This window comes from Sorghum bicolor, chromosome 1, assembly GCF_000003195.3.
Source record: "Sorghum bicolor cultivar BTx623 chromosome 1, Sorghum_bicolor_NCBIv3, whole genome shotgun sequence".
NCBI classification, from domain to species: Eukaryota; Viridiplantae; Streptophyta; class Magnoliopsida; order Poales; family Poaceae; genus Sorghum; species Sorghum bicolor.
In genome coordinates, this window is record NC_012870.2 from 56,788,543 (window position 1) to 56,851,951 (window position 63,409).

Here is a 63,409-nt window from a genome sequence, read left to right on the forward strand (position 1 = left end):
TGCATAGATGGAAGAAAGAAATGAGGGAGAAAGCTGCAATAAGCTACTTTTTTCAGCTTCATCCCACTTATATTTTTGCGAGAGAAGAAGAAAAATAGCTTCACCCATGAAGCTGTTTTGGAAACAAGTGTTTGACAAAAAAAAAAGCTCACAACAGCTCATGAATCTGTACCAAACAGGGTATTATTATGGACCCAACTTATTTGATTTGATTTCATAGATAAATTTGAATTATGTGTTGTAAAAGTGATGATTGGCTACAAATGGCATGTTAGGAAGATCAAATTCAAAACATTGTATTTTGTCATTATCATGTTGTAACAATCGGGAAAAATTAAATACCATGTTCTTGATTTGGGCTTGGCTACCAAAGAATTCTTGTATATTTTTTGTTACACATGTGGCAACGCATAGGCAATTAACTAGTCTTAAAAATATAGATTTAATAAGAAAGAAATACTCATAAATTGATTCAATTCAATACTCCTGTTTGGATGTACATTGAATCCTTTTCTAAGAATCCATTTCAAATGTTGTTTGGATGATTGGAATCCTTTTCTAAGAATCTTTTTTAGCATGAATACGGATACAGGTAATCTGAAGCTGATTGTATGGAACCTATAAAATCCGCTGAATATGGATTACATGTAAAATATATGCGGATTATCTAATGTTTAATAGTCTCACCTCTAAAAATAGTTAAATGTAAAAATAATTCATAACATCACCATATGAATTTAGATGAAGATTCACTTTATATTAATTTCGTAGCCCTTGATGCAAAACTTTGTAGTTGAGAAGTTTTTTAATTTTGAATTGTTTGTAGTCCTTAAATAGAGTTTCAATTTCTCCAGTTCAAACACAACTAATACATTCCAAAATACTATTCTTATTCTTATAACTATTCTTTGCCCGTGGCCATGAACCTTCTTTCCTTTTTAATGGACTTATCTTAATTCTTATAACTTTCTATTTGGATACAAAGAAAAGAAGAATGTTCCATAAGTTCATTGGAACAATAAGAACTCAAAGTCTTATCGATAATGGAACTTAGAGCATAGGAGGAAAAGTCGATTTATCTCAGATTTTGAAATTTAGAATTTATTTGTTTCAAATAAACTTAAATGTTGACATGGTATATGTCAAAGTTGTAGTACTTAAAACAATCTATACCTTTCTAGTTGTTTTTTTAATTTGAACTTATTTAGAGTCTTAGATTCTCAAATTAAAATTTCAAATTTCGAAAACAATCTCAAATGTTCACACAATTAATACTAAAGTTGCGGTAGTCACCTGATTGTTGATAAGTTTTAAAGTTATTTACAGTCTCAAATGTTTGTTTTAAATTCACATATTTTGATATTCAAATTTTTAAAATTTTCAAACATCTTAAATGGAGACACATTCTATACCAAAGTTGTAGTGCTTAAGATGTAAAAATTTGCAGTTGAAACCTTTTCATTTGAACTATACCATGTCAACAAACCTTTCCATGAAATATACTTGATGACCATAATCTAATTTCTAAACAAGTTACAACAAAAGAGACTTGGAAATACATACTATCTTAAAAAGGTCCCCAAGCATCACAAATCATAAAGAAAAAAAGAAAAAAAAACAATATTTCCTCTCTTAGGTGACTTAGGTTTATGCACAAATAACAATGATTCTGGAAGAAAACAAATCAACAATTCTATATGCCCGAGCACAAAAAAGACGGATACTTTTCTGCATTAAAAATCTGAAACTTAATATCAGAAAATATTTATAGGTCAATACAGAAATAAAATTTTAAAACATACAATTTATTTACTGCTCAGCTTTTCCTCAGTTCGCTTTTGATGAATTGTTTAATTTATACCTGTATGACTACAAATATATGATGAATATTGGTGACACAAAAATAAGGTCAAAACATCAACATCAAGAACCAGAAACAGAAACAAATTATTACCTAATAGATAGTCTCCACTCACTTCAGCCCCAACTATATTCGACTACTTTATTTACTCTAGAGCTATTACACTAGTTGACCAGTATGCAATCAGCGACAAGGCCACCACTTGTCCGCGAGCACATGGGTTTATGATACCAAGTCTTCCCATCCTTTTCATGGATAAACAGTAACCCTTCGGATATGACCGATCTTCTCAAGATTCTCATTGGACTCATGTGTTTCTTCATTCCACTGAAATAGCTCTGTGAGCTCTTTGGATGCTCCTCGCACATATAATTTCTCAAGTGTTCTAAGATGCTCAATGCCATCAGGGAGGGCCTTCAGTTCTGGACAATCTACAAGCGTTAGCTGAACAAGGCTTTGCAGTGCGCTTCGTTCGATTACAACGCTGTTGAGCTGCGGTGCATCTGATATTGCAAGCTGTCGAAGATTTGGAAAAGACATAGCATTAAAGTGAAGCCTCTTCCCTTCATAAGCCTTATCAACCCAAAGCCCACGTAGACCATGCAACATCAAGAGGCATGAAAATGAGTCTTCATCAAGTTTGGAGAATGCTAAGGTCAATAAGGTGAGGTTACCAAGATCTGAAAAGGATGATACAATCCGAGGCATTGCTTTCTTGTCCAATTGCCCTCCTAATTCAAGCTTTGAAAGAGTTGGGGGTAAACAAAGTTCTTCCAGTTGAAGTGTTTCCTTCTCACTTATAGCCATAATTGCTAAGCTAACAAGATGGTTCATGTTCATTATAACAGTACATAAATCAGCACATTGTTCCCTCTGCACATTGGTGATGGCAAAAGTTCTCAACTGTGTCAAAGCACCAAGATGACATAAAGTCTCTGAGCTCGCCTCAACAAGCCGCAAGGCTTGCAAGCCTGTCAGGTATTTGATGCTTTTAGGCACCTGGATTCCAGTCCAGGCCACAACTCCTTTGATATTTATCTCTGGAACGGTAGCTGCATGGAGATATCTCAACTTTCTAAGTTTCGAAACACTCTCTGGCAAAGCCAACAATTTTGCATTGTAAACATCCAAGACTTCAAGTTTTTGTAATCTTCCAACTGTGCTGGGGATATTCCTAACCTCAGTATTTCGAAGACTAAGAAACCGTAGATTAAACAAGCTGAAAACTTCATCTGGCAGCTCCACAATCTGGGCACCCTGGAGATCTAGAGTTGATAGCAAGTAGAAATGTTTCAAGAAAGGCCTAAGTGAATCGATAGTCAGATCATTACTAAAAACATAGATTGAGCGAACTGTAAGCTCTGTTGGTTGAGTCAACTGCTTAATATTTGCACTGTGAATCGATAAGCGACGTGTCTTTTCAGCTGAAAAACTCCCCATGCCATCATAAACTTTACAGAAGCCTTCCTCATTTGCTTTTGTCAGAGCAAGAAGTCGAATAATATCATGCATTCGGCAACTCTGCACTCGTCCACTTTCATTTCTCTCCACTACTTGTAACAGGCTACGATTGACAAGTTCATACAAATAGCCCTCTGCCACTTCCTCCATTGTTTTATGTTCTGTTTCTCTGATGAATCCCTCTGCTACCCAGTGCCTAATCAACCTTTTCCTTTTGATCAAATAATCCTCAGGAAATATTGTACAGTGCAAAAAACAGTTCTTTAAAATATATGGAAGATCCTCCAAACTAACCTTTAGAACAACATTAACATTAAGAATCACATTATTTGTCATCTGCAACTCTAGTTCCTTGTACAAGCTTTCCCAATCAGAGTAGGTTGGGCTTCTGCAAGACAAAAGACGGCCTATGCATGCAATGGCAATGGGGAGCCCATTACACTTATCAACAAATCTTTGTGCCAAATTATTAAGTTCCAGCGGACACATTTTGTTTTCATTTTTCCAGAAAGCCTCTTTACAAAATAACTCCCATGAATGGTGTGCCTCTAGTGGCTTCAACTCAATTATGCAATTTCCATTAGCCAGCAATGCTACTTCATGTATCCTCGATGTGATAATAAACCTGCTAGTGCTATTGGTAGGAAAAGCATCACTTATCTTGAACCAGATGTCAATGCCCCAGACGTCATCTAGCACTAAAAGATACCTTTTACCACGCAAATAATCACGGATGATCTCAACTAGGTTTCTCTTTTCCATGTCAATAATGTCAACACGAAGTTCACCCTTCAAATCACTTTTCTGAAATCCCCTAATGATCTGCTTCAGTAAGTCCTCCATTTGGTAAGCTTTTGAAACAGTTATCCATGCAGTACTGTCGAAATCTACCTTCACAGTGTTGTAAACATGGGCAACCAAAGTGGTCTTGCCAACTCCCCCCATCCCCCATACTGTTGTAATTACACTTTGCTGTTGTAGATCACTCCTTAGCCAATTCATCAACAACTCCTTGTTTTCATCAATGCCCACAAGATGTTCCTCTTTGGGGAAGTAAGAAATATGATCGGTAGATCTATAATGAGTATCACTGCTTCCATCTTCTCTAGCAATTCCTCTCATGTCATATCGAACATTTCTCTTATCAACGTTCTCTAGTTTCAGTTTGATCTCTTGCAATTTGGACGTGAGACGCCGCCATGTCCAAATATGATTGATCCGGCGCTTCATCTTTGCAGCAAAACTACCATGCTTGTCCTCCATCTTGTAGATAAACTCATCGATAACATCCTCAATGTCAAAAGCAAGGCCACGGATCTTCTTGATAAAGTTGGCAGTGTTGTTGTCAGTATCTTTGAATCTCTCAGCTCCTTGTAGGAAAGATTGCATGCTCTCCAATTCCTCCTTGATATCACGGATCTCACCAAAGAGCCTGCCAAGGGCTGAAGCTTCATGGTAGAGCTGTTTTGTGCCAAGCCTGCAAGCCTCTAAAACCAAGGCTGAACCAAGTTTCAGAATAAGGATGCCGACAACACCCTCTGCCATTGCACTGTTGGCTTCTTCTCAGTATTCAAATGCATTGGCCCTAAAAGGGAAAAGCCAAAATGTCAAGGTGGATGAACAGCCAACACCATGTTTTATCATAGAGACTCGAAAAATGAAAGAAATTATTTTTTCTCTTATGGACAAGCTGAAAGAGCAAAGTTTATGACAGCACGCCCATGATCTGTTAGTGTATATGAATATACCCTACTCATAAGATAATCAGATGTCAGGTTCCTTTTAACTAGCACTAGGCGGACACTTATACAATACATATATATAACTGTATATGCAGAGCAAAAGCAAAAAATATCATCTCTACCTTTTATGTACTCTTATCGAATTGATGATTCAATTTATTTGGCGCCCCTAACTGCACCACACCCTGTTTTTACAAGAACATGATAACTTATTTCTGTAATTATGCCAAAATAAAAATAGACATTACTTCTGTAGTGCATATATAAGGCTATGCCTAGCTGTAAATTTCAGGATCCACAACATTATGCTATTGAAAACTAGAATGGTGAAGGTGTACATGTAAACGATGCATGTCTTACAAATTAACTAGTACACAACAACGCATGTACTAACTTTATGGATCTGAGGAAAGTTTAGAACTTGTCATGCACAAATGTGTTACAAATATCATAATATCATGCATGAATGCAGTAATCACAAATTTGATGAATAGGGCAGGATCCTAGATGCCTCTCCCTCGTTCTGAAGTTGTATGAAGTCAAGATTCCAAAGTTTGGTCTCTACATTTTCTTCTAATATTATCTATAAATATAGAAAACATAAACTTTTATGAAACTATTTTTAAAGACATCTGCTCCGATCACTTCCAAACATTGAAGCTCAATATATAAAAAAGTAAATAATAGTTAAAGTTTAGAAAGGCTACAGACAACTTACTGAACACAAGAAACGGTAAGTTAGCAAGTTCTGAGTTTCCTTTCTTGTTCAGATTGATTCAAAAAAAAGGGCAACTTCATAAGCGACAGTCCAAATCCCCAAAGACAAAAAAAAAAAAGAGTTGGTTTAGCTATGCTCTTGTAAATCCGAGTTTTTTTAGTCTATAAACCGATCCTAAAATTTCCCAGAAATTAGCTCAATGCTATAAATCCTAGAAGACGACGCTGGATCTTGGAGCCGGTCCAACCATTCAATAAGCTTTAAGCTAACAGCTGAATACCGACGTTGAATCTTTGAGTCTTTAATAAGCTTGGAGGGGATCTGAGAGGAACTCACCGTATCCAGTAATCAAGCGCCAGGAGCGGCTCCGCTCAGTAACTGGGGGTGGAGGTGATACCCTTGATCTGGAATTCGGCGGGCGATTGTCGGGGGCTCGTGTCGCTGAAGGCTGGTACGGGTCAAAGTCAAGAAGCAGAAAATAGATAGGAGAGAGGGGGGCGGAAGAACACGCGCTAGGACTACAGTGTTAGCGTTTTTTTAGTAATAAATCAGTAAACCGTATTTTCACCCATAACTTTTTAAACCAACAAACAGACTCTTAATTAAGGCCTTGTTTAGTTCACCCAAAAACCAAATTTTTTTCAAAATTCTCTGTCACATCAAATCTTTCGGCACATGCATGAAGCATTAAATATAAACGAAAATAAAAACTAATTGCACAGTTTACCTATAAATCACGAGACGAATCTTTTGATCCTAGTTAGTCCATAGTTGGACACTATTTACCACAAACAAATGAAAGTGCTACAGTAGCAAAATCCAAAATCTTTTCGCAACTAAACAAGACCTAATATAATACTGCCTCTAATTTGGTCTTTTTTCTCTTTGATGAGTAATGGAATACTACAAATATTATTAATTTTCTTCAATACTCTTAGCAAGGCCAAGTCACCGCCAGAGCACCATCCACGTTAGGGTTAGGGGCACCATATACAGAGTAGAACGGACTCGTGAAGGAAATGATCTTTATATGGAAATGAAGAAATCCGGAGTAATTAATAAAAAAAATTGAGAAATTAAATGTAGCTCTAGTCTATGGCGGCCAAATCTTGGACAAATTGAAAGTCGTTTTGAACAAGGTTTAAGTCAAACATTGAAAATATAAATTATAAATAACTTTTAAATTATTGAGTTTGAAAATATGAAAATCATATGAATAAATTTATCTTAAAAAAACTTTCATAAATATACATATATCATTTTTTGATAAATATTTTTTATAAAAATAAGGAGTTAAAATTACGCTTTAGAGACCTCGTGTCATTGTCTTAAACGACTTTCTTTACGGTTATAGAGAGGGAAAATATGAATTAGGAATGTAGTGTCTAGTCATACAAAGAATCAATGAAGATTTAGGGACATATAATCAAATGATAACACAGAATTAATGCATTAGGTACAAGTTGCAGATCAGAAATTGGAGGGGGGGGGGGGGGGTCTCAAGCGTGTACTGTAAACGATAAATCATCGAGGAGTCTTTTCACATTGGCTGGAAACACGGTGGGAACGTTTACCCTCCTTAAGAGCATCTCCAAGAGCTTGGCTAAAATTAGTAGCCAAATTCTAATGTTTAGCCATTTTGTAAAATAGACAACTTCTTAAAAAAGAAAAGATCCACAACAGCCTTGCTATCAGATAGCTAGTCTCAGTGGTTGGCTATATATGGGCAACAAAAATCAAGGAATAGCAAACTTTCTATTTTACAAAACCAAATAGCACATCTGTTGGAGCCTATTTTTCTACTATACAAGTTGTAAAAAGCCTTCATAACAAGAATAGCAAAGCTGTTAGAGTTGCTCTTAGAGCAACTCCAACAGCTTTACTATTCTTGTTAAATACGCTCCAACAGCTTTGCTATTTAGTTTTGTAAAATAGAAAGTTTGCTATCCCTTGATTTTCGCTGGCCATATATAGCCAACCACTCAGATAGCAAAGCTGTTGTGAACCTCTTCTTTTTTAAGAAGTTATCTATTTTACAAAATAGCTAAACATTAGAATTTGACTACTAAGTTTAGCCAAGCTCTTGGAGATGCTCTAAGAACTCCAGAACCTAACTCATTTCCAATAGACACAAAGCAAAACAGATTCTACCAGTCTCACGGCACAACCAAATCTTAGATTAAACAGAGCTACATGAAAAAAGGGGATTAGCAAACAAGAAACAAACCCCCAAAAATACAGAATAGATGATGGTGTCAATGGCTAACAGTTCCTCATCCACAATAAAATTACAGTAACATAGAACATTTGCAGAGAAGACATATCAAGCGTGACAAACAATATGGTCGGCATTCTTCTATTCCACACACCGCTATGAAGTCTGAACAACACCATAACACCAAACTACACAAGCTGAGGTAGCCCGTTCAAGAAAACCATTATCTCGTAGGACCTCATGAAGGATTGGTCATTATCTCGGTAGGACCTCATGAAGGATTCTTCACATTATAGTGCATCGACTCCTTTCTTCAGCCTGTGGCGTGCCATTCTGCTGGTACCTGCTTGGGTCTGAAGGGTTGTATGTGAACTGGCTCGTGTCCAGACCATACTGCATTTTAGGTGCAAATAGAACTGTCGTCAAGAGAGGAGAAGAGAACAAAACATATCATAATCATAACACTGAAACAATACATCAAGTAATGTACCTTCTCTCGCATCCTTTGGCTCCAGGCATCATTTCTACTTGCACGCTGATCGAGTGTTGGGACAGGAACACCAGTGGCAGGCACATTTTGGGCATGGATCAGTGGCTGCCGCATGGTAGGGCTTCGGCCAATTGCAATAATTTCATCGTCACTGTCATACTCAGCAGGTTTGTTCATTGCCCTGACAACCAGAGCTAACAGAAAGAGCACTGCCTGTTGCAAATCAGTCAGCATTAGTTTTAGTTTTGGTGTGACTACCAACATACAACCTATACTTGACAAGCGACAGCTAAAAGAAAAGACAAAATCCTTACTAAGGCAATATACAGAATTAAGGTGTCAATAGTTTCTGTGCCAGCCCATTAATTATCATGCTAAGTTTCAAATTACCTATAATTTGATCATTATCAGCTGATTACAACATAACAGCAGAATAAATTTGCATTGAACAAACATCTATACATCTCAAGACAGAAAGTCAAAGCCTCCATATGCTCTACTAACAGGTCAAACAAAACAAACAGTGCGGCGTGACGAGAAATTGAAAAGGGGTCGAGGATGTGATTTAGAGTTGGAAAGCATTTGCAAGGACAACTTATGGAGTAGAAGTTGAAGAAGCAAATACAGTGGCAATGCAAAAATAAGAATCAGATGAGCATCCTTTGAGTGTAGTTAAGATCGAAGGATGTAAGATTAGTCTCGTCTCCTACCTCAAAAACAACAACACCAAGAGCAACCCATCTTGCAATCTCCCAGTTTTCCTTCAGAAAGTCATACATAACATCAAAGTTATGTGTCTTGTCCACTGGAATTACCTGCAAAAGAAGTCTATGAGCTACTCAAGCCAATGATAAGGCAAGTTACACTGTAGTAGTTTAGTTCCCAAGACAAGCACCAAACAGAATACTCACATCTTTCCAGCTTTGGTCAAAGAAAATGAATGCAGCAGCTCCAGCTTCAGCAAGGATCAACAATATGACCAAGAAAGCATACTTTTTAGAAGTCAAAGGAAACAAGCATTAATTAATACTGTATCTTATCGTTATAAAATGCCAAATAACTGCCTTTGACGAAATATCATGGGGCTGCAGAAATAGTTAAAATTAAAATCTTATTGCCTCTGCTACTGCTGTTCTATAAGATTGGCGTTTCAGAGTAGTACAGAATTTGTTGGTTTAGCAGGTTCAGCTACTAATAGCCCTCTAGATTTAATGTTCAGCATAATTCCAAGAACTTTTTAGTGTCTTGTGTATGACAAATGGAATCTTCTTTAGAGAGGACAACCGAATGATTTCTAAGAGGCATCATTAAGAAGGATACGAAACACAAACAGCATGTGTTTCTTGTCCCTGCTCCAATGCAGCCAAACAGAGACACGAGGAAGACGATAGCACCAACACCAATGAACAAATAAATAAACCTGCAGGGAACAGAGGCGATAAAATGTCAAACACAATCGTCTTGGCAGTGAAAACAAACAAAAATAAACCCATAATTGCCAAACTAAAGAGTCAATCGATGGTTCCAGCTGGAAACTTGGAACAATTCCAATCCACATAGAATTTACCCCCTGCCTTTACCCGCTGCCTAACAGGCTCATCAATCTAACCGCGAGTAACAAATGCTTCATCAGACTGCAGTTTGCAACTGCGAGTTTTGGCTATCATAATATCATTGTGTATTTCAAACATCCGCCTCTTAATCATCCATTACATGGATTGGCAAATTAAAGTAAAACTTGTCCTATTCGAAATTGTGATTGCTACCCCTACTAAGCAAACCTCGCAGTTCCTCTCCATCCAAAATCCTAATCAGTCGCGAGATCACATGGACGGAACTAACATTGATACATCAGAAACAAAAAGGGTCCATAGGCGAGGAACCATCTCACCATGCTTTGGGTAGGTCGTCGAGGAAGCTGTCACCGAGAGCGACAGCCCCCAACAACGGCCGGGCGGAGACGAGCACCTCCGCCGTCAATCCCCCGCCGCTGCCGTCCTCGGATATCTTCGTCCACTCGACGAGCAGGTAGATCCCGTAGCCGACCATGGCGAGGCCGGCGACGGTGAGGATGAAGTTGAGCAGCCTGAGCAGGCACTCGAAGAAGCCCCGGCACGCCGCCATCTGCCGCCCTCCTCCCCTTCCTCCGCCACCGATCAATCGATCGATCAATCAATATACCAATCTACCAATTCCCGAAAAAATAATGCTCCGATTCTCAGGGGAATTCCAACAAATCCCGCCCGAATCGCGCCGAGTTTGGCGCGGCGGGTGAGGACAGGGGAAGAAGGGACAGGAGGAGGACGGGTTTGATTACCTGGCGATGCTTCTTCGCCTGCTGTTCTTCTTCCGTTTCTAATTCTTTTTTAGGTTTTTGGTCGTGATTGAATTGAATAAAATAAAAATCACTGGGGTGGATTGGGGGAAAGGAGGCGGTGGAGCTGGAGTGGACGAGGGACCCACCAGGTGGCGCGAGGAGAGCCGTCGCCTGAGGCGATGGACGGAGCAGATTGGTTGGGCTGGCAGCATTAGGAATTTGAGCTGGAGTTTTTTTTTTATGGCATCGGCGGCCATGCTGACGGTGTACGCGGGGACGGTTGCGCTGGCCGGTAGTGCTCGCCATTATCCTCGTGCGCAGAGGATATGCGCTGGCGGTCGGGTGACAGGAAAGGTCCGAACTGCCCCTCGCTGGTTGAGCCAGTCAGCCGCCGGCGCGTTCGAGATGGCAACGGCATTATCTTAGGAAGGAGAAGGATCAGGGAGAAACATCTCAAAGTATAATGCAATTCATCCCAATAGTAGCAAGTTGCATCCATCATGTATGTAATATTGATTAGTAAACAATAGTGTGAAGATGTGCAACACGATACACAATGATGCTATCGAAGAATAAATTCAAATTGTGATACCTTACCGGCTGATGTCATAATTACAAATGGAATAGAACTTGCTAATTAATAATAACTACAAAATTTAGCTACCGTCAACCTCCACCAAATCAAACCTCCACCAAATCCTAATATGGAAGCAGGAACATTTGGTAACATAATACATCACTAACCACAACCTGATGAAGAATGCATAGTCTAGCTGCATGCATTATATCGATCTAGCTAACATGCATTATGTCGATCAATACGTCACTAGCCACAACCAAAGGAAAAAATGCATAGTCTAGCTATATGCATTATGTCGATCTGGCTATGATTAATAGGGTGAAGACCAAAGAAATGATAGAGATGGAACATTGTGAACGTCATATAAGCAATTGAGATTGTTTTTTGCAGTGCCGTTACTTGTTGACATGTGTTGTTGTTGTCAAGATAATTCGACCTTGTTTGAACATGTTATTAACTGGTTTGGTCAATTAGCTAGTAAGATACTCTCTCCGGACAGCTTTATAAAACATAGTCAAATATGGCACGGTCACCCAAATTACAAATGAACCATTTATTTATTCTATATTATAATTTTTATGATTATAAATTTATGATCGTCGGATAGTATATTTGATCATGAATCTAATCATACCAAGTTTGTAAATTGTTTGTCAAAATTTTGGTCAATGTTTATGAACTTTAAATCTTGTTTTGCGTGTTCGCCCTTATAAAGCTACTCGAAGAGAGTAGTTGTTAGCTAAAGTTCTTGTTTGGATCCATTAATAGTTATTAGCTAACTAATAGGCCACAACTAATATTGATTGCTATGAGCTAGCTTGGTCCAACCAGTACAATGGCTATTAATTTGGTATTAAGCTAACAATTAGCTGAACTATTAGTTAGACCGGTTTGGATTCAAGGAGCTAATTATTAGCAGCTAACTTTTATCTTCTTGGATCCAAACATGACTAGCTTAAAAACTAGCTAGACTATTAGCTAGATCTATTTGGCTAATTGTTAGCAGCTAATTATTTGAAACAAATTAATTCTGAATTTCAAAATCTGATATAAATCGACTTCCCCTCCTATGCTCTAAGTTCCATTATCGATAAGACTTTGAGTTCTTATTGTTCCAATGAACTTATGGAACATTCTTCTTTTCTTTGGATCCAAATAGAATAGTTATAAGAATCAAGATAAGTCCAATAAAAAGGAAAGAAGGTTCATGGCCATGGGCAAAGAATAGTTATAAGAATAAGAATGGTGTTTTGGAATGTATTAGTTGTGTTTGAAAGGGAGAAATTGAAACTCTATTTAAGGACTATAAACAATTTGAAATTAAAAGGCTTCTCAACTACAAAGTTTTGCATCAAGGGCTACAAAATTGATATCAAGTGTGCTTTTATCTAAATTCATATGGTGAAGTTATGAATTATTTTTACATTTAACAATTTTTAGAGGTGGGACTATTAAACATTAGATAATCCGCATATAGTTTACATATAATCCATATTCAATATTTAGTGGATTTTTAGGTTCCATACAATCAGCTTCAGATTATCTGTATCTGTATAGATATTCATGCTAAAAAAGATTCTTAGAAAAGGATTCCAATCATCCAAACAACATTTGAAATGGATTCTTAGAAAAGGATTCCATGTACATCCAAACAGGAATATTGAATTGAATCAATTTATGAGTATTTCGTTTCTTAGAATGGGTTTTAGTTTCGAGATCCAAACGACAAAACACCCAAGTGATGTTAGACTCTCGAGATCTAAATATTCAAACGGCCGAGTGATGTTGAATTGCAAAGGTGTTGCAGTATTGCATGCTACGATGTATGTTATGCCATCCTGCTCCCAAATTCTAGTTTTATTCTATTCTTGTATTTTTTTATCTTAAACTTGATGATGCACTAATAACAAGTCCATCGATTTGAAGTTACGACAAATACTCTCTCCATATATGATTTAGAAGTCATTTAGGACAGTGACACTGTCTTCAAAAACCACAAATTTGATCTCTTATTTTTACAAAAATATTTAGGAAAAACTGATATGGGTATACTTTTATGAAAGTATTTTTTTAAGATAAATATATTCATATAATTTTTATATTTGCAAATTCAACAATTTTAAAGTTATTGATGATTTATATTCTCAATGTTTGACCCAAACCTGATCTAGAACGATTTCTAAATCCTATACAAGGGGGGTATATGTTTTTCTCTCTTCAGCCACTATATACAACAATAGTGTTGCAACTGCAATAAGTGCAACTGATCAGGCTAAATGTTTTATCAGGAGGATTAATTTGCTGGTGACACAAAACGCCTTGATTTGGTTTGGTTTTATGTAGTTTGTTAATAAACTCTTTTGGGTTTTGGGTTTTGCCGTGCAATATATAATCTTAGTTCCATCTTTGTGTAGGTCATGTTGCAGAACTCTAATAAATAGTATAACTATTACCTGTTTTAGCTACAGAAATTTTGTTTTGGGTTATCTTGTTAGTTGGGGATCTAAACGAGATAACATCTATTTTTTAGCTAGCTCTAAGGCACGCAAATTGACTCTTACTATACATCTAGGTTTTCAAAAGTTGATCTATATAATTTTTGACTAATAATTAATCAAATGCCATGTGTGTTTAAAGCATTATAAAGTTATATGAACCGTTTACATTTTAAATATCTTTTAATATGAAAACAATATATAACAATGGTTAAATATATAAGACAAATTAGTAGCATATATTTCAATAGAAAATCTATAATTCCAATAGTAGGCCTACAAACAAATGGATGTTTACATTGTTTTTCACATCCTTAGGTTTTATTACTAGTTAAGTGCCCTTAAGCTGCTGACTTGCTGTGGGCAAAGAAAAATTGACGACACCCTAATGCGATGATCTCTAATATTCAAATAAAAAAACCATGGCAATATTTGGGTTCTCAATTTAAATATTTGTTACACATGAAGTCTCAATGAATGCTTTCCATCATACTATTGTGTGTGACAGTCACCTAGTAGAATATAAAACACAAAATCTATGTGAAGCTGACTGTCAATAGTCCAGGAGCCAGGAGGGGTAGAGACATAGAGGTATTTTCGTAGTTGTAGGATCTCAGCGTTGGTGGCCTTCTCATCTTCCTCAACACCATCTGCTGGCTTTGCAACCACGGACGGAGCTACGCAAAGGCGAAGCTGGGCTCTGGCCCCTGCTTGCCCACGGCAAATTTTGAAGCAGGTCTCTACACGAAGCAAGTTTGCATGCAGCATTAGTAATACTGTACCACACGTGTACACGCTAGGCAACTGCAACCGTTAGAACGAGTTTTTTCGTCAATAGCTCAGGCTCCTTTTATAACTGATGCTTAGGCCCTGTTTGCCACGGCTCCACTTCACTAGTGAAGCTGTTTTTTAGAGCTTCAGCTCCATGAACACCTGTATCGGCGGAGCTGGAGCCATTTTGGTAAACCGTTTGGCAAAACAGCTCTTTCCTTAAAATATGCTCTCACAGAACGCCACGTAGGATGAGGTGAAGCCGGGAGAAGCCACTATTTTTGGCTCCTTCACACCGCAAAGCTCTGTGAGAACACATTTTTAGGGACTTTATTGGTGGAGCCATTCTATTTTACCTCGTTTGGCACAAAACCGCTCCAAACAGCTCCTGAAGCCGCTAGAGAAGCCGTGCCAAACGGGGCCTTAATTGGCAGCTAACTGCCATATTACTGTAGCACAACTGAATAATCGCCCCTTCCCATGCTCCGCCACTGTTTGCAGTTGCAGCACTAAAGTGGGGAGGACGGAAGGCTGATGTCGACAAGAGTACTACTCAGTTTTGGTTGTGCCAATTACATCTGTTGGCTTAGCGACATTTGTTCCAATGAAGGAATGTGTTCTAACATAAATTTCTTCAGTGACTGCTTTTGCTTCTAATGCGACCCTAATATGTGTTGGAGTCCTAACTAAATTTGAACTTCTATGTGTTCGTCCATGGTGTTCATGATTTCCTTCTCCCTATGTAGAACAAATGAGCCTTGAGAAGACTCTAAGCTGGCTTCCTTATCCATTTATGCTACTTGTTGGGCTGCTTAATATCAATCAAAGGAATCGGAGCTACCCTACAAAAATCGAAGAAATCATCAACATGAAACAACAAACCAACAATCATCACATGACACTTAATTGTGCTAAATATAGCAAAATTAACAGAGTGAAGCTAACTGTTCTTCCAAGTACTAAAGGCTCTTATCTATTCAAGTGGACGCTCAAACAACAAAAAGAAATTGTGGAACTCAAAAACTACTTGAAAAGGATTGGCTACTCCAAAAGCAACATTGCTCCTCTACATCGTGGCTTTGCATGTAACAGTCGATACAATGTTACTCAAGTAAAAAACAAACAATCACTACTTCCTCCGTTCCAAAAAAAGAAGTTGCTTTGTTTTTTTTTGATACATCTATTTTGTTATGTATCTAGATACAATATATGGATAGATACATAGCAAAATGGATGTACCAAAAAACAGGGCCGGCTCTATAATTTGATGGACCTTTGGGCAAGCAATAAGATAAGGGCTCGTTGAATGAAAGCACGTCTCGTGTTCACCATCATTGCCGGTTGCATCGTCTCGTGGTCGCGGTGCCACAGCGAGCTGGTGAGTCTGCGATTTGGCAACTAGCATCAGCCGTTACTGACTCGGCATCTGTGTTCGCATGTGCATTGATGCCTCGATCAATCGATTGAAGATATTTAGGAGAGAATAGAAAGGCCTTGTTTAGTTCACGATTTTTTTTGGATTTGCCTATTGTAGCAGTTTTATTTTATTTGGCAATTAGTGTCTAATCATGAACTAATTAGGCTTAAAAGATTCCTCTAGTCTCTTGACTTTGCTACCTGTGATCTAATACTTCCAAGTTACATACAATAGTAAGATTAGAAGAGGCCTACCGTGGGCTTTTAAAGATTATATGAGGTAGTTATGCCAAATAAAAATATATATATATACTAATTATCTACATAATCTTGGGCCCCCTAGCTCTATGGGCCCGCGGTAGTCGCACTGCCTGCCCACACCCTAGAGCCAGGCCTACCAAAAAAGTTAAAACGACTTATAATTTAGCAGTTCGTTCACTTTTGAGATTATTAGCCGAATCTACCAGTCATTCAACAGTTCAACCACGCCATGGCTTATCAGCCACGGAGAGAGTAGAAAATAAGTACCTCCTCATTCTAAATTATAAGGTATTCAACTTTCTTGAAGGGTCAAACCATCTCAAGTTTTACTAAAGTTATAGGAAGAATTATAAAAATTTATGACATCAAATAGATATACTATGAAAATATAATTAAAAAATCTAATGATATTTAGTATGTGTTAACGTTGTATTTGAGGCACTTGCTAGTACGTAGGTACAAGAAATTCTACTCATAGTTAGAAAAGATTTGCATATGTGTTGTCACTACGTAGTTTTCACACTACCAAAATGGTGGAGTTTTCCTAGTGTTTTTAGTTAGTAATAAAACACTACCACTAGTCAAACACTAGGGAATCCTCACTAGGAGGCATTTACTAGGGAAAGTTTATACTAAATTTTAAATGCTAAGACACTAGAAGAACCCCACATTATTAGGAGAAATTGAAAAATTTGATTGTGTCAGGGATTTGAGAAGTTTCACACAAACCTCAAAGAAAAAAGGATTCGACAAGGCCACGTTCGAAATGGGTCTGAAATATAAAACAGCGGTAGTGTAGTTTACATTACAGACATGAAAATTTTCATTTACTGATATTATTACATATTCATACATATCGCCGAATCTTGCTCAATAGCAGACTGTAGATGACTGAACATCCCATGATTTAGGCACGCAAAATAAGCTACTACGGAGTACTATATTCCAACCCATCCACCGTTAGATGGTCCGTTAGATTATTCGCTATCTTATCCTATGGTAACCGAGAGTATAATCCCAAAAGGATACAAACCTCTCGGTTCCATTCCACGTTGCATGCCATCATCCATTACTTAGGTACAGGGGATGCAAGTGGGGCTAGGCGGACCAAACTGCGAGTCGCTCTCATGGCGTTGCAGTTCCATCAGGTGTATGTGGGCACTCGTAGATGTTTCTGCATCGCCGGGTGTATGGTCGGTTAGGATCCAAGACGCCTGGTTTCAGTGGTTCGTTACCCACCGACGACGACGACTGATCTGCTAGCGTCCTTCCTGCACAAGAACTCGCCTCACGCACGGTTAAATTTCTTTATGAGTTATTACAACAGCAACAAAGATGAGACGAGAAAGCACATGTGACTGTAACCTATATACCGGCCTCTGCAGGGACGGCGTGCATGGCCGAGATGACAAGGAAGGCCATCAGGAACACCATGCACACAATCTGCCGCTGCTGCTGCTGCTTCGCCATCACGCCGGTCTCTTCTCCAGCTGATCGCAGGTAGATGAATCTCCAGCCCTCGATCGGGTGTGCGCTGCGGGATGTACAAAGGCAGCAAGGTTCTTTGAGCACCATTATATAGAGGTGCCTGCAGTCAGAAGCACCTCCTAAGATTTCAGTTTTTATGCTTATACACCCTCTCTAATGTTGAATATGTTCCAAATTCAGTTGCACATGATAAACGTCGACTTCTTATGGAGCGAAGAGTGTTTGCTGGCTGGCGCTTGTGGTTTTTTTCTTTCTCATTGAAGAAGTTTTCCACTTTAAATCTTGTGTCTCCGCTGTGATTGATCTTGTGTTCTTTGCCGTTTATCCGCCGCCATTAACAACATGTAATTATTAAGTTGTTCAAGGGGTTTAAGTGAATTTAGTTTTCTTTTCTTTCTTTAGTACAAAACATAAACATGTTTTAGTACTTGAATGTTACAAAGTACTTTCTCCATCTAAACCCTTAAACCCTACGTTAGTACCCTAAACAACGGCTAGGAGCTCCATTCTTCTCGCTTCTTCTTCCCAGTGAAAGTACTTTGTAACGGCTTCTCCATCTAAAACAGGCTAGCCATTTCTGGTGCTAACGTAGAAAACTTGAAACGTTCCGGTTCCGATTCTTGATCTCCAAAACTCGTTTGGCACTGATTCTCTCGATTCTCAAGAGAAACGAATCTGTTTCAGGTATCCAAGCGCAGATAGTCATGAGGGGAGAAGCTCTTGTAGAATGCAGTATCTGCAAGAAGTTTTGTGTTTTATTCTGCTTAGGCTTTTTTCATTGGAACCAGTCAGTAAATACTACCAGTCTGAGAGCTGGGTGCTTTACTTTTTTTTTTCTTTTTTGATTGAAACTGCCAAACTGGTGCTTCTGCATTGTTTTCAACTGTGACAGGTACCTAATTTTCTTGGCCATTGCCTCCTCCTTTTCAATTGCTTTCCAGGCCAGGATATATATACTGATTTTTTTGCCGGTCCCATCTTATCGCTTCGTGGCCGTTATGGGGGCTTGACTGCCTCCAGTGAAATCTGTTCCGTATCCACTACAGTCACAAGTTTGTTATCAAAGGGAAAACAAAGAAAAAGACACAACTAATATGAAAACAATAGATAAGACTGACTCCAACAGCGTATCCAATACGTGACCCATATACTCCAAATGGGTGGCGCATAGTGTTTTTGCAGGTAAAAAACACGGTTCAATGGAGCAGGCAATCACATGACCTATTTTAGGTTGGTTGCGACGCATAAGGCAAATATACACCCTCCCTCCCTCTCTTTGCGTCTCGCAGCACCAGGCCCTCTCCCCTCTCATGTCCTATCTAAGGATCTGGGCAAGAATCTCCGGCCTCCAGGCCGGCACGCCACGCGAGCAGCCATGGCCGCCAATGGAGAGGAGGATCTCCATGGCCCACTCCTCAGAGTTCGAGACGATAGAGGAACAGTCTGGCCGGACTAGGATGTCCCTCTGCGAGGCCACCGGACTACCGGAGCAGCTGCCCATGGACGGCGCTGGCGATGACATGGCGCTAGCACTTATACCAAAATATTTTAGCTCTTTAATATGAGCATCTCCAACGGTTTTGCAATTTTCGTTTTGCAAAACAAGGAGTTTGCCAAATCTTAAATCAATATGCCAAGTCACAAAATTGAGTGTCTCCAATGGTTTTGGCAAAATTGAGTTGGCAAAACCAAATGGTGGACCCGGTCGTTATTTTTTCACGCGCTTTTTTGTCTTCGCGCCGTCCACTCCGTCGGCGGCGTGTGTGGAGGTGTTTCTGTCGCGAGGCGGACGACGGCACGTGCTGACTTTGTGTCACGATCCGGACGACGGCGTGTGTGGAGGGGTTTCTTCGCGAGGCGGACGGCGGCGCGTGGTGAGACTTTGTGTCGCGAAGAGGAGTCGGAGGTCGATCGGGACTTTGTGTCGCGATATGTTGCCATGGAAGTTTCCCCTATATGGTGCGAAGAGGAGTCGGAGACGCGCGGGAGACCGGAAACCGCGCAGGAGGAGAGACCGATTGGCCTTTGCCAAGTCGTCCGGAGTTTGGCAAAAATGCCAAGTTTCCTCCCTCATTTGCCAACTTTGCCAAAATGCAAAACTCAAATGCAAAACCATTGGATATCTCAATTTGAGCTTTTTGGCAAATTAGTCAAATACAAACCTCAATTGCAAAACCGTTAGAGATGCTCTTAGGTATATATATATGGATATCTATAAGTACCATATCAATTACACCAGCCACTTACATGTCTTTACACACACTTTATCATAAATAACACGATTGCTTCAATCGCAGGGATTAGCATCCCCAGGATTTGGGCAAATAACACATATGCACAATTCATGTGCACACACAAGACGCCATGCGGTTCAGCTAGGCTTTTTATTTTAGGCATGTAAGCATGTGCTATATGCGCTGGATCGGACTAGCTGCCTTATAAGCAAGCAAGGCTTATGGTGCTCCATGGCATTGGTAGACGTTCGTGCATCCTGGGCGAGTGTATGGCTCGCCAGCAGGCACAGAATGCCTGCTGTTTGGGTCCAGGGGGTCAAATCTTGAAACAGAGGATGCCTCACGTAGCGCTCGCCCTGCATTGTATGCGTACATGTGTGTTCACGGACAGTTGTAGTTTAATTGTAACTGCAACTAATCTGAAAAATGAGAATGGGACTACACAAACTCACCTGCCTCCACTGGGACAGCGTGCATGGCAGAGAGGATGATAAAGGCCATCAGAAACACCATGCAAACAGCCTGGTGGTGCTGCTGTTTCGCCATGGAACCCGTCTCCTGATCGATGGACGACGATGGATCTCCTCCGCTATGGGGATATGTGTATGCAGACTGCAGAGAAGCTAGCTACATGATGGCATTATATAGGGAACATATCTAGTGCAAACCACAACCTCCGTGAAAACCTTTGCAAACCATGACAAAAAAGTCATCTAAATTCACCAAAAAAATCACACATGTAGATGATATGATGATACACAACCCTGTAAAATATCTTATCCAAACTCGAATTCATTTGTGAGATATAAAAATAACAAATTTCTAGCAAATTCTGTGGACACTTTTCTGGCTTGAAATTTGTTATTTTTATATCTCACAAATGAATTCGAGTTTGGATAAGATATTTTACAGGGTTGTGTATCATCATATCATCTACATGTGTGATTTTTTTGGTGAATTTAGATGACTTTTTTGTCATGGTTTGCAAAGGTTTTCACGGAGGTTGTGGTTTGCACTAGATATGTTCCCTTATATAATATACCGTTTGCTTGTCTTATATTTTTTATCAGCCGTATTTTTTCTGTCAGCCAGCAGCTCACAATACCAACAGTAATTTTAGTCATGACTTTTTAGACCAGCGAACAGATTCGAACTGACTCATTAGCTGAGCGTGGATTGCCTCTGATATGATGTGTGACCTGTGAGTCTGTGACAGCCTCCTCGTTTCCACTTGTCGAATGAATTTTCTCCAGCTCAATGTAGTGCCGCTGTTGCTGCGTCACTCTCTTATCTCCATCTAACGTGAAAACTTTTGACTATATATAGGCCTTGTTTAGTTCCAAAAATTTTTGCAAAACAGGCACTGTAGCATTTTTGTTTGTATTTGACAAATATTGTCCAATCATGCACTAACTAGGCTTAAAAGATTCGTCTCGTCAATTTCGACCAAACTGTGCAATTGGTTTTTATTTTTGTCTATATTTAATACTCTATATATGCGTCTAAAGATTCGATGTGACGGGGAATGTGAAAAATTTTGCAAAATTTTTTGGGAAGTAAACAAGGCCATATCTTCAGTGAAATCCACTACTGCATGCACTACAGGATCATAAACAACGAATAATTTCCATGTCGAGTTTATTTGATTACAGACTCTTGCATTGCATGAGTAGGGTGCGGGGTGCCTAACATTCCGCGCACTACGGCGCTACAATACAGGAACCGAATTATTAGGGCCATAAAAACTAAGAGCACGGTTAATAATAGAGTCAAGTGTTTAACTATAAACCAAGTGATTAGATAGCTTCTCTTTCTATTTCTCATCACAATCCTTGCTATTTGGACCCACCATTACCTATATATTCGTGTCTTTTCTCCTCCACATCAGCATTAGATTGGTTATAAGCTCATTATTGCACCTGTTCTAAGAGAGCTTATATGATAATTCAGCTTATTAAGGCCTTGTTTAGTTCCAAAAAAAATTTAGGTTCTCCGTCACATCAAATCTTGTGGCACATGCATGAAGCACTAAATAGATTAAAAAATAACTAATTGTATAGTTTGACTGTAATTTGCGAGACGAATCTTTTGAACCTAATTAGTCCATGATTAGACAATAATTACCAAATACAAACGAATACCCAAAACTAAAAATTTTCACTAACCGAACAAGGGCTAACCACGCAAGAGAGAAAACCTTGATCAATGATGGAGAAAAGACTCTCTAGTGGACCCCATGACCTATCAACTCGTTCAGCAACAAGTTACGAGTTGTGCTGCCCGATGGAGATCCTCGTATGGGCGATTTCCCTAGGGCCGTAGGGCGCACGTCGAAGCGCAAGCTTTAGGGTTTTTTGGTCAAGGATATAAAGTTGTGATATCGTGTCGAAGACAGAGTCAACTGTGTATTCCTCAGCCTCGTGAACAGATTATATATGATAAATTAGTTGAAAATGTTTGATGCTTCTTGGGGTTCTTTGGCCACCATGAAGTCGCCGGATGAATTACCATAGATCTCCATGGCTGAAAAAAAATACTGCTGATACTGATTTATTGTAAAAAAAATATTGTTTCATGACTGAAAAGCAGTAATAATAAGTTCAAAGCGAACAGAGCTGATCCGCTGAGCATGTCCGGAATTGAGGGGGAACATACTGAATGTAACAACTCCCATCGGTTGGGGACTCTGCCGCTCTGCCTTTCAATCCTGAGTCTTAGGGGGGTGTTTGATTGAAAGTGCTAAAGTTTAACGGATATTATAACATATTTGTAAATATAGTAATTAGTATTTAACCATGAACTAATTAGATTTCTTTGGAGAGAGACACTATTGTTGTCATTGTCACCCTCGTCATTCCATCCTGGTGGCGTGACTAGCTACAGACTCGTAGCAGGATCCACTGCCACGTTTCTTTGCAAAACAAGCATGGGTCTTGGGTCCAAAACAAGAGCCTTTTACCTGTATGTCATTATAAAAGATTGACCAAACCAGGAGACCACTAAAAAGTTGTTTCGCACCGTTGTGTCCAACTTCATCTTCGGCTATACCCGTGTGCCATTCTGTTTATTTTGAAGCCTGACGGCAGTTAAACGACCTGACAATAAATTTGAATGCCCCTACGCCACGGCGGCAAGAGGTTGACGCACACCACCACGCTCTGCCCCGCCGACCGCATCTCCAGCGGGAACAGCTCGCTCGGCACCAGCCATCCTAGGGGCCCCCACGACCAGCCGTAGGCCACCACGAAGAGGCTGATGGCCACCACCAGCACCTTGCTCATGCCCTTGCTCAGCTCATGTGCTGATAGATGAGTAGAGCGCAGCCGGAGATCCGAACCCAAGGCTCTGGAAGATGACGGGCGAGTAGAAGAGGATGGAGTTCATCCCGGACAGCTGCTGGAATGCCGGGATGCCGAGGAGAAAAAATAAAAAAAAGAACACTCGCTACTGCTGTTGACACACGGTGGAGAAAGAGCACGGGGGAGAGATGTCTCTGCAGTTCGTGGCGCACGTGGTCCGAGCGCTCGCCGTGCTTCCGGCGCCAGCCTCCCCTCGCCGCCGGACAAGCCATGTGTCCCTATCCCTTACGTCCTGGCAGCCAGGGCTCGCCGTTGCACCGGTCCGCGCGGCGGAGTCGTCCTCTCCGCCCGCCGTGCCTGCCTCCGCGGCCGGCAAGGCTGTCGTCCCAGACGACAAGTTCTCCCTCGCCAAGGTGGGCAGCCTTGGCTATTTCTTGCTTGCTTCTTGGGCCTTGTTTAGTTCCAAAAAATTTTGCAAAATCGACATTGTAGCACTTTCGTTTGTATTTGACAAATATTGTCCAATCATAGACTAATTAGACTCAAAAGATTCGTCTCGTCAATTTCGACCAAACTGTGTAATTAGTTATTATTTTCGTCTATATTTAATACTCAATGCATGCGTCTAAAGATTCGATGTGACGGAGAATCTGAAAAATTTTGCAAAATTTTCTGGCAACTAAACAAGGCCTTGGAATATGGTTGCGGCGCCTTGGCGGTTGTCACCCGAGCAATCAAATGCTGAATCTGCCGTCATTTGCAGGTGTCCTTCGGTGTGATTGGGCTCGAGGTTGGGCTCTCGTTTCTGTCGCGAGTTTCGATTTTTTTTCATGTCTTGTCAGTCTAAGAGATTTCAGAATGAGGAGACTGAGAGTGGGGAACGGTCAACACCGGTCAAGAAGCCCTCGCTTCTCTATCTCCCGTGTCTGGAAGGGCAAAAAGGACATTGTGCTATCCGGGACCCACGTGTCAAACCCCTTAAACGGAAGACGAACGGAATGGAGACGGAATGACAGACGGGTATAGCCGAAGATGAAGTTGGGCACAGCGATGCGAAACAACTTTTTAATGGCCTTCTGGTTTGGTCAATCTTTCTGGTTTGGTCAATCTTTCATAATGGCATGTAAAAAGCTCCCAAAATAAGCATGCACCTAGCAGCCTAGGGTCATTCTCACTGGCTTCACCTAAAAAGCTAGAAAAACAACAGCTCCGACATTCTCACGAAACTGTTTGATTTGGCAGAGGCTCAAGCCACAACTGAAGCCCCACAGAATTTTAGGCTTTCAAGAGGCAGTTTCAAGATGTGCACTCACAGCGGCCAGCGGGACAGGGCAACCAAGAGTCCAAGACATACCTTCTGGCCTCTGCTCAAGCAGAATTCAATACTTGTGGCCTCTTATCAGCTCAAGCAGAAATACACTATAAATAAATCTCATGCATTATCAACAGATAACGTTCATAGACAAAGTCGCAAAAATCTTCTTGCGTGCATTTGTATAATTAATTGTCTCGTACCTACATTTTTTAAAATGAACATTTACCTACAATATGGTCTTGGCAAATCGCCAACATTTCACTTAGCGCTCTGATTACTATATATGCACAGCAAAAATCGAGGATGTCCCTGTCGTCTATGGGCCTTTAGTACTGTACCTATGAAGTATGAACAAAATCTATTAACCGACAAAACAGAATCAGGGGATCGCATCAGGGAAAGAGGCTAGCTTCCAGTATAGCCATGGTTCTGTACCTATCAGCTGTTCTGTTCTTCGCTGCCAACCCAATACTCTTTCACTGAAATCAGAATCTTCTCAGGAACGTGCGGGCCATCCTCATGATCAAGTAACTTGGACTTCCACCGCATTCCTGCCACCATACTTCTAACCTTGTTCAGTACATCAGCACTGTCCCGCAGTATGACTGCACCCTCTGGCCGTAAAATCCTATCCATCTCCAGAAGAATGTCTTCTGCATCACACCTACCGATTTTGACACAAACATATTAACAAAAGATATGATTTGCCTTTGCATTACAAACACAGGAGAAAGAACAGATAACACTTACTTGTTCTGATATAAACTGAAGATGCCATTGCCATGTATCAGGTCATATGTCCTAGGGTATGTTGAGAAGGCTTCGCACCTGCCAATAGTGCAAAGTCGCAGAAAACACAAGATCAGTTCCCACACATCAGCATCTCATTTGACAGTGAATGCCAGAAGCATAAGACTCACCAATCATGGTATATACCAATCAGACCTCGATCATAGATGATACCGAGAGTGTTCCTTTCTGATATAGAGGGCACAACGTTCATTACCCAGGACATGGGAGAATGAAGAGTTGCAGCAAAACTTCCGAGGCCTGCATTCATGTCCATAATATTCCTGTACCTTGAAGAACCAATCAGCTTGTTCACCCTCTTATAAGTATTGACATGCTTCTTCCACAACTTATTATCCTCCTCATAGACTTCTTCTGTGATGCCTGGGACCTGACCCTCCAGAATTCTGGGAGGAATGGCCGATAGTCTATCTGGAAACTTCTTTAGCTGTGCTGCCTCTACAGGAGGTGTTACACAAGATTCCATTTTCTTATACCTAAATTATGAACCAAAAATAAACACAAATTAAAACTGATGTAATTAGAAGATAAAAACAGAGCAGATTGCCCAAGCTACAAGTGATTGACAGAAAAGCACATGTTTCTTCCATTGTGAATCAGTAGTAATTTCTGCAATCACTATCTCAACTTACACTACCCTACACAAGGCAATCAATTCTTGATCCTATATTTTTCCAGTGTGTAAGACAAACTGTTTTACAATTTATATATGAATTCTCTTATGAGGATTTTGTTGCTGTGAGTGATTATGGTTTAGTCAAGTTCACATGGAAATAGGATCAAGAAAATAAAGCTTGAGTTCATAACTTTGTATAAACATAAGACATACCAGACATCATCTGCATCTTGAACTTTGCACATCTTGCTAGCATGACCATCCTTTTGGTGACATGAATATGAATTCCGTTGTTTCTGCCAAATAGCAATATCATCCTTCTCATAGATTTTATCCCAGCAAAGCATTTCAGCAATGTTTTCAATTATATGTTGATCTTCCTCTGCATCCTGTTTAGACCTTTTCCATGATTGGTAGTATTTCTTCCAATTGATGGGAGGTCCAGAAAGTATCCAATAACCCCCAGGCCTCAGAACCCGATCTACTTCCATCATGTACATACCGCCTGCAAGAAGAAAAATAATATAGCTCATTAGTCATTGCATATTTACCTATATAAAGGTAAAGGTTGACTCAGACTCAGGTATTGGACTCCTATGAATATGAATAGTTTTTACTGCTCACCATTTGACTCCCATGGGATTAAACAGCGTGAACAATGAGCCATATCAAAAGATCTAGAGGGGTATGGGAGCTTTATAGTTCCAAGTACTCCAATTACTGCAGGAACACCTCGCTCCAAAGCAAATTGAACCTGAGCTTCGTGTGAATCTCTGGGTGCAAATGACATGGTTAATATATTTCTGTCCATTAGGTAAGCTCCGAAGCTTGCAACCTGTACGTGATCAGAAATGTTACTCCCAGCTATGGAGGGGATCAAGTAATTAAGGTTAGTTTACAAGAAATAAATTTTACTAAGAAGACCAACACCTAAATGCCTTGGAACTATAAAGTATGAAGTATATAAGACACATCTTAAAGGGAGTAAAATATAACAAGATCTGGTGAGAGAGCATACCCCACATCCAGTATCAAGTGCAGTTCTAATGGTGCCATCAGCGAGTGGGATGACAGATGCAAGTTCATCAAGGTAAGCATTTGCTCCATTGGGAAACATCGTTCCTCCTCCAGGAAATTTGAACACATCTCCCTGATATTGGATCCAATTCTGAACAGCTTTCTCAACAATGAGACTCTTATACGGAGCATTTGCATATGGAACATAGTCACGGCTCTTGGGCCAAGAGAAAGGGGTGACATATCCTTTTGGTGCTGGAATTAGACAATGCAGTTTCTCATTCTCTACAGGACAATGCCTTTCTCTGTATGTCATATTTTCTCTAGGAAAGGTCATTGCTCGGTCCTGGTCTTGACAAGGAGTATAGTCACTGTATCGGATGTGGCATGGCTCAATCATTTTATTGGACATGATCAATGGATTAGTGCCACTTATGGTATGGTGGGTCTCAAAGTGCAAATTTGGCAAGATTGTACAGTCAGTTTCTTGGTTAACCCTCAGAGCTATACTATCACCCCTTCCTGTCCCACTTTTCTGCCAAGCACCTAGTATGTAAAAGAAGCAGGATAAACCCATCACAATTACTATTGTCATCGTGCTCCGTGTTCTACGGTCACCTGGATTCATTCTTGATCCCCTCATGAATCTGAAATAATCACGGAAAATCGTTAAGCATCACTTCGAATGAATTGGATCATTTGCAGTACACATTGAACTTATGAACAAGGTATCCACATAATAAGCTGGATGTTGGAAACATAAACAACAGATTAATCAAATGGAACATGAACTAACTAAGATCTGAATTTTAGGTGAAGGATAATTCCTTTGGCTTTGATCTTGTTCCAACAGATTGGAGCTCATAGCAAATTATTGAATTAGAATATTAGTGCCAGATGTGAGTTTCTCATGAATCTGAAATTACCACAGGAAAGTGATTAGTTATTCACTTCAAATAGCGCACCATGGCATACAGAGCATCTAATGAACTAGACTTCTAAAACACAACTGAGAGATCACTGAAATGGAACATGAACTAAGTACTGGATTTGATTTATAAGTGAGGGTGATCCCTTTGACTTTGTTCATGTTCCAACAGAATGGATAAACTAGATTAGTAAACTAGTTAACTAGATTATCATACTATTGAGTATTGAATGAATATTATCAGGTGGCGATTTGAGATTCTGATCCTCATGTATGCTAAAGTTCCAATAGAGAAACTTCCTGGGGTGAAGATAAATTATAAACTACCGAGCCAGCGCATCAGTCCTGAGAACAAGTTTATTGGCACTCAGCCATGTGCATCAACCTCAATCATGTGACTATGCCTAACCATTTCAGATCCCTAACTCATTTGTTTAGTCTCAAGCTAGCAGTCCAGTCCATCCTGGAGGTCTTGGCATAGCATGAAGCTATGAGCAAATCTACGGTCCATGAAATTAGAATTGGAGGTAAACAAGCACAGATTGCAGATAATGTCCGACTTGTGATCGATGCCAACACGATCTCCGGTGGAACGGCAACAACGGAGCAGCAGCAGTTGCTCCTGAACTACACCGAGGCTTGAGCGACTACGCTAGGCTACCATTACGATCCCCAACCTCACGCAACGCGTACAGCGTCGTGATTCCACGACTCCCCAGAGGCGGATCAAAGCAACAACGTAATCAAAACGAAGGCGAATCGCAGGAACAACGACCGAGCTAGCTAGGACCCACCGCCGAGGCCCGAGGCAACCGAAGAGCGAAACGAACTGGATCGAATTCAAAACGGGAGCGGCGCAGCAGGAGGAAGCAAACCTCTCTCTCTCTCTCCTCAGGGGGGACGGCGGGGGCCGGTTCAGTCAGCGGAGCGGGGACGGCTTCCTGCTCGCCGCGGCGGCGGCGGAGGCAGCTACAAGTTCGCCTCGGCGGCGGTGGCGGTGGCGGTGACGACTTCAAGCTCGCAGCCGCGGCGCCGGACGGAGTGGGCGCGGGGTTGAGCTGGGTTCGGAATTTGGTGGGGTTGGTCGCTGCCGGCGCTGCGGCTTCGACCTTTTTTTTTTTAATCGCGCGCTGCTGCTGCTGCTGCAGCGCAGCGTCATGGAATGGAGCGAGAGCGAGTCGCCGAGACAAGGCCAAAGCCAAAGCAGGAAGGCCGACGGTATCTCGTCCCGTCACGTCGGCCGGCCCTTGGAATCGGTTGACCGCAGCCCGCAGGGTCTTCCTCTTCATAAACCCTCAGCTTGTTTAGTTCATCCTGAAATCCAAAAACTTTTCAAGATTCTCCGTCACATTAAATCTTGTGGCACATTTATAAAGTATTAAATATAAAAGAAAACAAAAACTAATTACGCAGTTTGTCTGTAATTTACGAGACGAATTTTTTAAGCCTAATTAGTTTATGATTGGACAATATTTACCACAAACAAACAAAAATGCTATAGTACCAAAATCTGAAATCTTTTCGAAACTAAACAAGGCCTATATCTCGAATGGAGAATGGAATACTTATCTATTAAACTATAAAACCGGATATCCTAAACTTTCAAAACCGATCAAATAACTCCTTAAAGTGGTTTTAAAGAGTGCTTTTGTCTTTTTCTTTTTTTATTTATTTTCGTTGAATCTTTAAAAAATCATAATAAATCACAAGAAAATCAAATGAAAAATTCAATTTTGTTGGACTCCTCATGAGTACATCTACACAACGAATATATAAGAGCATCTCCAAGGGTTTTGCATTTGAGGTTTGCATTTGAGTAATTTGCCAAAAAGCTCCAAAAGAGGTATCCAACGGTTTTGCATTTGGAGTTTGCAATTTGGGAAACTTGGCAAAAATGCCAAGTTGTGGATGGCTTTGCAAACCCAATCACGCGAGCAAAGTCACGCGCGAGGAAAGAGCGCGCGCCTGGAGACCTTCCATTTTTATCATTTGTCAAGTCCAAATGTCAATTCCCTTGGAGATGACCTATTTTTATCCTTTGCATTTTGTTATGGGAGTTTGCAAATAACAACAAATGTCAAGTCAATTTGCCAAAGCCTTTGGAGATGCTCTAATATGGTATACTTTAGGACAAAGTTTTTATTGTAGCTTTAAATCTATGTTTTTCTATAATTAATAAAAATAGTTCATATATGTATTTTGTGGTAAAATTTTTATGGTGGGCTCATTATTATATGCTTGAACTATGATAAAAGTTTTGTACTCATTGGACCCAGTATAACTTAGTTATAGATTTATTTAGTTTTATTCTTGTTAAATCTATGCTTTATCTATAACTAAGTTATACATGATCTAATAAGTATGAAATTTTTACCATAGTTCAAGTATACAATATTGAGCACACCATAAAAATTTTACCATAATTGGACCATAGGAACTATATATACGAATTATTCGAATTAATTACAGGAAAACATAGATTTAAAGCTTCAGCAAAAACTTTGTACTAAAGTATATCATATTATATATTCACTGTATAGATCTACTCATCAAGAGTCTAACAAATTGAATTTTTATTTTATGATTTTTTTGTGATTTATTATAATTTTGTAAAGATTTAGCGAAAATAAATAAAAAAGACAAAGACAAAACCACCCTCTAAAATCACTCGAGAGGGTTATTTGACCATTTTGAAAGTTTAGAGGTAGAATATCCGGTTTTGTAGTTTGAAGAATAAAGTATTCTACCTTAGATAGTTTGAGGTCATGTACCTCACTTTTGCACACCCTTCTCTGGTCTGTTTGGTTCAAGCCTCGTTTAGTACCCATTTTTTTAAAGATTTTTCATCTTATTAAATCTTACAGTATATATATGGAACATTAAATGTAGATAAAAACTAATTAATTATATAATTTATCTATAATTTACGAGACGAATCTTTTGAACCTAATTAGTCTATAATTAAATAATAATTATTAAATAAAAATAAAAGTATCACAGTAGCTAAATTTAAAAATTTTCGAGAACTAAACAAAACCTCGTAGGCCGTGAAAGAACTACTCTAGCTATAAACAAGCTTGTAAACAATGTGTTCTAAAAAGCTGTACACTTTTGTTATTAAAATAATTGTAAAATCTATCCGTGTCTCTTTATTTTCCTTAAAACATCTCTAAAATATCTCTTTATCTCTATCCATTTCAAAAAGTTAAAAGCTGAAAGCTAAAAATAAGGTCTAAAATGTTACGAAAATTGTACTACATAAAATAATGGTTTAGAAAAGCTGAAGCAAACACTACCAGTTGCCTCCCTCACGCAGCTTTTGGCAAGGTTCGAGATTGCCGTAGAAACATTATGTATTCAGATTTTCGGTGCTTTCGGAGCTTTAGTAATGGTATTAATTTATCTGGCAAAATCCAGTTAGGAAACTCTCAATATAAAAACCATCATAATTTCTATAGATATTAATTGTAATGTCACCTAAGCATTTTACTGATGTGGTAAGGTAGTTATTAAAAAAAAGAGCAAAATCATAGAAACCGGCTCTATGTTAAAAACCATGTCTACACGAAATTGGATCTAAGACATAAAGTGATATGATTGCCTGAAAATGGAGAGAGAATAAATATGATTAAATAAAAAAATATTCTATAGAAATTATCCATTAAGACCATAAGTGCGATACAATGTGGTAGCTCTATGTTAATCTTAAATTTGGTCACGTGTCCTATCATTGGAAGAAAGTTGGTTGCATAAAATGAAAAGCTTTACAAACGTAGGTCTTTAGCATCACTCACCCTTGCAATCAAGAGGGTAAATAAAGTTTTTTAGAAGCGCCTTTGTGTGAATCTTCACAATGACTCATCTTCCATTCAAATCAAACGATGTCGCGTATCGTCATCCTTATCAATGGTTACATCGGCCAGTCTGTACCAACGTCTTTAACAACATCATCGCTCCTCTACACTTGCTATCAATGGTGGATCTAGGATAAAAAACAGGGGTTCAACTTCAATGCGTAGCGAAGGTATGGCTACGCTTGTTGCAATACTAAGGCCAACATCTATGTGCCTAGGCCATCTATACGGTTTTCTACTGTAGCAACTACTATTAATACATATTATACCATATTTTTCAGTGAAAATGCATGACTTTAGAGTAATTGAGACATAATTAAGTGCTCGAATTAGAAAGTAAATAGAAAAAAGGACAAGCCAAAGTGCACTAAAGGGACTTTTTTGCCTGGCATTTCGATGAGTTGCGTATCACAACCCTGTCAGCTACGAGTAGAAGCTTCAACTTGGGCCACTATAGTTATTTATAACTTTATTAAATCATTGCAGTCTTTGTTTAGTTTATGCATATATCTTCATTCCAAAACTAGTAATAAAGTATCACCGATTGATCGATTTTGATTTGTTTTCAAACAGCAAGCAATGAGCATAACTCAGAAACTGATTATTCTAGCTATGAAAAACCAAAAACATGTTGAGTATGAACTATCCTAAAGCTCTATAAAACTAAAAACATATTGTATCTGAAACATTCTAGCTTTGAAATTACAAAGCTCAGGACATTTAATATTTCTCCAAAAATGGTGCTCCACGGTACGCCCATGTGGCTATGCGGTGGCCATACAGCCCACGGCCCGGTGGCTCGACCCATGGTCCCGCGATTTGGCCTGGCCCGAGCATGACACAGCCCGAGGGACTAGGCCATGCCTGGGTTGCCACCCAAGCACGTGGCACGGCACGGGCACGGTCCGTTCTAATGGTTGGCCTGTTGACGGTCCTTAATGCTCATATTTAACCGTCAACTAATCATGGAAAAGGATCCAAATGCAACCAATACCCAGACTTAAGGTTTTATCGGACAGAATTCCACGAGTTTTGGTGTTTGTCTATTTCTGCAGGGGGTTATTAGGAAATATGGAAGAAAGGCCCACACGTCGGGTTTACATAGAGATATTAACGTGCCGCGCAATTTTCTATCATCTAGAAGACTCCAGAAGCCACGGGAATGAATGGGAAGCCGAGAGGGCTCACGGACAGGGCGCCCGCCCTACTCCTTTGGGCGCCCGCCCACCTTCAGTGTCCAATTCGGACCCGTTTCGCGGATCACGCTCCACCGACCTAAAGGATCAAGGAAAACTGTGCGATTAATGTCGGTTTGATCCGACGGCCCCGATTCATCTGAAAAGACTATATAAGCAAGACCCCCTGGCCCCTGGAGATCATACCTCTTCTACAGAATCAAAGCTAGGGTTTCAATTCTTCATCCAAGTAGAGAGGATCCCTTTCTAGTTCTAGTTCCTCTAGTTCTAGTTCTAGTTCCTCTAGTTCTAGTTCTAGTTAGTTCTAGTTGTAATCTAGAAAATAGGGAGAGAGAAGAGGAGAGCGGAGGAGGAGCCAGATCTGTACCTTTGCAGCAACCGGTTCGTCCTTCATCGTTCTCCAAGTTCTTCAATTCATAATTCCTGAGTTCTTTATTACTTTTATTTACTTTCAAGTTATTTATTGGATTCCAGCTTGCATCAAGTGCTCTAGTCTTTATAATGCTAGAGTAGTAATTAATAGATTAGACGTGGTGTTTAGTCTTGCAATTACCTAGAATTGCACCCAATCCCGCGGATTGTTGTGGTAGCCCTAGGGTAGGGGCAGCCCTAACGGTCGACGTATTCCACCTCGTTCGGATCGGTGTTTGTAGGACCGTAGTTAGAGCTTCCTAGCCTCCTTCTCATCTCTTTCTGTGGTTAGTGTTCTGATGTCCCGAAATAGATAATCTTGAAGTAATTCTTGATTCTTAGATCAACTAAGAGAACTCTCAGGAAACTTCCTCTCTTCCCACCAAAAATAATTATATAGTTATCCTTAGACGATCTTGAATCTTAATTAGTACACTCACGTTCCCTGTGGAAAATCGATACTCCGGAATACTCCTGGGTGAAAGCTACATCGGTATCCGTGCGCTTGCGGATTTTTCTGTTTGCGTTTAAAATACCCAACATGGCCTAGTAGCGGCCCAGTGAAAATAAATTATTGGTGTAGTTGTGACTTGTATATGAAAGCATCTAGCCCCCTGATGAGTTTCGGTGATTAATGACAATGTTCATTACTATGACTAACGTGTGTTTTGTAGAGGCAAAGTCATTTGTGTTAGGTCATAGTAATGGTGGTCAATGGACTAGGACGTTCATGTCGACTTAATGGTGGAAATCATTTCAGTTTTCAAAGGATGGTTGGACATCGTCAAGACTAGACTAAGTCTAGGTGCCATATGGTGTTAAAGGGCACTTAGAGTAGTTTAGGACTTTGTTTTTCCTTTGACCGTACTATTAAGGGGGGCATTGAGTGGGTAGCTTGACCTAGGCAAGGCTTTAGGTTTAGGTGTGGCGCACACTTGGTAAACCTAGCACTAGGCAACTCTGAGAGAGTCCTTAGATTGAGAGAACCAAACTTCGTTTTGTAAAGTTCGTGATTCGAACGAAGTTTAGGTGCTGAGACAGCACCGGATGCAGGCACCAGACTCTCTATGAGCGCGTCCGGTGACTGCTGACTTGGGTCAGCGCGTCCAAGTGCCTAGGGTTAGGCATCAAACGCACGCACCGGACTCATCGGGGTGTGTCCGGTCCCGTACCCAGGAGGTCTGCAGTTTGACCTCTCACCGGACGGACGCACCGGACCCACTGTGGTGCATTTGGTCCCGTACCCAGAGAGGGTTCCATCTTGCCCTCTCACCGAACACCGTCTGGGTGAGTCACCGACCCACTTTTGGTGCATCCGGTGTGTGGTAGGTGCAAGTACAACTAGCCGTTAATGGGGCACCGAACGCTCTGCGGAGCGCGTCCGGTGCTCCCGTTTTCTGAGGAATTCGGGTGGCCGACCCTTCGACTTGATGGAGAGTATTTATACTCCTCCACCTCATCCATGGGAGGTCGCTTTCCCATTTGATCAGCTGAGAAACACCTTGTGGTGCAAGAGAGAAGCAAGAGCCTAGAGTGGATTAAGAATTGAGAGATTTCTTGAGTGAATCCTTCTCTAGTGAGTTCCAAGAGTTCAAGTGTGCATCCACCACTCTCTAGAGCCTTGTTTGAGTCAAGTGAGAGTTCTTTGCTTGTTACTCTTGGTGATCGCCATCACCTAGACGGTTCGGTGGTGATTGGAGGCACGAAGACCGTCCGGAGTTCTTGTGGGTGGCTCGTGTCAAGCTTGTGAGCGGTTTGGGCGATTCACCGCGATGGAGTGTCGAATAATCATCCCATAGAGAGCACTTGGTCCTTGCGCGGACCAAGGGGGAGCAAGGTCCTTGCACGAGTGCTCCAACGAGGACTAGTGGAGAGTGGCGGCTCTCTGATACCTCGGCAAAACATCGCCGCGTTCTTTTTGCTCTCATCTTTATATTCTAGCATTTACTTTGAGTACTTTACATTCCTAGAATTTCCATGCTAGAATAGGATTGGAACTACGTTGCAAAACTTTTATCCGGTAGCTCTCTAGAACACACTTAAGCACAAGGGGTTGAATTGGAGCTTATAGGTTGCTTAAATTTTAGAGAAGCCCAATTTACCTCCCTCTTGGGCATCTTGATCCTTTCAGTATATATGTGTTATTAATTGTCATACTCATGAAAATGATGAAATATTTTAGCATTTGGTGAAAATATTGATAGAAATGAGTTATTATCGACTTGATGGGCCATGGGCCGGTACGACACGGCATGCTTAACGGGGCTGGCACAGCACAAAAACTGGCCCACTAGCCGTGCCTTGGGCCGAAGGCCAGGCACAAAGCCCGCAGAGGCACGACCTGCTAGTCACGGTGACCCATAATGGCTCGACGACCTGCGGCACGTCACGACACGACACGACGTCTGGTCGTCCGACCCGGCTTGACCCGTTGGACATATATACACCTAGGCGCCCAGGCACCTTGGGCGAAGACTGGAGCCCTGTGGGCTGCATTGCTATTAGGCGCTAGCCTACTTGCCGCAGCCGACTGGCAGCCGCCGAGCTCGCGCCCCGTCCTGCCCCAACGCTTGTGCTGATGCTCCGGCTGCACACTCTGCTCCGTAGCTACTGAACAGAGCTATGAGCTGCCACCTTCGCCCCAAGTCTTAACCATTTGATGGCTCAATAATAGCTCGTGCTCGTCGGTCGCTCCTGGCTCGTGCCTTGCCGACATGGATGGAGTCAGGCACACCACATACGCTGTCAGTTGCATTGAGTCAAGGGAAGTTGGAACTTTTTTTAAAAAGGAAAAGATACCTTCCATTAATAATAGGTTCCAGACCGATCATCGGATTCCATAGATAATACAAAGTCTAGATCATGGTCATATATATCGAAGAGCCATGTTTCAAAGTACATCCATAGCTCGGTTGAAAGGTCCTAATATGGCTAGAGGGGGGTGAATAGCCTATTTAAAAATTCTACAAACTCACTAGAGCAAGAGGTTAGAAAAAAAAAACAAAGCGAAGCTTTTTGCTCTAGCTCTAATGGGGTGTTTGCAAGCCACCTATCCAACAATTCTAGTTGATATAATCACTAGGCACACAAGAGCTATGTCACTACTTACACTAGAAAGCTACCTAAAGTTTCTATACAAGTAAGTAAGCTACTCTAGTTTGCGAGAATGTAAAAGAGATGGTTTGAACTTTATACCGCCGCGTAGAGGGGATGAACCAATCAATAATATGAAGTCCAATCACCGGGAGAAATCCAATGAACAATCACAATGGAGACCCACAATTTTTCTCCCGAGGTTCACGTGCTTGCCGACACGCTACGTCCCCGTTGTGTTGACCAACACTTGGTGGTTCGGTGGCTAAGAGGTGTAGCACGAACCTCGTCCTCAGTAGGACACCACAAGAACCTACCCACAAGTGAGGTAACTCAATGACACGAGCAATCCACTAGAGTTACCTTTCGGCTCTCCGCCGGGGAAGGTACAAGACACCTCACAATCACCGGGAGATGGCCACGAACAATCACCAACTCGTGCCAATCCTCCTCCGCTGCTCCAAGCCGTCTAGGTGGCGGCAACCACCAAGAGTAACAAGAAAACCGCAACCAAATCGATCCCCAAGTGCCACTAGATGCAATCACTCAAGCAAATGCACTTGGAATCACTCCCAATCTCACAAAGATGTATAATCTATGAAGGAGATGAGTGGGAGGTGTTTGCTTAGGCTCACAAAGATGTCTAGTAGTCAAGAATGCCAAGAGAGTGAGCCCTAAGCCGGCCAAACGCGTATTTATAGACCCCTCAAACAAATAGAGCCGTTGGCTCTTTTACTGGGCAAACTGCGGGGTCACCGGACGCTCTTAATGGGGCACCAGACGCTCAGACTCAGCGTCCGGTGCTCCAACGTCAGCCAGGTGTCGCCTTTTGAAACTCTCGTGTCAGAATCTAACGGTCACCTGCAGTGCACCGGACGCTCTGCAAGTCCACACCGGACGCGTCCGGTGCTCACCGGACTCATGCGCAGAGAGGGTTGCAAAACGTCAGGGTCACCGGACGCTAAGCTAGTCCACACCGAACGCGTCCGGTGCTCACCGGACTCATGCGCAGAGAGGGTCGCAAAACGCCCGCACACCGGACGCTAACCACCGGACGCACAGGCCTGCGTCCGGTGCCTGTCGTCCGGTGCCTTACCGTAGCTGAGCCAGGCACTGTCTGCACCGGACGCTCAGACGCAGCGTCCGGTGCTCCAGAAGCCAGCGTCCGGTGAGTGTTTTCTCAGCGAGAAACACTCCCACGACTTCTCCAAATTTCCCACCTTCGCAACAGAAAAATATGCACTTCATTTTCGCAAGCTCGGCGGGAGGGAGAGAGGAACCCATCCTCTCTCTACCCTTCAAACTCCACCTCCTTCTCAAAGTGTGCCAACACCACAACGTGTAAACCAACAAGTGTGCACGTGTGTTAGCATTTTCACAAACATTTTCTTCGAAGGAGTTAAGTTAGCTCACTAGGTTCTAAATGCATGCACAAGAACAATGACACCTAGTGGCACTCGATAACCGCTTGGCCAAAGAATTCCCCTCTTTATAGTACGGCTATCTATCCTAAATGTGATCACACCCTCTATGGTGTCTTGATCACCAAAGCCAAAACCCTAAGCAATACCTTTGCCTTGATCTCCATAGGGTTTTGTTTTTCTCTTTCTTCTTTTCCAAGTTGAGCACTTGATCATCTTGTGGTCATCATCATCATGATCATCACTTGCTCCATCACTTGGCATGTACCAACCTCATTAAGTCTACACACACTTAGTATAGAGGTTAGTACAAGGGTTTCATCAATTATCCAAAACCAAACTAGGGCTTTCAATCTCCCCCTTTTTGGTAATTGATGACAACCCTTTTTACAAAGATTTTCAATAAAACTTTCTTGGATTCATGTAGCTTGTCCAAGCATTTTACCATGTGCAAAGGTTATGGACAAGTTTCATAAACCCAAATTGGTAGGAATTGCTCCCCCTACATATGTGCTAAGAGTTTGGATTTGAAAGCTTGCACATATGCTTGAATAGGAAATATAGGAGTCAACTTCTACCAAATGATGCTAAGGTGTAAAGAATGGACCTTTGAAGCGTGATACCAATCGGAGTTGCCAATGTACACCATCCTTAGCACCAATAGTAACTAGACATTCACAAAACTAGAACACCCCGTGAGATCAACATTATAAACATGGTTCTAGTATCACTTGTGAGATAACTAAAAGTCTAGTTACACTACCTATGCATGCTAGTTCTTCATTTCATCAATCAGACCTACAACTAGCATACACCACACAAGCAAGGCATTAGAGAGAAAGCTTCTAAAGCTAATGCAAGTGCAAGCAAACATATGTGATGCACATTCAAATGCAACATACAAGTTTATGAGCTTGCTCCCCCTACTTGTGTGCTTCAAAATTTTAATTGATCCCCTTCTTTTATTATGTTACTCCCCTATCTTAAATCTTTGGGAAATTCTCTCCCCCTTTGTCATCAAAGACCACAAAAGGTGAGCTCAAATTTTTAGATAGGTTAGTGTGAAACCATGTGAAGTGAGATCATTTTCCCAAATTGGTCCAATCTAGATTACTTGCCTAAGATATTTAACTCGGTTTGATCCAAGGACAAGCTTCTTCACGCCTCCAAATGAGGGTTATCTTGTACCATGTTGAGTTAAACACTTATAGCTCATATTCTAGATCAAACACTAGGATTGCAAGCCCAAAAACATGTCATATGCTACCACTAGATCAAGTCAAACATAGAAGCAATAGTGGTACCATATAAGCATAAAATTCATTTGATTTTCATGAATGAGCCTATGACATGTAAAGGAATGACTAGATGCACTAATCAAATCCTTACCATAGGATGAATGACATGTCAAACAATTTTACCTTGCTTTGCTCGAAGGAGAGGCATGTCATATAAGTGGGGTGCATCAACACATATTTGAGAAGTCAAGTATGTTCAATTCATTTCTTAGCTTGCAAAACCTCTTCTCATCAAGTGGCTTGGTGAATATATCGGCAAGTTGATCATCGGTGCCTATACTCTCAATGCAAATGTCCCCTTTTTGTTGGTGATCTCTTATGAAATGATGGCGGACATCTATATGCTTTGTTCTTGAATGTTGAACCGGATTATTGGTGAGCTTCACGGCACTTTCATTGTCACATAGCAATGGCACTTGCTTGAAGTTGATTCCAAAATCCTTCAAAGTTGCCTTCATCCATAGGATGTGTGCACAACAACTACCGGCCGCAATGTACTCCGCTTCGGCGGTTGATAGTGCAACACTATTTTGCTTCTTGGATGACCATAAGACAAGTGATCTTCCCAACAATTGACATGTCCCCGATGTGCTTCTTCTTTCAACTTTGCATCCCACATAGTCCGAGTCGGAATATCCAACAAGTTCAAATTTTGCACCTTTGGGATACCACAAACCAACATTTTGTGTATGCTTCAAGTACCTCAATATTCTCTTTGTTGCTTTCAAATGACTTTCTCTTGGTGAGGCTTGAAATCTTGCACACATGCATACACTAAAAATGACATCCGGTCTTGATGCGGTCACATAGAGTAGGCTTCCAATCATAGACCGATACAACTTTTGATCCACCATATTTTCACTTGTGTCACTATCTAGGCTTCCATTTGTTCCCATTGGAGTGCTTATTGACTTTGCATCATCCATTCCAAACTTCTTGAGCATGTCTTTTATGTACTTGCCTTGACTCACAAATGTGCCATTCTTCAATTGCTTGATTTGAAGACCAAGGAAGTAACTAAGCTCTCCAATCATTGACATCTCAAATTCATTAGCCATCATGTTTCCAAACTCCTCACAAAATTCTTGGTTGGTTGATCCAAATATGATATCATCAACATATATTTGCAACACAAACAAGTCCTTGCCAATCTTCTTGGTGAAGAGAGTGGTGTCAACCTTGCCCATTTTGAAACCTTTAGAGAGTAAGAAATCTCTCAATCTCTCATACCATGCTCTAGGTGCTTGCTTCAAACCATACAATACCTTTCTTAGCTTGTAAACATGGTTGGGTTTCTTGTTATCTTCAAAACCGGGAGGTTGCTCAACATAGACTTCTTCATTGATATAGCCATTGAGAAATGCACTTTTCACATCCATTTGATATAACTTGATGTTATGAGCACAAGCATAGGCTAACAAGATCCTAATTGCTTCCAATCTTGCAACCGGGGCATATGTTTCACCAAAGTCAAGACCTTCAACTTGAGTATAGCCTTGTGCTACCAATCTTGCTTTGTTCCTTACAACTATCCCATCTTGATCTTGCTTGTTGCGAAAGACCCATCTAGTATCAATAACATTGTGATCACTAGGCCTCTCAACTAATTCCCATACTTGATTTCTCTTGAAATTGTTCAGCTCTTCATGCATAGCATTAACCCAATCAACATCTCTCAATGCTTCATCAATCTTCTTTGGCTCAATGTGAGACACAAAGGAGAAATGCTCACAAAATGATGCTAATCTTGATCTAGTTTGCACTCCTCTTTGAATGTCACCTATGATATGATCCAATGGATGATCTCTTGCAATATTTGTTGGTTGGAGTATTTGCACTTGATTGCTTGCACTTGGTTGATCATGAGATGATGTACTAGCTTGATGATCTTGCACTTGTGTACCACTTGTACTAGCTTGATTTTGATCATGAGAACCACTAGCCTGCACATTAGAGGTGGGAAGCACTTGATCTTTGTCATCTTCAACATCAATCACCTCTCTAGGCCTTAAATCACCAACATCCATATTCTTCATTGCATCGGTCAATTGAGTGCCTCTCACATCATCTAGATTCTCATCTTCCTCTTGAGAGCCATTGGTTTCATCAAACTCAACATCATGCACCTCCTCAAGAGTACCACTAGCCAAATTCCAAACTCTATAAGCTTTGCTAGTAGTGGAGTAACCAAGCAAGAATCCTTCATCACATTTTTTTTCAAATTTACTCAATCTAGTGCCTTTCTTCAATATGTAGCATTTGCAACCAAAAACTTGAAAATATGCAATGTTGGGTTTTCTTCCATTCAAGAGCTCATATGGTGTCTTCTCCATCATTGGGTGACAATAGAGTCGGTTGCTATAGTAGCAAGCCGTGTTGATTGCTTCAGCCCAAAAGGAATGACTCACATTGTACTCACTCAACATTGATCTTGCCATGTCAATCAAGGTTATATTCTTTCTCTCAACAAGACCATTTGATTGTGGAGTGTACTTGGCCGAGAATTGATGCCTAATGCCAAATTCATCACAAAGCTCATCAACTCTTGTATTCTTGAATTCACTTCCATTGTCACTTCTCACTTTCTTGATGGTTGTTTCAAACTCATTGTGTACTCTCTTGACAAATGATTTGAAGGTTGCAAAAACATCACTCTTGTCACTAAGAAAGAATACCCATGTATATCTTGTGAAATCATCCACTATCACAAATCCATATTTGTTTCCACCAATGCTTGTGTATGTGGTTGGTCCAAATAAATCCATATGCAACAACTCAAATGCCTTGCATGTACTCATGATGCTTTTCTTTGGATGAGTGTTGCCAACTTGCTTTCCGGCTTGACATGCACTACAAAGCTTGTCTTTCTCAAATGTGACATCTTTCAAGCCTATAACAAGATCATGCTTGACTAACTTGTTTAATTGTTTCATTCCAACATGACCAAGCCTTCTATGCCATAACCAACCCATGCTAGATTTAGTGAGCAAGCATGTTGATAATTGAGCTTCACTAGCATTAAAATCAACCAAGTATAGATTCTCATATCTAAAGCCTTTGAATATCAAGTTAGAGCCATCTACACTTATGATCTCTACATCATCAACTCCAAATATGCATTTGAAACCAAGATCACAAAGTTGAGCTACGGATAGCAAGTTGAAGTTCAAGCTCTCTACTAGTAGCACATTGGAAATGCTCAAGTCATTGGATATAGCAATTTTACCAAGCCCTTTGACCTTGCCTTTGCCATTGTCACCAAATGTGATACTATCAACACCATTGTCATCATTTGGATTGATTGAATTGAACATTCTTGAATCACCGGTCATGTGTTGTGTGCACCCACTATCAAGCACCCAATGCCTTCCTCCGGCTTTATAGTTTACCTACAATTCAAATCAATGTTTCTTAGGTACCCATACTTGTTTGGGTCCTTGGAGGTTAGTGACTAAGCTCTTTGGTACCCAAATGGCCTTCTTCTTTGGACCCACTATTGGTGTACCAACAAACTTAGCATGCACACCCTTCTCACCCTTGGTAAGCACATAACAAGAATCAAAAGGAATGTAAGGTACATTAGCATTTTTCTTGTTCTTGTTAATTTTGTTGCAATTAAGCTCTAGGTGCCCAACTTGCTTGCATTTGTTGCAATACCGACCATTGCTCTTCACAAAGCTAGGCTTGTGAGTTGCAAAGGCTTTCTTACCCTTCTTAGGGGTATAGCCTAATCCCTCTTTGTGGAGAGAAAACCTTTGGCTACCCAAGCACTTTAGCAAGCGGGCCTCACCACCATAGGCCTTACCTAGGGCGTGAGTGAGCTCATCCACCTCTCTCTTGAGAGTCTCATTCTCAACCTTTAGTGAGGTATCACAAGTGACACTAACACTAGAAGTAGAGGTAGAGTTGGTGGTGGTGGATGAAGACCTACATGAAGAGTCAGTGGCAACAACAATAGGTGGGTTGGGTGATTCTTTAATTAAGTCACATGTTGTGCCCACATCACATAATACAACAACCTTTTCCTTGTTCTCTTCTAACAACAAGGAGTGAGCTTTCTCAAGCTTGGTGTGAGCCTTGCCAAGCTTCTCATGGGCTTCCACTAGCCTCTCATGATTAGCATTGAGCTCATCAAAGGATTGCTCAAGAGCTTTTAACTTCTTGGCCAACTCTTTGCACTTCTTATTTTTAGATTGAATGAGAGAATCGGCTTGTTCTAACATGTCCATGAGTTGTTCATTAGTGAATTCATTTTCATCATCACTATCACTATCATGTTCATGTTCACTTTCACTTTCACTTTCACTCTCATCATATTGTACCTTGTGGCCCTTGGCCATGAAGCATGAAGGAGTGTCAAAGAGTGATGGCTTGTTGATAGCAATGCTTGCAAGCGCCTTCTTCTTGGATGCTTTGTCATCATCACTAGAATCATCATCCGAAGAGGCATCACTATCCCATGTCACAACATAGGATCCACCCTTCTTCTTCTTCTTGAAGACCATCTTCTTCTCTTTCTTTTCTTTCTTCTCCTTCTTGTTCTTCTTGTCATGCTCATCATTGTCACTATTGTAGGGACAATCCGCCACAATATGATCGGGGCTCTTGCACTTGTAGCATAGTCTCACATGCTCCTTGTTCTTGAAATGATCTCTTCTCTTTCTTGTATGGTAGCCCTTCTTCTTCTTCATCATCTTGCCAAATTTGCGGACAAAAAGTGCTAGTGCTTCATCATCACTATCATCATTGGAGCACTCCTCATCACTTGATTCTTCCTTCTTGCCCTTGCCCTTGTTCTTGCCCTTGGATGAAGAGCTATCTTTGAATGCTACACTCTTCTTCTTCTTATCATCATCATCCTTCTTCATGACCTCATCATCATCATTGTCATTGTATTGATCTTCGGTCATGACATCTCCAAGTACCTCATTTGGAGATACACTGGTCAATCCACCTCTAAAGATGATTGTTCTCAATGCCTTGAACCTCTTGGGCAAGCACATCAAGAACTTGTGAATGAAGTCCTCATCCTTTACTTTCTCACCAAGGCCCTTGAGATCATTGATGATGACTTGGTGCCTATAGAACATCTCCGGTATAGACTCATCATCCTTCATCTTGAAGTTGGATAGCTTGTCCTTGAGCATATACAATTTGGCACTTTTTACCGTTGTAGTGCCCTCATATGTTTCTTCTAGTCTTGTCCACACTTCACTAGCCTTCTCAAGATCTTTGACTTGTTCAAACACCTTTGAATCAATGCCATTATACATTGTGTTGAGAGCCATAGTATTGCATTGCTTGTTTGCTCTCTCATTGTCGGTGGGGTTAGCAGGGTCAAGGATCACAAAATCATTCTCCGTGACTTCCCACACTCTATCATTGATTGATCCAAGGTACATCTTTATTTTTCTCTTCCAATAGTCAAAAGAGCTTGTGCCATCAAAGAACGGTGGTTTGCCCCCAACATGGTTGAACACTATTTGAGCCATAATTTGAGCACCGAGGTTGTTAAGCCTTCACAAATGGTGACCACGGCTCTGATACCACTTGAAAGGTCCTAATATGGCTACCTTTCGGCTCTCCACTAGAGCAATCCACTAGAGTTACCTTTCGGCTCTCCGTCGGGGAAGGTACAAGACCCCTCACAATCACCGGGAGATGGCCACGAACAATCACCAACTCGTGCCAATCCTCCTCCGCTGCTCCAAGCCGTCTAGGTGGCGGCAACCACCAAGAATAATAAGAAAACCACAGCCAAATCGATCCCCAAGTGCCACTAGATGCAATCACTCAAGCAAATGCACTTGGAATCACTCCCAATCTCCCAAAGATGTATAATCTATGAAGGAGATGAGTGGGAGGTGTTTGCTTAAGCTCACAAGGATGTCTAGTAGTCAAGAATGCCAAGAGAGTGAGCCCTAAGCCGGCCAAACACGTATTTATAGACCCCTCAAACAAATAGAGCCGTTGGCTCTTTCACTGGGCAAACTGCGGGGTCACCGGACGCTCTTAAAGGGGCACCGGACGCTCAGACTCAGCGTCCGGTGCTCCAACGTCAGCCACGTGTCGTATTTTGAAACTCTCGTGTCAGAATCTAACGGTCACCTGCAGTGCACCGGACGCTCTGCAAGTCCACACCGGACGCGTCCGGTGCTCACCGGACTCTTGCGCAGAGAGGGTTGCAAAACGTCAGGGTCACCGGACGCTAAGCTAGTCCACATCGAACGCGTCCGGTGCTCACCGGACTCATGCGTAGAGAGGGTCGCAAAACGCCCGCACAGCAGACGCTAACCACCGGACGCACAGGCCTGCGTCCGGTGCCTGTCGTCCGGTGCCTTACCCTAGTTGAGCCAGGCATTGTCTGCACCGGACGCTCAGACGCAGCGTCCGGTGCTCCAGAAGCCAGCGTCCGGTGAGTGTTTTCTCAGCGAGAAACACTCCCGCGACTTCTCTAAATTTCCCACCGGCGCAATAGAAAAATATGCACTTCATTTTCTCAAAAGCGCCGAATCCCGCCTTGCAAGCTCGGCGGGAGGGAGGATGAACCCATCCTCTCTCTACCCTTCAAACTCTACCTCCTTCTCAAAGTGTGCCAACACCACAACGTGTAAACCAACAAGTGTGCACGTGTGTTAGCATTTTCACAAATATTTTCTTCGAAGGAGTTAAGTTAGCTCACTAGGTTCTAAATGCATGCACAAGAACAATGACACCTAGTGGCACTCGATAACCGCTTGGCCAAAGAATTCCCCTCTTTATAGTACGGCTATCTATCCTAAATGTGATCACACCCTCTATGGTGTCTTGATCACCAAAGCCAAAACCCTAAGCAATACCTTTGCCTTGATCTCCATAGGGTTTTGTTTTTCTCTTTCTTCTTTTCCAAGTTGAGCACTTGATCATCTTGTGGTCATCATCATCATGATCATCACTTGCTCCATCACTTGGCATGTACCAACCTCATTAAGTCTACACACACTTAGTATAGAGGTTAGTACAAGGGTTCATCAATTATCCAAAACCAAACTAGGGCTTTCATCGGTAGACTATCAGCAACACAGTTACAACCTCTTGGACATACAACTACAAAGCAATATACAAAATATGACGCCAAGAAGGAAGCGAGGACTTATTAGGAGGACACTTAGGTGAATAGGGTTGGTTGCTACTATGGCTGCTTACATTGGAAAAATGGGAGGAAGGGTGCCTACCCTAGCTCTATGTAGTTATTGGGCCAACAAGCTAGGAATGAGTATTAGGCACAAATCACATCTAAGGGTCATCTTCAACCTCTAAATCAATGACCTCAACCGCTCCTACACATTAGAACCACGGTAAAAACTTCATAGGGGCTTTAGGTGTTTGGCGGTGGTAGGGAGGCTTGAGCCCCCCGCCCCAACCCTAGATCTGCCCTGATTGCGAAAGTAACCATCTCACAAAAGCTTCAGAAGAACACTGCCGAATTGGGAAAAAAATTGAGTGGACGATGGGTCCATTCCACCTCTGGTATACCCCTACACTAGATGGTGGACGCATGACTGAGAAACGAATCTGACGCTCAAGGGAACTTGGCTCCTCCCGACGTATCTCTTGGCTCCTTCGCATTCGTGTTAGCATATTGGTCAGTGGCTCGGCTTGGCTTCGGAGTGCCTTGTCGTGGCCGATATGTGCGGCGGCGCAACAGCTAACATATCCAGGCATCCAGCTAAAGGCGCGTGGTGAGAACTTCACCGGATTCTCGCCGCTGCTCATTGCGAACCGCCGGTTCATGCTGCGACTCGGGAAGACGTACATGGCGTTGCGCGTGGAGTTCTACGGTGGCCGCACGACGCCGACGGCCGACGTACCGATGGCACACAGCACTGATGGCGCAGCTGAAGAATGCCACGGAGCGCCGGTCTACGGCCACCTCGATGCTCGCGCGTTCTTTGTCCTGTACGTCGAGGGCGACGGCGGCGGACAGAGGGTCGAGTGCTCTCGTTCGGCACGTTCGTCCACAACCTCAACGGCTTGCGGCTTGTTCATCCGGCGATGACGCAGGACGACGACAGCAACCTCCACGCATACTACTAGGCCAGCGGCTCCATGGCCAGAATGTCGGGCTACAGGGCCATCTCGGAGCACGCCGCCGACGTCGTGCGGCGCGTACGGTCTGTGCGTCCCTAGGAAGGCTGAGTGTCAGCGCCTCGACAACAGCATGAGCGTCGTGGCCCTGCCGTGCCACGCCGAGGAGATTGCCGGTCTGCGCGACGGCAACGGGCAGCGGCAGCTGGGGCGGCTTTGACGTGGTGCTGCGGAACCGCGTGTCGGTGGCGACGTGGTGCGGCCAGGCACTCGGCGACGTTGAGTCGGCGTGCGTCGTGGACTCAACGTGGAGCCAAGCCGAGCCGCTGTCCCTGCTGACCGATACGCGAACACGAGGAGCCGAGAGAGATGCTTCATGAGGAGCCATGTTCTTGTGAGCGTCTGATTTGTTTCTCAGCCACCCGTCCACCATCGAGCATAGGGGTGCACCAGTGGTGAGATGGACCCATCGCCTACCCAATTTTTTCCCCAAATTGATGCTTGTCATAAGTGAGTTAGTGGTCACCATAAGAAAAGTAATCATATTTGGTGTATATAAGAATGTCTTGTATGAGTGTATGACTATGCATCCTCCTAAGACTGCATGAGATTTAGAGCAGCAAATGAGGTGAAAAAATATCTTTTTTGTGAGAACTGAACCTCTCCTACCAACCCCACCACAAGATCCGCCCCCTGGTATAGACGAGAGGTGGCCTTTTTGGGATGTGGACAACTATTTATGGTTTTCTCTTCTGGAGTATATTGATAAAATTGAAGCTTTTTATAACTCATGGTGATAGATTAAGTGTAGTATATTTTGAAAATACATGCTAGACAGCCAATACTTTTGAAGATGATTCCTGCTAACACTTTCGGACCCCGGAGTCCCGCTCCCGCACATGCGTCCTATGCATTAGGACACTACGACTCCCATGTGTGTGTGCTAGCTTTCATCCTTTATTTTTGGCGCCAATCAAGTTTGGAAGAGAGCCTACATACTGCATCTCTGCAATATATCAAGGTCAGGCTTTGTTTAGTTCACCCCAAAACCAAAAACTTTTCAAGATTTCTTGTTCGCATCGAATCTTGTGGTATATATATGGAATACTAAATATAGATGAAAACAAAAATTAATTAATCACGAGACGAATCTTTTAAATCTAGTTACTCTATGATTGGACAATGTTTATTAAATAAAAATGAAAATACTACAGTACTCAAATCCAAAAACTTTTTGGATTTAAACGAGGCCTTATTTGGATAGGCTCTTTGTTGTGATAAGAGAATCGCATCCAAGGAGCCGTGGTAATTAAAATTTATACTTTAACCCTAAAAACCTATCCTATTTTCACCGCTCTTCTTCCTTTTCCAAGCCGTCACCACTCTATGCTCTCTCGGCAGTGCAACGAGCTCCCAAAGTGATATATCCTCAAATTTCTATACTACTAGTATTTTGTATTGATTTTATTCTATGTGATTTTGTCTATACATACCCTAAGGTGTTTTATATAAATTTTGGATAGATTTTTTTATCACCGTTAGATTCTACATTTCTATTTATCAATGATCACGAATATAAATAAAAATATCGACAGTATAAACTCCGGTGCGAGTCTACAGCCAGTCACGCCACGAGACCGATGGAAAGGATGAAAATGAAATGGAAATATCCCAAACTGAATCGAACCGTTTTCTATATTTGATCCGATCTAATTTGTATTTTCTTGTCCGACTTTGCTGTTTTTTTCGTATTTTAGATGTTTCATATTTCAAATATAAAAGTATAAAACAGTTTAGACATTTTTTGACCGTTTTCTACTTTTCTATTTTTAGTTTGAAATATTTTGAATTCAAAATTTAGTTTAAACCGAATTTAGTCAACTGCATGGTCACACCATCTAATTATAGCTACTCACTATGCATCTACGTTCTTTCTACTGGTGGCTAGCTGCGTTACTGCTAGCTATGAATTGCTTGTTCTGGACTTATTTTTATGTATGGGCTATTGTATTAAATACCTAAGACTAAGGATCATGCACTTTTTAACTATTACATGCACTTGAACTGGATCTTGTATATACTTAGTCATGCATTTGGTACTACATATCGATATTTCGTATTGAGTTTTCGTATATCGACCGTGTTCGATATAAATCCGCTCGAATTGATTCGTTTTCGGAGTTCTTGATATTTTGTAAGTTCACGTTCGTTTTCGTATCCGACTTTAATGTTTTCGTTTTTGTTTTTGTAATTCAGATGTAAAAGTAGAAAATAATTTAGAAATTTTTCGACCGTTTTCGTCCCACAGCGTCGCTCTCCTTGACCTGGAAGCAAGTGGCACACCTGCATATCTGGCCGAGGGCTCCGGGAAAAAAAAACGGAAAATAAAATGCTGTCGATTCGCGGTTGACTCGGGGTCCACGCGCTTGGCCCTTGGCGAAGACCCGAAGGGCAGGGCGGGCTCCTCGGTCCACTGTGCTCTCTGTATAAAAGTGCAGTGAAGTGTGTGCGCATCATTCCGCAGAGCTGAGGCCATAGCGAGAAGTTGGAAATCGATCAGGAAGAGATCGAGAAGATGGGGAGGCGGCGGCAGCAGCAGCAGCTTTGCACGGTGTTCCTGATGGCGTTCCTCGTCGTCTCTACCATGGATGTTGTCCACGTGGCCGCAGGTACGGTACGTGGGTGCACATTGTATGTATGCTCCCTCCAGCCACGCGCACACACACACTAGCAGCAGACGTTCTACGCCGATACGCGCGATTCATTTGTGAAGCCACTATTACCGCTTAATTACTCGCTTTCACACTTTGATTGCACCAAGTGCCGCAGAAGTTACATGACACGCATGTGCAGGGAGAGCTATCTAGCGCTAACTGGCTGCTTGTGGTGCGTACAGGGAGAGCGCTAGGGGATGCAGAGAGCTTCGGAGGCAGAGGCACAATCTCGACCCCCGGCAGCACGGCTTCCGCGCCTCGTGGCCAGCCCCCTGGCCGCCCTGCTGCTGCTGCTGCTGCCGCCGCCGCCGCCGCAGCCGGCGGAGCGCCATGACGACGACCAACCAGCGTGCTTCTAATAAGAATAATAATTTCCTTTGAACAACAAGGCGCCTCTAGTCTAGGCTCTACATAATCACTAGTAATCAGGTTAGTATGAGTCTATATAGTAATTTAATAAGATCCAAAACTGTAATTGCGCGGCGGCGCTGTGTGTACGTGCATGTACCCGTGATGGAGATGTAAGTGCTGTCATTTGTGTACCTGTGGGATGTTCGTAAGCCTGGAGTCTGGAGATGAAGGCAAATTATTGAACTATAATCTGTGCCAATATAATCTGTCAAGTTGTTTATACTCTCCACTCCCACCATACTACTACTTGGCAAATATCGATGGTGAGTTTGTGATTCCCAGCCGGCGTGTTGTTTGCTGACGGTGGTGGACGTGGCTTAGCAAAGGAAAATGAGAAGGGGGAAGGAGCCAGGGGGCATTTTAGATATTTTTCTAGTCAGACCCACACGTCAGGGCTAGCAAACGGTAGAGAATTCAAACATAACACGGACGGAATGACTTAGGAGGCAAAAAAGAAAAATGTTATAACACAGAGGTCCGCTCTAAACAGTGGTGGAGCCAGGATTTAAAACTTGGGTATTCCCACTTCACTACACCATGACCTACTTTTCCCTACACTCATGTGTTGGGAAAACAAGGATTTTAACAACATATAAAGTGTTGGCAATTGTATACATTTTCCGCGTCTCATAAACTGTCAATAATGACTATGTAAGCCAACACGTAATGTGTCGGCGTTTCTCCTCCCGACTAAATAAGTGTCGGCGAAAGTTTTTAGACAAAATATGTGTCGTTGTAGCCCAACCAAACGACGGTCTAACTGTCGTCGAAGGAGTAGGCAGGGAACCACAAATACAACAATTCGGGTGAGCGGGAAACTACGCGCCAAAACAAGTAATGCGCGGCAGCTAAATGTTGAGCCCAATAAAAAAGGCTGCCTCAGCGACCCATTAGGCTTGGACTTCCACTCACCGACACCAAGTCACGACTCAGAAAGAAAAAAAATCGCGACCACGCGCTGGGCGCCGCCACACGCACCATCCGACCGCCGAGCGCCTACAGGAGGACTCCACCCACCGGAGCGCCGTCACCACGGTCCCCAGCCGGAGCTCTGCCGTCCCCAGCGCCGAATCCCGCCGTGCTGCTGAGCGCTGCTGCTGAGCCCGCCGCCCCCAATCCCGCCGTCGCCGTGTCCCCATTCCCCCAATATCTGAGCGTCGTCGCCGTGTCCCCATTCCCCTCTGAATCCAGGTGCCTCATCTCCACTTCCCCTTCCTCTCATCCCCATTCTTCTGCGTTCTAGGGTTTTGGCACATAGCTTATTGTCTTGTTTTTTTTCTTGGTTGCAGAAAGTACACGAAGGTGAGAAAGGCTAAGACATTTAAGGTTTGCGTTACTTCTGTTGCCAATTTGCATTCAGGCCAGATCCACCATCTCTTCCCCTTTCTGGAGAAGGAATTTATTCAGCTTGATTTAGATATGAATATGTTGTTTAATGCCTTAATTGATTTGCAGAGGAACCATCTCGATTCAAGATCTTGCACACCACACAATCCATCAGCTTGCATGTATATTCTTTTATGCTATGTCTGCAACTTTTTTTAGTATGATGGCAAAGTCCACACTGATGGGAGTTCATAGTCACTTTACTTTGGTCCTTTATGCGAGAAAAAACATGCTGTGTTTATTCTATATATAAAAAGTTTGAGAGAAGAAATCAATTGAACTTTTAGTTGCAAATGAAGTATAAGTTTGTCTCCTCGCTGCACTATATCAGTTCTGAGTATTTCTTTCTTTCTTGTGCATGTTGCAAAATATCCAATAAGAAAGCACTAAAGGATTCAAGGCTTCAATTGTTCTTTCTACCCACCTATAGCTTTGAAGTAAGTTTGCTTTTGCTCAGGTTTTTGACTTATTTGTATTGCCTTGTGATTAAATAGTGTTGGCAATATTATCTACAGGGAGCACGGGCAAGTTGCCCTTCTAGTCTTCATCTGATCTTCTATTGTCATTGCTTTATTGGTATGCTCTCCTTTTCTTATGAACTCTATCTCTTCATTTGCTATAGAATTGCAGGTTATGTGTTCTGTGATGCCATGTTTTTGGTTTCTTAAAACTAGACTAAATTTCCCCTATAGTTCATGTTGATGTCATGTGGTGAGATGATTTTTTTAGCACTAAGTGTGGTGAAATTGATTTGATTTGGACAATTATTTGGCAAGATTTTCATATGTTTTTGGTTGAACAATCCAATTTGAAATGAGAAATGTTGTGTATATGTTTCACTAATTGACACTTCATTTTGTAAAAGGTGCATCATGGATAAAACATGGATGGATCAACCTAGGTACATTATAAATCTATAACCATATACTAGAATCTGCGTGCATAGGGTGTTTGGACTGATTTCTTGATAATCATGTGTAGGCAAACACTTGTGTATAGAGAAGGAGTGGATATGTTTTTAGACTTTGCCTTTAGTAATTCTGCAAAAGGAAATCAGATTTTATGTCCCTGCAAGGCATGCAAGAACTCTTGTTGGAGGGTCCGTAGTATTGTACTTGAGCACTTGATATGTGAGGGATTTACGGAAGGATATATAACATGGGTGAATCATGGTGAACCTAGTTCTAGTTTTTCCATGAATAGCAGACAACATGAAAGGGTAGAAGTAGGGGACCCAAATGAAGAGGATGATATTTCTGGTTTACTTGAAGACATAGCAATGGGTTTAGATGTCGAGGGGGATTTAGAAGAGAACAACACTAAGCAACATGATGAGGATGTGGAGGCTTTTTATAAAATGGTAGAAGATGCTGGCAAGGAACTATATCCAGGTTCCGAGTTCTCGAAGCTACGTTTCATTGTAAGGTTACTCCATATCAAGTTTGTTGGGCGATGGAATAACAAAAGCTTCGACATGCTACTAGAGTTATTTAAGGATGTCTTACCTGAAGAGTCATCAATTCCTAAAAACTTTAATGCAGCTAAAAAAATGGCAAAAGGTGTAGGACTTCGGTACGTCAAAATTCATGCATGTGAGAATGACTGCATACTGTTTTGGAAAGACCATGCGACCAAAAATGTTTGTCCAACATGTAAAACCTCAAGATGGAAATCAGAAAAGAGTAGTCCTAGTGGAAAACGTGTGTATAGGGTTCCTAGGAAAGTTCTACGTTACTTTCCTATAAAGAAAAGGCTGCAATGGTACTTTATGTGCTAAAAAACAGCAAGTGACACAAGGTGGCATGATGAAGGGCGCACTAAAGATGGTGTGCTGAGGCATCCTGCTGATGCTCCTTTTTGGAAAGATTTTGACTCTAAGCATCCAGTGTTTTCCTCAGAGAGTCGAAATCTTTTTTTTAAAGAGAATTAACTCTGCTTTTAAGAAAGCACAACGTAACAGGTTCGCTGGGGTTACCAGCCACAGTACAAAACAAGACTAACTCAGCCCACAACTCGGAAGGAAAGGACAACAGTTTTTACAACTAAAACAGAGCTGCTAAATTTCGACGACATCCGTAGCAGTGGAGGACTTGGGTTGGAAGTTCTTCAGCCAGCTTCTAATTGCCTCCAGAACCTGCCACACGCGCTCCTTGTCCTCTTCCTTCAAAAGGATACTCCATCTCTGCAAGAATGATATCGCCACATATATCACATCAGTTGGCATTTTAACAAAGACCCTCTCAATTGCCATCTTGTTTCGCGTAATCCATAACGCCCAGGCAAAACCCGCGAAGAAAAACATCATCAACCGCTTAGGTAAAGGCCCCGTGCCATATAACCACGTCATAGACATATCTTCTATGGACCTAGGAACAGAATCTAGTTCAAAGATATCCTGTAGAATCCCCCAAACTAACCGAGCCAAGTGACAACCAAAAAACAAATGGTTAATGGTTTCAACAATGTCACAAATATAGCAATTTATATCACCCTTCCAACCTCTCTTTATGAGATTACCAGCCACCTGGAGTTTATTATGGAAAATTTGCCAAAGGAAAAACTTGATTTTCAAAGGAATTTTGCATTTCCAAATAACTCCAGCAACTCTACTAGGCATACCTCGATCTGTTTGGAACCTATAAAGAGATTTCGTAGAGTACTGTCCCTTTGTCTCTAAAGCCCAGGACACCACATCAGAATCTTGGGTCTCCAAGCAAACCCCCGGTAAAGAGTTAGTAAGATCTACCCAATTGATATACTCTTCTGTGGTTAAGGCACGCCTAAAATCCATAACCCAATCCCCTTCATCCCAGCAATCTGAGACAGAACAGCCAGGATCTCTCACCATCCTGAAAAGATGTTCATGGCTAACAGCAAGTGGAACCTCCCCGGCCCAGCAATCTTCCCAGAACTTGCAATGATTCCCATTTCTTACCTTAAAAACAGCACCCCATTTAAAGAGATTTTTCACCTTATGTAGTCCTTGCCAGAATTGGGAGACCCTTTTTGTCTTAGATTTAAAGAAACCCCCTTCACCCATATACTTAGCTTTGACAATTTTGAACCAAAGATCCTCGGGTTCCTGAAAAATCTTCCAGATCCACTTAACTAATAGGCAGTCATTCATAATTCTAGTATTTATAATCCCGAGACCTCCTTGGTCCTTAGGTCTACACACCATTTCCCATTTGGCCATGTGGTATTTAAATTTGTCCTCGGCTCCTTGCCAAAGGAATTTAGCCCTAATGCTATCCATTTTCTTGTGAATCCCATCCATGAGCCAGTAGAAGCCCATACAATAAAGAGGGATACTGCTTAGACAGGAATTAGTTAAAATCTGTTTCCCCCCAGATGTCAAAAATTTCCCTTTCCAGGGATCAAGTTTGGACATCATCTTTTGTGGAAGAAAGCTGAAGGCCCCCATGGCTAAGTAGTGATCACTGATAGGAATCCCTAAATATTTCATAGGAAGTTCCCCCAGAACACAATTTAACATATTGGCCATTTCTTCTTTATCTCCTTGAGAAACTCCAAACCCATACACCTCACTCTTGTGGTAATTGATTTTTAGGCCAGTCAACCATTCAAAGCAGTACAAAATTAATTTCAGGTTAGTAATAGAAGTAACAGACCCATCAATCATGATTACTGTGTCATCTGCGTACTGGATATGAGTAATGCCCCCTGGGATTAAGTGCTCAAGGACTCCTCGGATGTGACCCTTTTTTGAAGCCTTATCAAGAAACACTCCTAAGACATTAGCTACCAAGTTGAACAGAAGAGGAGATAGGGGGTCCCCTTGTCTTAAACCTCTGAAAGTTTTAAAATAGGGACTCCTTTCCCCATTAACATTGATGCAAACCTTCCCATCTTTCACTGTACTCATAACCCAGGAAATCCAAAGAGCCGGAAATCCTTGACCCACCATAACCTGTTCTAAAAAACTCCATCTCACTCTATCATAAGCCTTTTCAAAATCCAGCTTTAAGATAAGACCTTTTCCCTTAGAATGATGCAGTTCATGAATCACCTCATGTAAAACCACTACACCATCTAAAATATTCCTCCCTTTTATGAACCCAGTTTGATTCTTACTAATTATATTTCTAGCCACCGGCACTAATCTGTTAGTCAGGGCTTTAGTAAAGCATTTGAAGTCAACATTCAGAAGGCAAATAGGTCTAAACTGTTTGACATTATTAGCTTCTTTAAGTTTGGGAACCAAAGTAATCACCCCATAGTTAAGTCTTTTGATATCTAACTTTCCTTCAAAAAAATCCGAGAACATCAATCTCATTTCATCTTTTATATGGTCCCAAAACTTCTTAAAGAACACTACCCCATAACCATTAGGGCCAGGAGCAGAATTTTCTTTCATTTCCATGACCACCTCTTTAATCTCCTCCATGGAGAAAGGTCTGATTAGCTCTTCTCCTTCCAAATGGGACACTTTCATTTCCTCGGGCCAAAACTCAGAGTTGAGGAACATGCTACAAGACTCATTATGTCCAAAAAGCTCCTTGTAAAAATCCACAATGTGGGCAGAGATGGCACCTTGCCCTCTAATCTCCTCACTACCATTTTCCAGAGAGATGATTGTTTTCTTCCTCCTTCTGCCATTAACAAGATGAAATGAACTTACAGTATTTCAGAGAGTCGAAATCTTAGACTAGCTGTAGCTAGTGACGGCTTTAATCCTTTTAGGACCATGAAATCAACTTACAGTATTTGGCCAGTTATTCTGATCCCATACAACCTTCCACCTTGGAAGTGTATGAAGCAATCAAATTTCATTCTATCCTTGTTGATCCCTGGACCTAAGGCACCTTGTGGTGATATGGATGTCTTTCTTGAGCCACTAGTGGATGATATGGTAGAAATGTTTGTTGTTGGTGTAAAAACATATGATGCTTCAAAGCATGAAACCTTCCAACTGCGTGCTGCCATAGTTTGCACCATATCTGATTTTCGAGGCCTAGGCTATTTGCCGGCATGTGTCACTTCTGCCAAAGTTGCTTGTCCTGAATGCCACTTAGATACATGTTCTTTCCAGTTGAAAAAGGGAGGCAAGTGTGTCTACATGGGCCATCGCAGATTTTTAGATGCCAAACACAAATTTCGGTTTGATGCAGATTCATTTGATGGTACCACAGAACTTAGGCCAGCACCTAGACCTCTTAGTGGAGAGGAAATATTGGAGTTGACAGCAAATATATGCCCAACCTTTGGAAAGGACCCAATAACCAAGAAGCCAGCCAAGTGTCAGTGCAATCCAACTACAGAGGGGCCATCCAAGCAAAAACGTAGGAAAGTTGATGAGCCACCAACTGTTTGGAAAAGGAAATCCATTTGGTTTAAGTTGCCATATTGGAAAGACCTACTTCTACGACATAATTTTGATGTTATGCACATAGAAAAGAATGTATGTCAGAATATTATTGACACACTTTTGGACACTGATGGAAAATCCAAGGATAACTTAAATGCTCGCTTGGACATCCAGGAACTTGGTATTAGAAGTGATCTTCATCCTGTTAGTGTAGAAGATGATTTCTATTTACCTCCAGCACAATTTACAATGAGTCTTGAGGCTAGGGAAGCATTTTGCCAAGTATTGAAGGAAGTGAAGTTTCCAGATGGTTATGCTTCTGATATGCGCCGTAATGTGCAAGTTAGGGAGAAGAAGTTAATTGGATTAAAGAGCCATGACAACCACGTATTGTTGCAGGACTTACTTCCCATCGCTGTTCGGAATAAATTGCCAGAAAGAGTTAGTGCAACACTAATTCGTGTGAGCAATTTCTTCAAGAAGATCTACTCACCCACTATCTGTATCAATGATGCAAAAACTAGAGGCTGAAATAGCCAAGACACTAAGTGTCCTTGAGACCATATTTCTGCCATCTTTTTTTGATATCATGGTACATTTGCTGGTGCATCTGCCAGCTCAAGCAAGACTTGCTGGTCCTGTACACTATCGTAGCATGTGGGCAGTAGAGAGGTACCAAACTATTTCCAATTGCTATTAAACATATTTGTAGTTAGATTCCACACTAAAATGGTTACTTCATAGGTATTTGATGAGGTTGAAGGGCTCTGTCCGTACTAGAAGTCATCCAGAGGGATCAATTTGTGAGGCGTACAAGTTTGATGAGAGTCTTACTTTCTGCTCCAAATTTTTGAAAGGATATGAGACTGGACAAGCAGAAAATGGTGAAAGGATGGACTGTGAAATTTGCACTACACCATTCTTTCAAAGCACGGGACAAGCTTTGAGTGGCAAGTGCACTGTATCATTAGAATACAAGACTTGGGTTCAAGCATATAGATATGTATTGTTCAATTATGATAAGATAGAGCCGTACTTGAAGTAAGCAACCCACACGACTTCACACACATTGCATTTCTCGTCTTATTATGTAAACATTTCTCAATGAGTACCACACCTTTGCAGCAAACATTTGGAGTACCTTTCCTCAATTGGTCGCCACAATCAGCGACAAATGACTCGTATCCATCATGAAACTTTTCATGATTGGTTTAGAAAGCATGTAAGTAAATGTGTGATTAACATGCTCTGTTCAGATCTAATACACTTAAATTAACTAGACATAATATGATATATTTACAGGTGGAAGGGTTAGTTGAAAGTGGTGCAGAAGTATCGGAAGAGATACAAATTTTGGCAAATGAACCTTTCATGATTGCAACAACTTACAATAGCTATGCAATTAATGGATTTAAATTCCATACATCCTCCTATGATGAGGGTAGACCTATTCAAGGCAGTGGAATAGCTTTGATTGCCCAGACCTCTTGCTTTGAAAATGGAAACAATGTGGAACCAGTTATGAGAAACAAGATATACTATGGCATAATCAAAGAAATTATTGAGTTAAATTATCGCAACAAAGGAAATATAGTTTTATTTAAATGTGATTGGGTGGACAATCACATTCAAGACAAATGGGTAAAAAAAGATCAATTTGGGGTTACAAGTGTTTATTTCAAGCATTTTTGTTCAATACTGGAGAAAAAATGTTAGATGAGCCTTTTATTTTAGCATCACAAGTTGTACAGGTTTACTATGTTAAGGAAGGCCCAGAATCAGATTGGCATGCTGTTGCCCAGTCAAAACCATGTGGTCTTTATGATATGGGGGATGATAACGAAATACGTAACCCAATGCCTGATTTGGATACAAATGTGGATCTTAGTGGTCTTTTTGGAGATGTTGTACATGTAAGAACTGATATAGATGGGGTCATTGTTGCTGAAAGAAAGAGAAAGTAAGTCTCAAACGCCATCAATTGTTGCTGGTCCTATGCAGATTTTCCTTTGACATTGTTGTTGTTTGTCTAAACTAATTGTTTTTTTGACAACCAGTCTGTTGTTGATTCCTTAGATATTTGCACTATTACATGAGAATCCTGTACTAATTCATTTTTTAGGAGAAACAATGCCAAAAGCAGGGGGAAAAAGAAAAGTTGTGGACCGAACTGATTGTGAGAATGACATGGAGCCAACTGTTTATGAATTGGAAAGGGATGAAAACATCAGGTTAAGGATACAGAAAATGCAAGAACTGAATATCATGCCTACTACACAAGAACTTAATGCCATGCACCAAACAAAGAGAACAAAAAAGGTATGCATTCCCATGAATCTAAAATGTTCTCAAACAATTATATGATCTGAAATAATTGTGTCCCAAAATGTAGCCCCGAGGTCCACCTGAGGAAACAGCAACTGGACGTAACTTACGATCTAGCTCTAGAGTAAGTGCGCCGCAGGTTGATATCCAGGCTACGAATGAGCATCCTGAGAATCAACTTAATGAAGGTATTTGTCTCTTGTGACAACTCATAATGCAATGCATCATGCTTACTTTAGTTGGGTGTAATATGCTATATTGTTTTTCCAGTTGTTCCAGAAGAGCCCAAAAAAAATGTTCGAGGACCTACTACGAAGGCTGATATCTATGCAAGGCAAAATAAATCTAAACTCCAATTGGATGTCAATATGAATGGTCAGCCCTGTGGACCATCAGGCACTAAATTTGCTAACTTCATTGGAACACTTGTGAGAACAAAGGGTTTCCCAATTGCACATGATGATTGGAGGAAGGTCTGTCCACGCCAAAAGTATAAGCTTTGGACAGATGCAAAGGTACTAAAATTGGTTGCAAATTATGTTCTGTATTAATGTGATTGGGTCCTAATTTACTATTTGTGTGTTTGTACAGCTATATTGGCAACTAGACAGAGGTGTCTTCCATTGGTTCATGAGGACTGCAGCTACAAAGTGGAAGGAGTTTAAAGCAGAATTGAAAAAGGTGTATGATGATGACATGGAAGATGATGAATTGCATGCTCTCTGTGATCCTAGAGTTCATATGGATGACTGGAAGTGGCTAGTTAATCATTGGAGGACTCCAGAGGCAGCTGTAAGTTACAAATTGCCATGCTCATTTTCATAATGTATATGGCGGAGAAACAAATTGCTTGATAAACATGACATAATTTGGTAGGCCCGTTCTTTGAGGGGGAAAGCAAATCGTTCAAAGCTGACCCAAAACCATACAACTGGAAGTAAGAGCCATGCACGTATTGGTACTGAAATGGTATGTAATGTCTACTTGTAGTTTGTTTTCCCTTTATTCGTATCCTGTGACTCCAATAACATACATATGGTTTAGGGTGAGGAGCTAGGGCGCCCCCATCGTAGAGATGAATTGTTTATCAAAACTCACACACACAAGAATGGAGTACCTCATAAAGAAGCTGCAACAACAATTGTAAGTGTGATAAACAATTGTAAGTCTGATAAACACAATAATTTCTCATGCCATCATATTTTGCTAATTTTTTTATTTCCTGCAGAATGCCCTTCAAGATGCAATTAGAGATAAACCTGAATTGAGAGACAAGAGTATCCAGGAAGGTGATGCTTATTCCTATGTTTGTGGGGCAGAGAGGAATGGATATGTTCGTGTTGTGGGTTTGGGGCCAAGTCCAGCAGATTTGGACATGCCTGGAGCTAGGAAATGCCTATCAACAAGGCTTCAAATGGAGATAGAAGCTCGTCGAGAATCTGATAGGAAAGTGGAAGATCTATCAAGTCGTCTAGAAATTATTCAGCAAACTCTAGATAGATTGATGCAGCAGCAAAATGCCAATAGCACTCCCCATGGATCTAATAGTGCACAACAGGTGGCAATTGTTAACCTATATTTCTTACTATTTTCTTTGTCAGTGCAATAGCTGTTCAATGGTATTTACTTTGATTTAGAACTTGAGGGCTACACCAACCTATCATGATGAAGTACACGAAGAAGATGAAGAACAAGATGCTAGATCATATGCAGGGGATGATATGGCTGATATGAACATAGAAGAGGATGGCTTTGTCAGTAGACGAGTGGTCCGCCAAGAGGAGCAACATAGTGAGGTAATTTTCTTGTTCTGAAATCCAGCAGGATAGATCATATATTAGCACTAGCCATATCTCTAGATAATTATATATTAAGGCCACGAAGAGAGCACTTTGTTTTCTTTCTTTCTTTTTTGGTTGAGCTCAGCTTGTTTTGAAATCAGCAGGATGGAAATAGAGATTTTTATCAACTGTGTTATCATCTTGTTAGCTTTGTTCTGAAATCAGCTTTTTATCAACTATGTTATCAGCTTGTTCTGAAATCAGGATCAAATCTGCAGCAATAGAGATTTTTACAATCAGTTTTTATGGTGTTCTGAATTTTTTTTGATGCTTTAGGGTGGCAGAGATGTGATACTATATAATATAGTAAGGCCCTATGAAGTCCCTGTGGCAAAGGCTACCATTCAAACAAAAAACCCAAGGGCTATTGTTGGGGGTACTGCTCTTGGCGTGGAGTACTGTGAAGTTGTTGTGAACCATGTGTTTAACCGGAATGCAATACTACCTCGTCCATATGAAGGGGTCACCACCATTCTAGAGGCTCGTGGGAGATGTATTGCATGGCCACATGACAGAGTAATGGCCTAACCTCTCTATATTCTTTAAAAAATGATCATTATATTTTGATTAGTAATATATTTGTTTTCTACTAGATGAGGGATGACAAGTCACCTCGGCACTCAAAAGGTGGTGGCACTGGAAGGACATCACAACTTGAAGGTATTTTACTTGAACATTTTGACTTATATATTTGGTGCTTGTTGCAAATGGTGCTTGTTGTTGCAATATGAAAGCTTTTGAGCTGTTCCTTCTAATCTTCTATATACACTGAGGTGCTGATTCAGTAAGTTTAGTAGACACTCAAGCTATAACTACTTTATATAGAAATAGTATCAGGTTGCTGCAGCTGCTCTTGCTCCATTGAAATCTTTATTTGCTGCCAATTTTTAAGCTGTTGGTACCTAAGCTTGTTGCTTGTAGCATAGCTGTCCACTGTACAGTAATACTATTTCACTATTTGGACCTAATAACAAAGAAGAAGTTAATGATATAGAGCATATTTCACTGATATTTCTCCTTCTTTTTCATGTTAGGTACTTAAGCTATGTGGTGTTGAAAATATTTTGGACTGGGCAACCTTTTGAGCTTTGATCAGAGAGCTGTTACATGTTCTCTAGAATGGCAGCAACCATATGTGCACCAAGTTGGTGTCCAAGTATTTTGGAGTGGCAACAAGTGTCCGAGAAATGCAAATGTTGCAGGAAGACATGAATTGCAGTTCTGTTCTTTTGTTTACACCTACTAGGCTACTATCGTGTAGGCCAAAAACATATGGAAGTGTTGAATGCCACTTTTGCGCCCAAGTCATGATCTATTGATCTCTTAGCTTTAGCCATAACCAGTTAGTATATAAGACTTAGTATATGCTTATGTATTGTTGCATATACTATGATCATCACTTGACTTGTTATGTATGGTCATCACTGGACCTATATATGTATGCCTCTATGTACCATGATCAGCAATGGCTAAACATTGGAATTTGTTTACTAATTTTAGCTAAGCTCTTGGATTGCAGTTTTGATTTCATTCTGATCGCTAATTTCTTTAAACTGTTATGGTTAGCTCACACTTAATTACTATAATTTTCTCTTATGTATACTATTTGAATCTCCAAAAAAAATCAAATTGGAATTACTCGGGGCGGTGAATCAAAAAGCAACAATGAGGACATTTTCACAACTTGTATACTCCCTCTGTATAGGAATTAGACGTCGTTTTGGGCAAGGTTTGAGTCAAACATTAGAAATATAAATCATCAATAACTTTTAAATTGTTGAGTTCGCAAATGTAAAAATTATATAAATATATTTGTCTTAAACATACTTTTATAAAAGTATACATATATCATTTTTTCTAAATATTTTTAAAAAAATAAGAGATCAAATTTCTGCTTTGGAGACCATATCGCTATCCTTAACGAGATCTAAATTCTATACGTAGGGAATATGTATCAAAGTCCTGCGATATAGAATCTTATATATATGTTGTAAAATAAAGAAATATTTCCACAATTCAAATTGAAAGT

General features: G+C 41.2%; 3 protein-coding genes and 2 long non-coding RNA genes across 8 annotated transcripts; 1 reads left to right on the top strand and 4 right to left on the bottom strand.

Moving 5' to 3' along the window:
* On the bottom strand, window positions 1,734-6,284 carry LOC8055157 (disease resistance protein RPM1). 2 transcript variants are annotated; one of them, XM_021451169.1, is made up of 3 exons: window positions 6,119-6,284; window positions 5,187-5,249; window positions 1,734-4,907 (listed from the first exon to the last, which is right to left on the bottom strand). In XM_021451169.1, exon 3 carries the CDS (start codon window positions 4,865-4,867, stop codon window positions 2,111-2,113), a length of 2,757 nt encoding a protein of 918 aa, XP_021306844.1. In that variant the 5' UTR covers window positions 4,868-4,907; window positions 5,187-5,249; window positions 6,119-6,284; the 3' UTR covers window positions 1,734-2,110. The 2 variants fall into 2 exon arrangements, with proteins under 2 accessions (XP_021306844.1, XP_002467461.1); XM_002467416.2 differs by lacking the exon at window positions 5,187-5,249.
* On the bottom strand, window positions 7,910-10,984 carry LOC110431668 (tobamovirus multiplication protein 2A). Of its 2 annotated transcripts, XM_021450963.1 has the most exons (7): window positions 10,805-10,984; window positions 10,379-10,672; window positions 9,808-9,907; window positions 9,399-9,479; window positions 9,198-9,302; window positions 8,488-8,700; window positions 7,910-8,390 (listed from the first exon to the last, which is right to left on the bottom strand). In XM_021450963.1, the coding sequence occupies exons 2-7, from the start codon at window positions 10,609-10,611 to the stop codon at window positions 8,283-8,285; spliced, it is 840 nt and encodes a 279-aa protein (XP_021306638.1). In that variant the 5' UTR covers window positions 10,612-10,672; window positions 10,805-10,984; the 3' UTR covers window positions 7,910-8,282. The 2 variants fall into 2 exon arrangements, with proteins under 2 accessions (XP_021306638.1, XP_021306639.1); XM_021450964.1 differs by having other exon boundaries at window positions 10,379-10,859.
* Window positions 19,983-20,682, bottom strand: LOC110431709. Its single transcript, XR_002449156.1, has 2 exons — window positions 20,502-20,682; window positions 19,983-20,405 (listed from the first exon to the last, which is right to left on the bottom strand). It is a non-coding gene; the product is annotated as an uncharacterized LOC110431709 (long non-coding RNA).
* Window positions 24,764-29,271, bottom strand: LOC110431738 (probable methyltransferase PMT2). 2 transcript variants are annotated; one of them, XM_021451212.1, is made up of 8 exons: window positions 28,910-29,271; window positions 27,108-27,753; window positions 26,714-26,924; window positions 26,303-26,594; window positions 25,584-25,949; window positions 25,414-25,491; window positions 25,099-25,327; window positions 24,764-25,001 (listed from the first exon to the last, which is right to left on the bottom strand). In XM_021451212.1, the coding sequence occupies exons 2-7, from the start codon at window positions 27,747-27,749 to the stop codon at window positions 25,102-25,104; spliced, it is 1,815 nt and encodes a 604-aa protein (XP_021306887.1). In that variant the 5' UTR covers window positions 27,750-27,753; window positions 28,910-29,271; the 3' UTR covers window positions 24,764-25,001; window positions 25,099-25,101. The 2 variants fall into 2 exon arrangements, with proteins under 2 accessions (XP_021306887.1, XP_021306886.1); XM_021451211.1 differs by having other exon boundaries at window positions 24,764-25,327.
* LOC8055158 lies at window positions 61,665-62,755 on the top strand. Its single transcript, XR_002451616.1, has 3 exons — window positions 61,665-61,896; window positions 61,974-62,040; window positions 62,415-62,755. It is a non-coding gene; the product is annotated as an uncharacterized LOC8055158 (long non-coding RNA).

What these genes read in the sequence shown, in the direction of transcription:
- LOC8055157 (XM_002467416.2), bottom strand. Translation starts at nt 4,867, where the DNA reads ATGGCAGAGGGTGTTGTCGGCATCCTTATTCTGAAACTTGGTTCAGCC.
- LOC110431738 (XM_021451212.1), bottom strand. Translation starts at nt 27,749, where the DNA reads ATGAGGGGATCAAGAATGAATCCAGGTGACCGTAGAACACGGAGCACG. An exon ending in AATCCCATGGGAGTCAAATG is followed by an intron (nt 26,595 to 26,713) that starts GTGAGCAGTAAA and finishes TTCTTCTTGCAG; the next exon opens with GCGGTATGTACATGATGGAA. An exon ending in ATTGGTATATACCATGATTG is followed by an intron (nt 25,492 to 25,583) that starts GTGAGTCTTATG and finishes CACTATTGGCAG; the next exon opens with GTGCGAAGCCTTCTCAACAT.
- LOC110431668 (XM_021450963.1), bottom strand. Translation starts at nt 10,611, where the DNA reads ATGGCGGCGTGCCGGGGCTTCTTCGAGTGCCTGCTCAGGCTGCTCAAC. An exon ending in GACGACCTACCCAAAGCATG is followed by an intron (nt 9,908 to 10,378) that starts GTGAGATGGTTC and finishes TGTTCCCTGCAG; the next exon opens with GTTTATTTATTTGTTCATTG. An exon ending in GCCAAAGGATGCGAGAGAAG is followed by an intron (nt 8,391 to 8,487) that starts GTACATTACTTG and finishes CCTAAAATGCAG; the next exon opens with TATGGTCTGGACACGAGCCA.